The following is a 72,089-nucleotide window of genomic DNA, read 5'->3' on the forward strand; positions in this document are numbered from 1 at the left end:
CATTTCCGCCACCACCGGTATTCAATCTAAGTTCCCCGGGCTAACCTGGTGAATTCCAACCTGGCGGCCCACGTCTCTGCCTCTGGTTCCAGATCTTCGCCTCTTGCTCCCCGGGCTGACTTGAAGAATTCCACGCTGGCTTACGTCTCCGCCTCGGCCTGCACTCGCGGCTTCATCCTCCCTAACATTTTTCTCTACCCGGTATGTTTCCCTAAGTTTTCTCCCAACAATATTCCTCCCTCATTTCTCCTGGCTACTCCCCACAGTCCACATCCGAGTCCAAGCCTCCCCCAGGTTTCACTTTCGCTTTCAATCTCCTAGCTTCCCCGCCATAGTCCGCATCCGAGTCTATGAAAGCTTTCACTTTCGCTTTCAATCCTAACTTATTTCCCACAGTCCATATCCGAGTCTATGCCTAGGCTTTCAATAGCTTCTTCCGGCACCTTTTCTGTCCGGCTTTTCCCTAGGCTCTTTGCTAGTCTCTCTCTCCGGTATTTTCCACTTCTTCCCGTTTCTTCCCTCCCGGGTTTCGGCACCATTATGTCGCTCCCCCTCTTCATGGAGGAGCGACACAGGACCCTGCGCTGTTCTTTCGTCTGCTCGGCCCTCCCCGGGTTTGCTGCTGGTTCTTCCCGGGTTGGCTACCGTCCCTTCCACCTCCGTGGAAGGGCGGTTCCCCCTGCCGCTTTTCCCCACTTCCGCGGGGGAGCGGCACACCGCCGGCCGGCTCTCTTGGGGGCTGCTCAGGTGTTCCTTCAGATAGATGTTCCCCTTAGATGTTCCTGGTGCATGCCGTCTCTCTCCTCCTTTATAGTCCTCTTCCACCAATCCGTGCTCTGCTACCCACACACTGAGTACGCTGCTCTCCTCCAATCAGGAGCAGGTCCCACAGTTTATTGGTTGAACTGGAGGCAGCTGCGTAGAAGCTGTTTCCCTTCTCAGTGCCATATTCTGGGAGAGCAGATGCATAGAATAAGTCTTAATTCCAGTAACTTAGTCTAGTCCGGGTTGCTGCCCACAAATGTGTCCCAATTGATGAAACAATTAGTTTTAGCAACAGCAGATACAAGCAAATTATGTTCCTATGAAAGAATGATTATGGACACACATTGGATCTCACTGGGATAGTTTCCCAGAGGAGCTGGGATGGGTTCAGATCAACTCCCCATTGCAGCCCATGGCCAAGTATGTGATAGGTGATTAGCATTCCTTTTCAATCATGTCTCTTGGCCCTACACTTAGGGACTGGGATCCACTATGGTTAGCAGGGTAGAGTAGAATAAACAATCAGTAAGTGAAACTGATGCAACTACAGGTTGTATCCACACAGCCCCCATCACAACTGTGATAGCCCAAAATGCATGCCCAGCAGACAATTCAGAAATGCTTGTTACCGAGCAATGAGAGGGCCAAGCCAAGCAGTGCTTTCCAACTTGGTCATAAAGATGGAAAGAAAACCATAATAGGACTGTACTGGTTGGTGATCACTTACAGACACACAGCTCAACACTGACCACCTGAGAGCAGTTGGCACATCCACACGCAGATTCAGGAAATCCAGAGACACAGAACATTTTTCTTCTCCTTCCTCTCTCTCTCCTGGATTTCTCTCCTTCTAAGAACAAGGCTCAGCGTTCCCCGATGACCACCTCCTAAAGATACGACATCTCATTCAACCCCCTGACAAACACTGGGTGGAAACATCAGCCCGGCACTGGCCCTAAGACCTTCACTTCAGTTGGTAAACTCAACAAGACCGGCAAGAGCAAAGCAAACAGGTACACAAATACAGTGAGAGCCTAATGACATTTTCCAAATCTCAACAAAATGTCAACTGCACCTCGGCATGAGATTTTAGCCTTTGTACTGACCATTTAAGTATTTGCCACAAAACAAAAGCAAAATATGGCATTCTCTACCTTATCGATTTTAGTTTCTCTTCTTCAAATGATTATAAAATAACAGATCTGTTTTTGAAAAAGCAATATGACACACGGAACAGGTGCAGGAGGACGGCACCCCAGTGGTCCGTGCGTATTGTCACGAGGGAAGAGGCAACATGCTTGAGGCGTGCATCTCAGGCCCTTCCACAGCCGTGCTGATTTCTGTGTGGAGCACGAGCTCAGCAACAGCTGCCTCTGGGCACACATTACACAGTCAAATGGAAAGAGACAGTGCCTGCCAAAGGATCGATAAGCCTCAGGAAGAAGATCGGCATCTCACGCTCACGCGCTGGTTAGCATGCATAAGCGCACGGCCTAATTGTGCAAAGCAGATTTCATATTCTGGGAACTGGGGCCCTGTTGAGTGATGCATCCATGGCTGCATATCAGGGAGCTCGCTCATCCAAGAGACTGCTGGGGTCATGTTCTACTGATATCCATTGCTTACACACTCTCGGCAGGAAACGAGCAGCGTGCTAGCAACTTCAGCAAAGATTCTGGTTCCCCCTGAGCCTGGGCATCAGGGTATGCCCAAGGACAGGCACAGATCCTTGGGAAAGATGCTGATAGCTGGATCGTGTTGCTTCAAAATGGAATGCCCCCTTCTCACAGGGCAGGCCTGGGGGAAACTGCATGCCTACTGCAGGTCCAAACACAAGTGCTTCGGAATGCAATAAACATGTGCTTTGAGCCTTGGCTTCAGAGAGAATGTGGAGTGCAGGATTCTGACGTGGTCTTGGTGAATCCAACAGATGACACAGTGACAATATCCCAGGGAAATAAGTAAGTGGAGGTTGTCAACAACACGGAGTTGATAAAGCCCACGGAGCCACCCTCCCCGCTGTGCACGGCTCCAGGGTCGCTAATTGACACGGAGCTGGAGGTGCAGGTGCCCTCCACACACACAGTAAGAATGCAGCCTGCAGAGCCAACGAGGGGCAGCCCCGTGCCTCCGCCAAGCTCCACGTGTAGCAGTTCAGAGTTGGGTTTTCAGCTACGTGTTAAGGAAAGTCTGTACACGCTGGTCCAGGTTTCTTTGGGAGAAATCACGTTGACTTAGAAAGCTGTGCCTCCTCTACCTGTGGGTGCTTTGTGTGCTCAGGAAGAGTGAATAAAGATACAGGGTGCACATGCGTGTGCCACACGCCACGGGACGGGCCAAGCAACCGGGCACACATCATCGCAAGGAGTCATGAAAACAACTTTGCGGAATCTCACTGGAGAACAAGACCAGGAGAGGTGCGGCTTCCTGAGAGTGAGAGGGGCCGCAAGCACCTGTGTGTAAAACCAGGCCTCCAACTGCGAGCTTCATGATCTTGGCATAACAGCATCCTGCTCTCCAAAACAGCACAACTCAGGGTGGCAGGGCGCTCTCCCGGGCACCGCCCAATGGCCGTCCATCAGAACCATTAAAATGCCATTCTTTGGGGTTAAGCTGAGCACTGGCCTGTGCCAGACTCCAGCACAGACAAGCAGCAATGGGAGGCAAAGACGGAGGAAAACTTAAATCCCTCTCGCTTCACTAAGACTTCCGGAGAAAACGTGAGACTTTCACTTCCACAGGAGCAGCTCTGAGCCAGGAGGTGAGTGGGGGTTTCAGACACTGGCTCCGCGGCGGCCCCTTCCTGCAGTAGCTCCAGGCCAAGGTCAGTTCTTCCTCCCACCAGCCTCAGTCCCCCTCCGCTCAGCAACCCCGCAGCGAGCTGCCCTGCGGAGGGGCAGGAAAAGCTCAGGCCGCTGACAGGGGTGGGGCTGTCCCCACCCGGATGTCAGGCCCACAGCGCTCACGGGAGTCTGCAGCATTGCTGTGAACCGTGTGCCTGCGGTCATTCCGAAGCTGATCTGCTCGATTTTTCTGCTCTTCCTTCGCTCCTGCAATCATGACCGTACCCCCACGAGCCATGCAAAGCTGGGCAGCAAACAACCAGCACCAGTGCAAGCCACTGCAGTCCCACCCCGGGGAAGGCCTCTGCCCACTTCCTGCTGCCGTCTCTCCTCTCGCTTTCCCAGTGTCATTCACTGAGAGCTCTCTATCCCAAGATGAGAGGGGGGAACAGCGCAGTAGGGTGACGTTCAGGGTTGTAAGGGGGCTCCCCCTGGTCCAGCACCCACAAGGATGGAGGAAGAGAGGGAGGGGAAGCGGGCAAGGGAGAGGCCTGGCACCATCTGGGTGCTGGGGTGCACATGCCAACAAGGGGAGTAAACATACCCGGCACCCCCAGAGAAATAAGGCAGGAAGCCTGGAGCAGAAGCTGTTGAACACGCACCCATGCCAAGCCGTCCACTCAGTCTGAACACCGCAGGGAACAGGTGTGAAACCGGGAACAGCTTCTCGCACGCGCATAAAGTCTCAGTATCCCGAGAATCCACGGCGTCCATATCTTCAGCACGCATTCTCCTTCCTGCTGTCAGGCAGAGGGGCACCTGACAACTCAGCCAAATGAAGTCTGCGATTGCAAGCAGGGGTCAGCGCTGTGGTGTAGCTGGTTAAGCCACCACCTGCAGCACCAGCCTTCCTCAGGAGTGCCGGTCCCAGTCCTGGCTGCTCCACTTCTGATCCAGCTCCCTGCTACTGCCCCTGGGACAGCCATGGAAGAGGCCCAAGTGGAGTTCCAGGCTCCTGGCTTCAGCCTGGCCGGGGCCTGGCCATTGCGGCCCTTCACTCCCTCTCCTTCCATAAATAACTGAGCTGACTACACACCCATTTCAAACACAAAGCTGTGTTCTTCCTCAACTGCACAGCTGGCTGGACTGTTACCCTGGGACTCCAGCTCATGAAAGGGGTGGAAATATCTCCATTTATTACTGTGACTTTGTTTTAAAGATTTATATTTATTTGAAAAACAGAGTTATGGAGACAGAGAGAGAGAGAGAGAGAGAGAGAGAAGTATCTTCCATCTGCTGGTTCACTCCCCAGATGACTGCAATGGCTGGAGCCACACCGATCCAAAGCCAGGAGCCAGGAGCTTCTTCCAGGTCTCCCACATGGGTGCAGCAGCCCAAAGACCTGGGTCATCTTCCATTGATTTCTCAGGCCGTACCAGAGAGCTCAGTCAGAAGTGGAGCAGCCAGGACTCGAACTGGCACCCATATGGGATGCCAGAACTTCAGGCTGGGGCTTTAACCTGCTGTGCCACAGCACCGGCTCACTGTGACTTTTTTAAATGGCCCTAAACTTGGGTTATGAGGGCACATCAACAAGAAAGATCTTCTTCGGTTAACAGGTGCATTCTCGCAGCAGCTGCCTTCTTGGGCGTATGTCCTAGATGAGAACTTACTACAGAAGGGACAACCTCCCCGGGCACGCAGGGACAACACCTTCATTGAGGATGCGGAATGAAGAGCCACTGTTCAGACGAGGTTAAAGGGGGTGAACCAGGTAAAGGGAGGAGGGAGTTGCGTGCAACTCTGCTAGGATGTAACTCATGGTGCTCCCAATATATGGGCAGGTCAGGTGTTCACAAGCTGCTTCCTGTGGCTGCAGGGGTTAATGAAAAGCACCCAGAGAGGAGACACTAGTCTAAGCACGCTGGACATCCACCCCAACAAACAAAGGAGGCGCTGGCACAGGGCCGTGCAGGGTCAGCCAGCCTGCTGGCCACGCTGTCAGAGAGGCCAGGCTCAGCAGCCAAGACAGAGCTTAATTATCGAGGCTTCGTCATTAGAATGGGGCCTGAACAGCAGGAGGCGTGCGCGGAGCACCCATCAGCTCAGTTGGGAGGTCATGCGGTGTATGATCCGAAGTGGAGGTGGGCTCGGCCTGCAGCGGGCAGAACATCAAAGGCGCTCGGGGCCGTCAGGAGGTTCCCTGCCCTCCTGGGGACCAGGCCATTCCCATGACCTAAGTCTGGGGTGGGTCTTCCGGCCTTGTCTGTCAGGGAAGGATGTCATGACCCACCATGCCCACTGCACTGCAGCCAGGCCAAGTCTGACGTTTCACTGCACGTGGACGTCCACTGCCGAAAGCGGTTATCACTGTAATACCCTAGATACGAAGGCCACACTGGCTGTCATCACTGGCCACACCACGAATGACGTGTCAGGCAGGAGCCCTTCCTCCTTGCTCTGACTCCAGCTGTCAGCGCAGAGAGACCACCGCCCACCAGGGACACACGCCCCTGAGCACAGGAGCCTCCATCATCCAGTGCACCAGCCCTGCTGTGGCCCAGCTCGCCACCCACCGTGGAGAACAGGGCTGCGACAGAACCGCAGAGATTCTTAGCTGCTTGGAGATGAAGAGGACCTTCTTTTCACTATGGTATTCACTAGAGGCACTCGTTGACCAAGTACTCTACACCTGAAATGCGTTAACAACACCCCAAATCCACAAACCTCAGACCTGGAACATACAAAGGATCGTAACCGAGAACAACCCCAGAACCTTACATCCTGCATGTGCTAAGATACTTATACTTGCAATATGTTTTTGGTCATAAATAAGTGGATAGCAGGAAGTTCATTATCTGCCTCACATTAAATATCTTTTAAATAATTTTGAAAATTTCTGCTGTAAACTTCTGGAAATAGTTTAGCAACATTTTTACACTACACTTAATGCTTATAAGAATACAGATGTTGGCCGGCGCCGCGGCTCACTAGGCTAATCCTCCACCTTGCGGCGCTGGCACACCGGGTTCTAGTCCCGGTTGGGGCGCCGGATTCTGTCCCGGTTGCCCCTCTTCCAGGCCAGCTGTCTGCTGTGGCCAGGGAGTGCAGTGGAGGATGGCCCAAGTGCTTGGGCCCTGCACCCCATGGGAGACCAGGAAAAGCACCTGGCTCCTGGCTCCTGCCATCGGATCAGCGCGGTGCGCCGGCCGCAGCACGCTGGCCGCGGTGGCCATTGGAGGGTGAACCAACGGCAAAGGAAGACCTTTCTCTCTGTCTCTCTCTCTCACTGTCCACTCTGCCTGTCAAAAAAAAAAAAAAAAGAATACAGATGCTAATGACCTCGTTAGCATTAACATACATGCCTTTATTTCTGTTTGTACACTTCGGAGTTAGCACTTCATACTTCAGATCCACGGCCATGGGCTTTGGTGCTGTGGTTCTGTTGTGGAATAGACTCTATGTTTAAATATGTGTGTAAATGTCTACGTGCTTATGTACGATTTTTCCTTTCTTGTGAGTTATTGCACTGTTGGTTTGAGGAGGAAGCTAAATCCTTGTTGTTTCCGCCAGGTTCGCTGATGGCACAGGGTACGGCTAAGAACAAACCCCTGTAACTTCTCCTGTACTAAAATGCCTCACTTTGGTGTTTGCTGTGGTTGGGATGGAGGAGGGTGGCTCTGTCTCCTTCCTTCCAAACGGAGAAGGAGCAGGCACGAGACAGAGCCCGACCAGACAATGGCCCAGGATAATGCATGCCACTTGCTGGATTGACAGACAACATTTCTCCATCTTTGCTTGGAATACAAGTGGAAACAGGCTTGTCTCGTGGAAAGCGGGTCCTCAGCTCGGGCTAAGGAGCTGTTTAACACCTCTCATGCTACGAGTTCTGCTTTTCTGCTGTTATCACTTGGGAAATAAGCCCGACAGCCGGAGCACTGGGCACAAGAGTCATTCCACATATGAATGTTCTCCCTGTACGTGAAAGTGCCGACAGGTGACAAGGTACAGCTTCCCCAGCACACACACACACACACACACACACACACACCTGTACCACATCCACAGAGTAGTTCTCGTTCCTCCAACAAAAGCGCATTCCCAAGGCCTCCCAATGAATGCCTGTACCCTGTACATACTGTGGTTTCTTCCCCTGCAATTACACACCTCTGACACAATTAAACTTATAAGTTAGGCACAATAATAGTAACAAAGTACAACAACATACTATAACAAAATTGTCAGCCTCACTACTCGTGCTTTGGAGCCACTACTGAGCAAAATAAGGGTTCCTTGAACCAGGATGGCAAGAGATTTCACTGTGCTGCGTGGAATGGTACACAGTTTAAAACTTACGAGTTGTTGATTTCTGGAACCTTCCATGTAATAGCTTTGGGCTGAAAGGCAGACGTCTCACATAATTGTTGAGATACCACACGGGACCGGGACGTTGAATCCCGTATCAGGGTCTGGGTTCCAATCCCAGCCCTGCTCCTCCCAGCTCCAACTTCCTGTTGATGTGCACCTTGGGAGGCGGCAGGTGAAGGATCCCATGGTCGGGTCCCTGCCAGCCACGCAGGAGGCCCGGACTGAGTGCCCACCCCTAGCTTTAGCCTGGCCCAGCCTTAACTGTTCTGGGCATTTGGGAAGTGAACCAGTAAATGTAGGCGCTCTCTTGCTCTCGCTCTCTCTCTCTCAAATACAATTAAAATAAGTCATTTCTAAAAAATATTGAAGCAATATTAACCACAGCTAATTGAAATCCATGGAAAATAAGTTAAACTACCATATAACATTTTTTAAAAGATTTATTTATTTATTTGCAAGGCAAGGTTACAGAGAGGGGGAGAGAGAGCAAGAAAGAGAGTGAGTGCTGGGTTTCCATCTGCTGGTCCACTCCCTAAATGGCCACAATAGCCAGAGCTGGGTGGATCTGAAGCCAGGAGCCAGGAGCTTCCTCCAGGTCTCCTACATGGGCAGGGGCCCAAGGACTTGGGCCATCTTCCACTGCTTTCCCAGGCCATAGCAGAGAACCAGATCAGAAGTGGAGCAGCCAGCACTTGTGCCAGTACCCATATGGGATGCTTACAAGGTGTCCAGCGCATAACAAATCTTCCCGGGCAGACAAATCAATTAACTCACAGGCTTCTATTGGGGTTCCGCTCCCGGGCGAGGTTCCCCAGTCCCAACAGAGCAACAGAGCGGGGGCCGGGGAAGTCGTGCATCAGAGATTGGGAGGGCTCCTTTTATAGATTCAGGGCATGCGGGTTAAAGGCTGAGGCAGGTCTGATCCTCACTGGTTGACTGTCGCTCCCCCTCTTCATGGAGGAACGACACAGGACCCTGCGCTGTTCTTTCGTCTGCTCGGCCCTCCCTGGGTTTGCTGCTGGTTCTTCCCGGGTTGGCTACCGACCCTTCCACCTCCGTGGAAGGGCGGTTCCCCCTGCCACATTCCCCACTTCCGTGGGGGAGCGGCACACCGCCGGCCGGTTCTCTCGGGGCTGCACAGGTGTTCCTTCAGATAGATGTTCCTGGTGCATGTTGTCTCTCTCCTCCTTTATAGTCCTCTTCCACCAATCCCAACTCTGCTACCCACATGCCGAGTACGCTGCTCTCCTCCAATCAGGAGCAGGTCCTACAGTTTATTGGTTGAACTGGAGGCAACTGTGTAGAAGCTGTTTCCTCCTCTCCCAGCGCCATATTGTGGGAGAGCAGATGCATAGAATAAGTCTTAATTCCAGTAACTTAGTCTAGTCCGAGTTGCTCCCAGTTGCTCCCCACAGTTGACCCTTAGGCACCTGCAGGGACCTTGACAAGGACTTTCTTCCCTGCAAGTACAGGGAGGGACTTTGCATTCCCGGAAGTGTAGGCCTTCCCTCCATGCGGATCCCAAAGCTACCAGCACTTGTACCAGTGCCCATACGGGATGCTGACACTGCAAGCAGGAGCTTTGCCCGCTGGGCCACAGCACCAGTCCCCCATGTAACATCTTTCAGTGAACTTCCAGTCCATACTAAGTCCACCTGTGTATGTACACACGAACTTTGCCTAATAGCAATTTCATGTTTCCAATGCCATGTGCGTGTGTTCTGCCTGCATCCCCAGGGAATCCTGGCCGGTGAGAGGATGGCGGTGCACGCCCACAGGAGCAGAACAGAAGTCTGGGGACTGTCCTTGTTAATCTGGAGAGAAAACATTCTGTTGTAGAAAGTCAGGAGTCTTTGTGTAACTACATCAGTAGAGAGAATCATTTGTAGTCCCTTGAGACCGGCTGAGGTTCCTCTACAAATGCATATTAACTCTTGCTAGACTGATGAGTTTACTTTAATCTCTGGTGCTGTTGATTAGCGAAGCCCATTGGAATGCAAAAGCACTCCCCCTAGCCTGGGTTCTCTTTCACTTTGCCTTGCACTGCCCCAGGGACCTCTGCGGAACACCTTGACATTACTACAATACCTGAATGATTTTGTGCTCAAAGACTGTTGTTCAAATAAAATGCTAGTTTCTCATGAAATAAAATAAAAATGTTATTCATGCTACCTGAAAAGAAGGAAGGCTTTTTAAAAGCATTAGTAAAAGGATACGGGCAGAGTGCCAAAAGGAAAGATGTTTAAGACCAAATAAAAATTGAATTCCTATAATCACGCAACAAGAATGAAACTTAAGGCTCCAAGCTCTCAGGACCCGGAGGAAAAGGGTGAGTGTTTCAAGGTGAAATCCCACTTGTGAAGCGATTCAGCTAACCCTTGTAAGCATCTGGCTAAAAACGCAACCTGAAAAACCTGAAAAGCCCATCAAAGGGCAGCTGTCAGAAGTCAACTACCCCTTACTACTGGTCTTACACACACATGTGTATTCATTCTCTCTCTCTCTCTCTCTCTCTCTCTCTCTCTCTCTCTCTCTCTCTCTCTCTCTCCTTCACTGGCCCCAAATGCACTTAGGAGCCCTGCTCTGAATCCCACACCATTTTCCCTGGTCCTTAGATCTAAAGAAACAAGAAAAACATTGCAACTCTGTGACTCCAGGATTACAGACAAATGCTGAGAAAATTCCATCTGTAGTCAACAACAGGACCTTAAACCTAACTATTATGTTTTTCTCAAAAACTCGATTTTTAAAGCTAGAATTTTGGCAACAACCATAGAAGCTCGTTCAAAGCTTACTGTGATAGGACATTTTAATTTGAAAAGGGGAATAACCCAAGAGAATCTGCTGAAAAACTGTTAAAATCAATTTTTCTAAAGGCTCCATAAAAACGTCTAGTTACAAGCTACATTTTTTTAAAAAAGCACCTTTCCTAAACCAACAACAACCAGCTAGAAAATGTATTGGAATAATAGCTCATATTTATAATAACAATAGAAACAGCATCCTTAGCAATAATCTAGAGAACAAATAGATATAATTTGTACAAAGAAAAACACAAAGCTTACTAAGAAATGGAAAAAATGAAGATAAAAATGGAGAGATAATTCTTCAGGAAAAAAATCTGGTCTTGCAAAGATGTCAATTCTTTCAAAATCAATTTAAAACTTTGTGTGATTTCAACCAGACCCAGAGAGGGATTTAATTTTCTTAGAACCCTGCAAAAATGTTTACAGTACACGGAAGAATACACAGGCAAAAATAAATAAGAGGCAGTCTGATAAACAGTAGAAATGAAACTACTTCAGCCAGATCTGAAAACATAAAGCTAGAATCACTAAATCTGCAAAGAGCACTGAGAATCAATAGCACAGAAATAAACCCTAATACACAAGAGTGGAACTGTCCAAAAGAAATGGAATAAGAGACATTCTTAATATAAAATTTTCTAATAACAGCATTTTAAAAAGCAAAAAAGCGGAAACTAATTTTAATAATATGTTCATTGTTTATGTGTCACTAATATATACTTAATATATTATACACTAATATATATACTTTACTATATACAAATATTATCATTTTTAAAAGATTTATTTATTTATTTGAATGGAAGAGCAACAACACATATACACCAAGGACAGAAAAGCAAAGAGTGAGCGAGAGAGACTTTCCATCCACTGGTTCACCCCAGAATGACCACAACCACCAGGTCCAGGCCAAGGCCAGGAACCCATAGCTCTATCTGGTCTCCCACATGGGTGGCAGGGGCCCAACCACTTGGGCCACCTTCTGCTGCTTTTCCAGGCACATTAGCAGGGAGCTGGAGCAGAAGTGGGGCATGTGTTCTGATATGGAAAGCCAGCACGGCAAGCTGCGGCTTAGCTCCCTATGCAACAATGCTGGCACCCAAATATCAGCTTTTTAACACGTCATAAACACAGAAAAAATCCATGGGATGATTTGCATTCTTTTGTGGTGGTTGTTTAAAGCATTTGAAAGCTAGCACTACACTCTCAGCGGATCTCAATGTGGCCCAGGCACATTTCAAGCGCTCAGTAGCTACGCGCAGCTAGTGATAGCTGTCCTGGAAGACGCAGATACGATAAAATTACCACAGATTCAATGAATGTCATTACAACAACTTTCACTCAATTAAAAGAAAAATTTAACTTACACACAATGAACAACATGAACTCTAAGGAAATAAAAGTTAAATTCTTTGAAAAGTTGAAATTTGGCTCGCGCTTTCTCTCTCTCTCCCTCTCCATCTCCTGACCTTTCTCTCTGTTTCTCTCTCTTATGCTCTCCTTCTCCCTCGTTTCCTTCTTTGCCCCTTCCCTCCAGTCTGCCGGGTTTCCCCCAATAAACTCTTTCCCTTAAAAAAACTAGAAATTTTAACCTTAATAGCAATATTAAATCTTGCCAAACTGTAAAGAAGAATTCTCAAAACTTAAAGGCAACATAAGAATTCCCAGAACACGTGGTCAATAGATTCAGTCATACAAAATCTCAAACCTTGGGCTGTCATTATGGCACAGGTTAAGCTACCATCTGAGACAACAGCACCTCATGGCAAAGCGTCAGTTCGAGTCCTTGCTAGTCCACTTCCCATCCACCTCCCTGCTAATATGCCTGGGAAGGTGGTAGATGGTGGTCTTAGTACTTGGGGCCCTGCCACCCATGTGGGAAACTCCAAGGGAGTTCCTGGCTCCTGGATTTGGCCTGGCTCATCCCAGCTGTTATAGCCATTTGGGGCGTAAACCTGCAGACTGAAAATATTTCTCTTTCTCTTTCTCTCTCTCTCTCTCCTTCCCCTCCTCCTTCTCTCCCTCCATCTCTGCGTCAGCTTCTTTTTCTGCCTTTCAAATAAAAAAAAAATCTTCAAAAACAATTTCAAAATTTGTTCTTATCTCTAATCAAAAGACAACTGGTAGAAATAAATATACAGCCGGTGCCGCGGCTCTCACTAGGCTAATCCTCCACCTTGCGGAGCGGCACACCAGGTTCTAGTCCCGGTCGGGGCGCCGGATTCTGTCCTGGTTGCCCCTCTTCCAGGCCAGCTCTCTGCTGTGGCCAGGGAGTGCAGTGGAGGATGACCCAAGTCCTTGGGCCCTGCACCCCATGGGAGACCAGGATAAGTACCTGGCTCCTGCCATCAGATCAGTGCGGTGCGCCGGCCACAGTGGCCATTGAAAGCTGAACCAACGGCAAAGGAAGACCTTTCTCTCTCTCTCTCTCTCTCTCTCTCTCTCACTGTCCATTCTGCCTGTCAAAAAAAAAAAAAAAAGAAAAGAAAGAAAGAAAAAGAAAATGACTGCAATCATGGTAATGCCTGAATTGTTCAATGCTCAAGGAATTTTGAAAGGGAGGGGTGGGGGGAGGGAGGGAGGGAGGGAGGGAGGGAGGGAGGGAGGGAGGGAGGGAGGGAGGGAATCAGAATTGTAGAGCGCCAGAGCAGGAAGGAGCTTGGCCATCTGGAATACAGGGAAGGAATGAAAACAAACCAGCTATACAAAGGCAAGGTAGTTCTGTTTTCTAAACCCTCACAACCACGAATATCAGAGGTGACCTCAAGTGTTCAGCTGCTACAATGACATATAACAAAAAAAAAAAATACAAAGAATAATGATCCAAGAGATCATTTTGAACAACTACATTTGCAACAATGAAAGAAAAAGCATTGATTAAGACATGAAAACTCAGCCCACACAAATCATAATGAATGTAGAAATGTTGACAATAGTACCTTTGTGCCAGGTGCTGGTCCAGTCTAATCCTTACCATAACTCTATAATGTAAAAATTGTCAATATTCCCATTTACAGACTGCATCTGAGGAACATAGGGTTAAGCAACTTTTTTAGAAGGACATGATTAGTAAGAGGTTATTAATTATTATCCTTTCCACAGGAAACTCACCACATTCTACAAAACAGGCCAAATTTCAGCTAATTAAATATTTAATGCATGCTTATCACGTTAGCACACTGACTTTATAGAGGTCCAATTTATGATAGCATTGAGTTTCATTTTATATGCAGAAGTGAAATCTGCTATACTGTGGAATTCTTTACGTATGCCAAGATATATGCAAAGTGCATTAAGATGACTGTACAAAATGTAGAACAAGCCTTGCTAAGTACGTTTCTGTAGAAGGTCATGGTTGTTCTACTTTTCCTCAAGGGTCATGGTGCTTTGTAGCTGAACGGCCAAGTCTATGATCAGAAACACAAGCTCCCATCACTGGTACCACTGGAATAATCAGTGACTTCCACTCCAATCTTTGCTCCAGAGAAAGAGAGACAGAGAAGATCATGCCACTGAGGGAGAGAACATTAAGTGGAGAACGTCCCGTGAAACAAGAAGATGTGAAAAGAAGGGGGTGTGTCCTCCCCAGCCCCCCGACTTGGAGAGGGTCAGGGGAGGCAGAGAAGGAAGCAGGGAGACCAAACGTTCCTGACCACATCCTCCACTCAGTCCCAGAGAAGACTTTATCTTCATTAGGTTGAGCAGAAAACTCCAAGCAGAGAGGAGCCGCGGCCACGTGCCCATCTGCAATGGAGAAGGCAGACTGCCCCGAGGAGTACATGGAGCACACACCCTTAGGCATCCACGCCAACCTGCCGCTCCAGACAGGGAGCAGTGGCTCGGAGCAGAAAGGGAGGAAAAACATCACCACCGGGCTCCCAGCCACCCCCTGAGCTCCATGTGGAATGGAACGGTCTAGACACTCACAGGCATCCAGGGATTGCAGGGTGGAGATCAACGATGGACTACCTCAGAGCATCTCCCGGAGTTTGTCCTGATGGGGTAATGGGACCCCGTGGCTCGGGGCTGTAGAGCAGGACAATCAGCTGGGGGACTCGGTTAGTGCCAAGCCAGAGGGCAACTGATGAAGCTGGGGACAGAGTCCACTAGGACCCCACCAGCCAGGGTTGGGAGGATCCACACTACAGCTGGCACACAAGGGCAACCCCAGAAACCAGGGCCCCAGAGGCAAAGCCAAAGCCTCCTCCCCAGCACTAGAAGTGACTGAGTCCCATCCTGAACACCACGTCCCCAGACTCCATCCTGGAGACAGGTATGCAAGGAGAAGGAAATCTAAACGGATTTGGCATTTAAATGAAAGAGACCAACTTGATTGGATTTACCACTGATTTAAATTCTCCACATTGCATTAAGTGTTGTCTTCCGACGTCCAGTAGGGCTTGACTCAGGAGGAAGAAGAGGTAAAAACCCAACTCCCTTCTTCTCTGCCTTCTTTCTGCACCTGCGCTCTGCCAGCAGCAGTAGAGGCAGCCTCCACACCCATGCATTCTGCACACTTGGATTAAGAAAAAAATTTTTACAACCATCTGTACTTTTTTCTTGTCTTTATTCCCTGGACGACACAGTAACAACTATTTATAGGGCATTTCCATGTATCAGGTGTTATAAGTAATTGAGGCCGGCGCCGCGGCTCACCAGGCTAATCCTCTGCCTTGCGGCGCCGGCACACCGGGTTCTAGTCCCGGTCGGGGCGCTGGATTCTGTCCCGGTTGCCCCTCTTCCAGGCCAGCTCTCTGCTGTGGCCAGGTAGTGCAGTGGAGGATGACCCAAGTCCTTGGGCCCTGCACCCCATGGGAGACCAGGAAAAGCACCTGGCTCCTGCCTTCAGATCAGCGCAATGCACCGGCTGCAGCGGCCATTGGAGGGTGAACCAACGGCAAAGGAAGACCTTTTTCTCTGTCTCTCTCTCTCACTGTCTACTCTGCCTGTCAAAAAAAAAAAAAATTAAAAAAAAATAAGTAATCTGGAGGTGACGTAAAGGACCCAGGAGGATACGCATAAGCTACATGCAAACACTACTCCAGTTTATAGAAAGGACTGGAGCATCCAAGGATTTTGGTATCCACAGAGGCCCTGGAACCAATCTCCACAGATGCCAATGTACAGCTGTGCTTTCCAATATACATTTTTGCTGCTGAAAACCAGCACACAGAAGCGATCTCTCTCTCCCTCTCTTGCTCCCTCCCCCTAATAAAGAAGTAAAAATAAAATAAATAAAAATAACAAAAATACATTTTACAAATAATGACTCGAAACCATGGAAATCCAAGTAAGAAAGACAGACAGGTCGTAGAGCAGATGCAGCCCTTGCATCCCTGGATGTTCCTCATTTTCAGGACTGCTTCATTTCCCAGCTCAGAGCAATGGTCTTAGTGCAATGTCTTAAGAAGCCCAGAGTAAATAAAAATGAAAAATGGTAGCCTTCGTGGTCTCTCTTCCAGCCCTAAGCATCCACATTTCTACCCAAGGCCTCACTTTCTCAAGGCCCAGAGGGGTTTAACTAATGAGCCAATGGAAACAGCAGGTAATGGGCCCTGATAAATGCCCTGAACGGGAGGAACAAGAAAAAAATGCCAAAGTGAAATACAATGGTGAACGTCTCTATGGTTGCCACTGGAGAGGGTTAAGAAGATGGAAAACCACTCTCAACAGCAACCAGCACCAAGCAGGGCTGTGAGGGGCAGTCGCCGCATTCCGCCTCCCCAGCACTCAGCATTCAGAAAGCCGGGAGTCTGAACGTCAGTCTTAGAAGGGCCACGATGAGTATTGGGCAGCCAGATGTCCCTATCACACGGGCCATCAAGTTTTGTTACAAGTACATGGGTTCTTAGATTCACAGGGTTATTTGTTTTCTGGTCAGTGTCTGGCCTGGTGACGAGAAATGTGTTTTCATTTTTCCTCAACACAAAAGGATGTTGAACCTAGAAACTGGACCAGACAGAAAAAATCGGATCTCTCCTTGGCCCCCTGAGTGTCCCCACAGCCTCCTTCTCTTTCTTCCAGCCGCCGTCCCGGCCAGTCATCGGCTCACACACTCTGGACCCAGACTCCCAGCTGCCGGTTTCTTCCTACCTTTCTGAGACAGCGGAGAGTAAAACTGCTCAACGCATGGAACAGTCGCTCTCAGTTTCCACAACACCCTTTCACGGCTGAGCCTCCTCTGCCTCTGTTCTCTGGAAGCTCTCATGCTCAGAACCTGTCACTGATGTTTCAGACCTGGGGATGCCTGTCAGTCTTCACTTCTTATTTCCCTCTGGCATCCTGGCTTTGTTGTTTTTTTTGTTGTTCATTTGTTTTGCACACATAGGGCCCTTGGCATTCACTAATGGGCAGCCCTTAAGGAACTCAATAAATCAAGTCAAACTGTCCACTGTTTACATGAAAACGAGTCTGACTGTGCAAAGGGTCAGAGAATAAGCATGCCTTTGGTTCCCTTGCAGAACAAGGCTCACATCAGAGGCATGCAAAGCCACCCTTTTTCGTGCTGGTACATGTTCTATGTTTAGAATTATCACTACGGAGGCTGGCACTGTGATGAGCAGGTAAAGCTGCCGCCTGTTTGGGTGCCGGTTCGAAACCCGGCTGCTCCACTTCCTGATCCAGCTCTCTGCTGTGACCTGGGAAAGCAGTAGAAGATGGCCCAAGTCCTTGGCCCCCTGCACCCATGTTGGAGACTCTGACGAGTTTCCTGGCTTCTGCTTCGGATCGGCACAGCTCTAGCCGTTGTGGCCATGTGGGGAGTGAACCAGCGGATGGAAGATTCTCTCTCCCTCTTTCTCTCTCTCTCTCTCTGCCTCAGCCTCTGCCTCTGCCTCTCTGTAACTCTGCCTTTCAAATAAATAACCAAATCTTTAAAAAAAATTATCATTATGAAGTCCACAATACTGAGTCATTGTCCTGTCATAATTTTTTATTTGGAGAAGTAAAAAATAATAATAGGTGATATCCATCTGGCAACAGATCTGAAATGACTAACATTATAAATTCTATCTATTTTTGTTTTGACAAAGCAAATAGTTCTCTTGCTGTGTGTTTTGATACTGCCCATACTCAGAGGGCAAGTGTGCTTGTGCTGAACCCACTGATGTCATCTAAGCTGGTCTGTCTGATCCTTTCGTATGTGTCTTTGGGTCAGAGAAAGTGTGGTATCTTGTACTCCAGCTGTCTAAGTTCCATTTTCCTAACACACGAAAGAATAGCAACTTAGAAGAGCAAAGCCTGCCACAGTGTCTTACTAATGAAGAGGTTTCGGTTGTTTCCAGAATGTTCCTCACAATGAGACACATCATTATTTCACAATAAACACAAAAATTACAGCTTGGTTTTATTGATGCCAACAAAGCAGCAACACAATCTTGCTATTTCCCTCTTCCAGTGTTCAGTGGCGCTGTGTACATATCTGTCCTTTCATGAGGCCAATTTCCTGCCTATTCATTAACCTCAACACCAATTAGGTTATTTGAGATCTACTTGTAGAGTTTACAGAAAATAACTACATATCCATTATGTCAGCAATCAAAGCCAAACAAGACTGGGATGAGGCCAGTAATCAAAGCTCATCAGTGAGATTCAGGGGTGAGGAGAAAATGGTGTTCTGGCTTCAAAAGACTTTGCTTGCTAGTGGTAGCGATCATTAATTTATTTTTAGGAGCCACTGCAGGAGGACTTAGCTAAAGAATAAACTGAAGGAGGGAGCTTTAGCCACCAGCCTGTGCCGCCTCATCCTTCAATCTATTCACCTTACCCTCCTCCCATATTACTGAGTCCGGAGACAGGTGGAATTGTCTGACCTGCCAGAAATACCCCCAATTTGTCCAGACAAGAAAATTAAAAAGATGACTGATGCTCACTTTTACCTCAGCCCTGAAAATCAATGTGGGCAGCCCTCACAGAAAGCCTTTTGCCTCGGTGACACGTGAAACATTGATGTCCAGGCAGGTGCACATCGTCCACCGGGTTGATAGCACTCCATCCTGGGTCCATCCGCTGTTCTTTCCCAGAGTCGGGTGCAAGAGGGTAGAGAACTATTACAACTCACTTTCAAATTCCATCCTCTTCGGACCCTTTGCAAAAGACCTCACCAGCCTCTCCCAAGCATCAGGGTTGTCAACTTCAAGTACTTGCATACCATGGAGCTAAGTTCCAACAGGCAAAGAGGAATGGCGTAAAACACAGTGGCTACTGGTCCCGAATGGGAAGATGGTGATTACGGGGGGTCGGGGAGACTGCATACCCGTGCTATACTGTACCCTTGACACTGGCCTGCCCTTGCTCCGATTTCTAATATCCCTGGAGATATTCCTTCCAGAATGCCACCTCTATCATCATCCAGACACAACATACACAAGTCAGATGAACAGAGTAAGGGAATTTCAGAAACAAATCACCTTCCAATGAGGCACCAGAACACTTACATCTTCACATTGTACAGTCAGCACAGCTCGGGTTTAATTAAAGCACTCAATTGTGCCATGACCGTTTTTGGTGACAGTTCAGGTATAAATATATGAAGCAGGCTCTGCTTGTCAGCTCTCTCCTTAAATGCCCTTTTGTCTTCTCTCTTCCCAAAACTCTGAATTTTTAGTTTATAAATGATTAGCAGCCCTACACTTCCACCTCTGAAGTCCAAGTTAAATTACTATCTTTAGACTTCCTCTGGATTCCTCAGTTTAATTCCCTTCCGTGGAACCATAATTACTCCCTATTAACTTTAATCAAAACCGCAGTGACATCCCAACCTCCTTCCTCACAGCTCCCCTCTGACTTCTCCTGTCTCTGGCAGACAGAAGCTTCTCCCTCCGCAAACCCCGGATGCTGCATGCCATTTTCTCCATGCCACACGCTTCGGTTTTACAGTTTCTTACCCCAGTCTCAATCCCTGTGCTGCTCTAGTTTCTCTACTGTCTTTTAGAAAGAAATTTTAAAAAGATTTTACTTATTGAGTGCCAACTATGTGCCAGGAACCCTCCGGGGACTTGAGGTACTTCTGCAAACAGAACAAAGCCCCTTGCTGTTCCAAGGTTTACATTGTAGCAGGTGGATACAAATAAATACCTCTCACAGGAGAGGTACTAGATGGTGGTTAACACTTCAGAAAACAGGAGGGACAGAAAGGTAGCGCAGGTAGATGAGAATTTGCTGAGGGCTATGCGGAGGGCTCATCCTGGAGATGAGCATCTCAGAGATAAAAACACCCAGTTCCACAAAAGACTCCCAGGCTTACGGGAGGCTGGCCTTGTCTGGAACATTCACCAATAGGAAGGGGGCCAAGGGGCCAGAGCAGCATGAGCAAGGGGAAAATCATGGATTCACTGGCTGATGTCAGGAATCAGCTGTGTTCTCGACCTGTTGATGCACTCGGGGTCTCCCACTCAAAGCAGAATCACATCCCTTTAAAATCTCAGCATGCTTCCGTGTCTGGGTAGTTTCTCACATTTTAAGAAGTAGATGCCAACTGGTGGGAATATAAATTGGTACAGCCATCATGGTAGGCAGTATGGATATTCCTCAAAAAATTAAAAATAGAACTACCTGCGAATCCCACTTCCAAGTATGTATCTAAAGGAAACAAAATCAACATCTCAGAGCTTTCTGCACGCCCATGCGCACTGCAACATCGTTCACAACAGATAAGATGTGGCACCAACCTAAGCGTCCATCACTGGATGAACAGATAAAGAAAATAGGGCGCGCACACACACATCCTATTCAGCAGTACAAAGAAGGAACCCCCGCTGTTTCTGAGGGCACGGATAGGCTGGAGGGCGCTATGCAAAGTGAAACAAGTCAGACACAGGACAGATACTGCACGATCTCACGTGGGGAAACGGACAAAGCTGAATTCACAGAAACGGAGAGGAGAAGGGCAGTTGCCAGGGGCGGGGGGGGGGGGGGGGGAATGGGAGATGGCAGTCAAAGGGCACAAATTTGCAGCCACAAGATGAGTAAGTCCAGGCAATCTCGGCATAGCACAGTGAGTATAATTCATAACTGTGTGTAGACTTGACAGTGACTGGAAGAGCACCAACATTCATGTCCTTACCAAAATACCCCCAAAGATAACTGTGACAGATTTGCACATTAATTTGCTTATGGTAATCATTTCACAAACCAAATCATACCATACACTTATCTATATGCATTGTATTTCTTAAATATTCCTCGATAAAGCTGGGACAAGGTACAAATAGAAAAGTAGCTGCCCACATTTCAAAAAAGAAATACTGGTACAGACTCCTTTGTATTACCTCCTCGGCAAGTGAGTCGCCATCCAAACGTGTGACCCTCACTTGCCTGGGGAGTGTGGGGTCGTCCCTGCTCTGAACAGAACACACCATGTGTGCCTCGGGGGGCCCCAGGAGAATGCAGGTGCCATCATGGAGTACACAGGAAGGAAAAGTCCAGAAGGAAATGGCATGGAGAGGTGGGGCAGGTTTACTCTCCCCTGAAGTGAGTTGGCCCTCTCCACACCTACTCCTGATGCCCCTAACCAGTGTGTAAGGGCTCACAGCCCCGACGAAGACAGCAGTCACCCTGTAGTAGACAGAGTGGAGCAGAACTGGACAGGCAAGAGGGGTTTTGTAACATGTTCTTTCATGCAGAGAACCACTACCTACCACACATGGTCCTGTTGTGACAAGGAAAAGCAAAACATGGCCCTGAACCCCAGGAAGGGACAGCCGCTCAAGGTTGAGAAAAACACACAAAAACAGAATTCAATGGGATAAATCCACTTAGTTTGCAAGATGGGGGTTCTAACTCAGAGATGCCCTATGGATTTCATCTCTGGAGACATTTTTAAACACACATTGGATGCCATCCTGGGACCTCCAACCCAGGGCTTGCAAGCTTGACTGCACACAGGAATCACCCGAGACTCACTCTTCTGAGATGCACCCTGGGCAAGAGAACACTGAAGCTCCCCAAGTGACCAAGATTCGCTCATGGCTAGAAACCATCTGCGGTGGGCTGAACACTGGCCTCCAAGGTGACCATGTCCCAGTCCCCCCAAACTGTGACTAGTTTACCTGCCTTGGGAAAAGGATTTTGCAAATGATTCCACAGAGGAACTTAAAATGAGATTACCATAGAAACACAGCAAGCCTATCAGGACTATTGGCATTCTTTATAAGAGGGAGGCAGGGGGCTCAGAGCCAACAGAGAGAGAAGGAAGAGGTAGGAGCGATGAGAGGAAGGGACCATGAGCAGAGGAAAGAAACCGGCCTTTATACAAAGAGGTTCTCCCCGGAAGCTTCCAGGAGAACAAAGCCTTGCCAACACCTCCAGTGTAGACTCTGACCTGCCCAACTGTAAGGAATGAGATTTGTGCTGCTTTAAGTCACTAGGCTTCTAAAAACTCTCGGAGCTGCAATGATAATAATCACTGCTTAAAAAATTCAAGTTCCGGATGGAACCCAGGCACAAGAGAACTGTGCATATGTATGCGTTTTAAGTTCCCCAGGTTAAGTCAAAATGCATGCCCTCACTTGGCCACAGAGGAAAACAAACAAAAATGCTTCCCCGCTCCTCGCTGCCCGCAGCAGTGGCAAGGAAAACAGCCGCTCTCCCAGCTCAGGGGTGACCGGGAGCATGGGAGGTGAGCAGCTTGGGTGGGTAGACTCTAGAGTCCCCCCATGGCCAGTTACAATGAGTTCAACAACTTGAGAAGTCCCAGAAAGACAAAACTGATCTCTCAGGAACTGGTACAAGCTGGCTCCAGCACACCCCTGGTAGGGCACTGGAGAAAGACAGACTCAGTCTGCTTTGAACCGCTGCTGTCCAGGGCCCTTCCACAGCAGGTGCCTGGCTCACAGAGGCTCTCTGTAGCTCAAGGTCAAAGCCCAGCCAATGATCAGGTGCTACTTTGACTCACCCAACAGCTCAGGTTTTTAGCTCCCATTCTCCATTCAGCCGGGCAACGCATGCTCACTGGAACATCTCTGCAAACCAGCACTAGTCTAAGCCACCGGGAGGGAGGGGGTGTAGTATTAGAAACGTTCATTTACATATTGGCTTTACATGTGTTTAAGCCAGCTTCACGGAGTTTCATTAGAGTGGACACAGACGCTTTCTTAGAAACCAACAAGTAAACTGTCCGAACATCAGACGGTGTCCAGCTAGGCGGCCATGAAGCAGGGAAGAGATGTGGTGGGAAGGTGGTGGTTAGGACTGTCAACAGGGAAAAAGCATCAACTGCATAGCGACCTAAAGACAGGTACGGCAATGAGCAAGCCTGAAGTAAAACCTGTTCTAGAAAGGGGACAGCATACAGAAACGTAAAGGGGAAACAGACCTGAGAACTCCACTGTGGGGCAGAATACTTCAAAGCAAGAGTAACAGCAGGTGGAGTCAGAGAGGCAGCAGGGGACAGACCAGCCTTGAAGAAAGAGGATGGATCTTATTCTGAGTCACACAGAAAGCCATTGCCACACACCCGAGTCTTCCTGTGCAAAGTGGGTTTCTTACAGACAACATACAGTTAGGCCATGTTCTTTTTTGTTTTTTATCCACTCAGACAATCTCCATTAAATTGATATATTTAGGCCATTTAAAGTGATGATTATATTATTGGTCTAATAACTACCATATTTGTAATTATTTTCTAATCATCATATTTGTTCTTTGTCCTGTTTTTCCCGACATCTCTGGTTTTAACTGAGCATTTATATGATCCCAGTTTATTTTTTCTCATAGAGTGTTAATTATACTTCTTTTAAAAAGCTTTAATATTTTCAATAAAGTTTGCAATATACAGTTTTAACTAATCAATGTCCATCTTCAAATAATACTATTCTGCTCCACATGTAGTGCAGGTAAAAAGAATGCTCACAATTCTTCATTTCTATTCCTGTGACAGTAGCATCATTCATTTCACTTGTTCATATACCATAATCAACCAATTCTCTGTGTTTATTATCACTTTTTAGGGATTTTTTTAAAGGACAAATCTGCAGAGCAGTTTTAGGTTCACAACAAAACTGAGAAGCAAGTGCAGAGTTATTTTCATGTTTAGACAATAGTCCTTCACTACATGTCTTTTGCAAAATCTTCCCCTAGTCTGTGGCTTGTCCTCTCGTCGTTTTGCCATGGTCTTTCACAGAGCAGAATTATTTCATTTTCAATAAACCCAGCCTATTAATCATTTCTTTCTTGGATCTTGCTTTCGTTGTCTAAAAAATATCATTGCCAAACCTAAGGTCAACTTGATTTTTCTCGTATGTTTTCTTTGAGGAGATTTATAGTTCTGAATTTTACCTTTAGACCTGTGACACATTTGAGTTAATATTTCTGAAAGGTATCAAGTCTTGTGCTGGGTTTCTTCCAGGAAAAAAAAATGTTGGTTCAGAACCTTTGAAGAGACCATCCCCCACCCCGCTGTATTTCTTTTGTCCTGCTGTCTAATGTCAGTTGACTATAACTTTGTGAGTCTCTGTCTGGACCTTCCATTCCACTGATATTTGTCAATAATGTGAGTCTATTTCTGGTTCCTCTGCTCTATTCCACTGATGTTTGTCAGTTCTTCTCTCCACTGCCATATGATCTCAATTACTGTAGCTTGAAGCACACATGAAAAAGTGTCTTTCCCCAAATCCTGTCCTACTGCAATATCATGTTGGGAATCTGGGCGTTCTGATTCTGCACAGCAACTTTAGACTCAGTTTGTCAACACGCACAAAATAACTTGCTGGAATTTGTACGGAGATTATGGTGAATCAATAGAGCAGATGGGGTTAGAACTAATTGAGTCTTTCTATTCATGAATATGGGTAGAAATTATCCACGAACCTGGAATCCTGCAACATTTCTTTAACTGCTTTTTAGTTCCAGGAGAATTCTCCTCAGCTCTTTCAGATTTTCCACATAGATGATCATGTCAACTGCAAACAACATTCTTATGTATCTTCCCAATCAGTGTATCTTTTATTGCCTCTTTTGTTGTACTGCACTAATTAAGACTTTTGAAAAGGAGTGGTGACGAGGGATACGCTTGTCTTGTTCCTGATCCTGGTGAGACAGTTTACACTTTCTCTTCATTGAGTCTGTTGTTAGTTGTAGAGTTTTTGCAGGTTCACAGTCTCAATTTGGGAAAGTTCCCTCTGTTTATGGTTTACTGAGAATTTTGATTATGTACAGGTGCTGGATGTTGTCAAATGCTCTCTTGGCACCCATTGATATAACCACATGGTTTTTCTTCTTGAGCTTGCTCATGTAATGGATTACATTAATTGATTTTCATGTGTGCAACCAGCCTTGCATACTTGTTTATGGTGTATATTCCACTTGTTTATGGTGTATAATTTTTTTGATACATTGTTGAGTCAATCTGCCAACTTTTTCAAGAATTTTTGCATCTAAATTCCTTAAATAAGTTGTTCTGTAATTTTCTTTTTTTGTAATGGCTTTGTCTGGTTTTGATATTAGGATAATGCTCTCCTCAGAATGAGTTAAGAAGTATCCTTTTCCTTTATCCTCTGAGAGATTATAGAACTTCAGAGGAACGTGAATTCTTCCATTTTTAGATGAAAAAAAGTGGAGATTTCAAATATACCCAATTTAATAATGGTGGTGCTGAGTTCAACTATGTCTTTATTGATTTTCTGCTCACTGTACCTGTCCATTTCTCATCGAAGGATGTAGAAAAGTCTCTCTTCATAATAGTGGATTCATCTGTTTCTCCTTGAAATTCTACCGGTTTTTCATCTTGCACATGTCAATGCTCCGTTAGGAATATACACATTAAATAGTGTCATGTTTTCTTGTGGATTTCACTCAATAATCATTATATAGACCCTCCCTTTGTCCCTGATGACGTTCTTTGCTTTTAAGTCTGCTGCATGTGAGGTGCATATAGGTATTCCTCCATTTTTCCTCTTTACTTTTAATCTACATGTATCTTTAAAGTGGGTTTCTTATTGAAAAGGTATAGTTGATCTTGGTTTGGGGGTCCACTTTGACCATCTACAGCTTTTAATTAGTATATTTTGGACCTTTGACATCCAAAGGAGTTAGTGATATATTTCGATGAATATGAGCAATATTCGCTACTGTTTTCTATTGGTTGCCATTGTTATTCGTTCCTATTTCCGTTGGATTTTTTATTTCAGAGTCGGGGTGGGTGGGCAGGGGGAATGACACACCCACCTACTGGTTGACTCCCAAGACCCCTGCAATGGCCAGGGCAGGACTGGGGTCAGATCCAGAAGCTGAGAATTCACTTCGGGCCTCCCACAGAGGCATCAGTAACCTAACTATTTGAGCCCTCATCAGGGTCTCAGGGTCTGCTTGGGTGGGAAGCTGGGGTCGGGATCCAGAGCAGAAATTAAAGCCAGGCACTCCAGTGTGGGACACAAGCATCTTGACCAGTAGGATAAATGCTACTCACACCCTGGGTGCTAACAAGCATTTCCCAGGGTTCCATTCCTCTTGTTTCTTATCATATACGGGTTATCCTGTTTTATGCATTTTTAAAAATATTGCCCTTGTGTTTTCAGTACATATTTATAACTAATCCAAATCCATTTTCAAATAATACTATGTGGACTGGGGGCTGTGGCATAGTAGGTTAAGCCTGTGCCTGCCACACCAGCATCCTGTGCAGGTGTCAGTTCGAGTCCCGGCTGCTCCACTTCTGATGCAGCTCCCTGTTAATAATGGCCTGGGAGGATGATCCAAGTGCTTGGGCCCCTGCACCCACATGGGAGACCTGGAAAAGGCTCCTGGCTCCTGGCTCCAGATCAATGCAACAGTGGCTGCTGCAGCCATTTGGGGAGTGAACCCAGCAGATGGAAGACCTTTCTATCTCTCCCTCTCTCTGTAACTTTGCTTCTCAAATAAAATAAGTAAATCTTTAAAAAAATACTATGCTTCATCATAAGTGGTACAAATGCTTTATAAAATCCTAATATCTTGCCCAACAATTTGTTCACTGCTGTCACCGACTTCACTCATACATGTAAGCACATATGAACATAAAATCCACATATAAGCATCCACCGTCAAACACACTGATGCTACTATTATTTTGAACAGTTATACTTTATACAATTAATAAGAAAGATAAAAACTTTTATCTGACATTCACTTATTCCTTCTTCAGTGCTTATCTTTTCTTTATGTTGGTTCGCTTTTCTGACCACTATCATTCTCCTTCTGAGAACATCTTTGAACATTTACCGCAGGACAGATCTGCTGGCAGTGAACTGCCTCTGCTCTTGTTTGTATGACAAATTCTTCTAATTCTTCTAATTTAATAAAAACTAAATTATAAATTAAATATAAAATATGCATTAATATATAATACAGTATGTGATAATTATATGTAATTATATTAGCCTATATTATACATTATATATAGACTACAATTATATAAATTAACATGGAATACTAATATAATTTATTAAAGTAACAAAATATATTAGTAGGCTTTTTACCTCAACCTGTTAAATATTTAACTCTGTTATATTCTTGTTTCTATGAGAGATCTACTGCAAATCTTCTATCATAAAATGTTTTTTGGGAGGGTTTGGGGTTTTGCAGTTTTCTGTTTAGCTCCAGCTAAAATTTTTCTCTTTTTCTTGGTTTTACCTAACTGGAATATAACGTGCAAAGACAAGTGGGTTTTTTTTTTGGGGGGGGGGGGGGGATGGAGAGTTTGAACGTTTGTTCCATTTGTTTTATTTGGTATTTCTAAACTTCCGAGATGTGTAGTTTGTTGTCTGCCATTAATTTGGAACTATTCTCAGCCATGTCGCTTAAAGCATTTCTTCTCCTTTCTCCCATTTTTCTTTCTGGAACTCCAGTTGCGTTTGTTATATCTGTATATACCTGTAACTGTCCACAGCCCCTGATGTTGTTTCTGTTTCCATTGACTGAAGTTTATGCCTGTGGCTATCCACTCCTCACTTTCCCTCCTCCCAGCCCACTCCATTCCTTGATTCTATGAACCTGACCATTTCTGATGCCTCGTACAAGTGGAATCCCATAGCGTTTGCCTTTCTTGACAGCCTTATTTCAACTACCATAATGTCTTCAATGTGCTGAGAACGGGAGTTAGGGAAGAAAAATAGATAAATTTTGTTTTTCAAGTCTTCTGGGTTCCTCCACCACGTTGTCAGTGATTACAGAACTTCCTGCTTTTTAAAAGTTGATTGGTATCCCAATGCGCATGTTAAAAGTCCATTCACCTGTTGACGGGCATTCCAGTGGTTTCCACATCCTGGCAACTGTGAAGAGTGCTACCATGAACACAGAGTGCTACGGCTTGAATATGGTCTGTCCCCCAGAGTGCATGCAGGCACTGCATCATCAAAGCCTGATGGTAACGGTTAAGAGAGTGGAAACTTGGCCAGCGCCGCGGCTCACTAGGCTAATCCTCTGCCTTGCGGTGCTGGCACACCGGGTTCTAGTCCCGGTCGGGGCGCCGGATTCTGTCCCGGTTGCTCCTCTTCCAGGCCAGCTCTCTGCTGTGGCCAGGGAGTGCAGTGGAGGATGGCCCAAGTGCTTGGGCCCTGCACCCCATGGGAGACCAGGAAAAGCACCTGGCTCCTGCCTTCGGATCAGCGCGGTGTGCCGGCCGCAGCGTGCCGGCCACAGTGGCCATTGGAGGGTGAACTAATGGCAAAAGGAAGACCTTTCTCTCTGTCTCTCTCTCTCACTATCCACTATGCCTGTCAAAAAAAAAAAAAAAAAAAAAAAAGAGAGAGAGAGAGAGAGAGAGAGTGAGTGGAAACTTAATCCCACTCTGGCACATAGCGGTGGGGCCTTTGGAAAGGGATTGGATTAAATTAGGTCATTAGGGTGGGGTCCCCGTATTGGAACCTTGCTGGCTTTCTAGGTACGGAGAGAGAAACCACACAGACACTGCACAGGCACACCTGAGCCATCCCCAAAACCTGTGTTACAGTGTTTGAACTTTTAGTCTCCACAACCATGAACAAAAGTAAATGCCTTTTCCTTATGGAGTAGGCTATCTCAGATGCTTGGCTACAGTAGTGACAACATGTTAACGCAGAAAAATTGGTGACACAAGTGTGACTGTTGGTCTAACCATACTTAAAGACGTGGAAGCAGCTTTGGAATCGGGTTTCTGGTAGAGACTGGAGGAGTTTGCAGGAGGAAGCTTCCCCAAAAAAGCCTGGAATCCTGGAAGCAGAGCATTATGCGCAGTTCTGGTGCGGGCCCACAAGACCTGGAGGCCGGGGAAGAGCTGTGCTGGCTTGCCGACCAGCTGGGAGGATGCGACCAGAAGGCTAATGGTCCCAGGTACAGCAGAGACATTTGCGGGTGCAGAGCAGGAATGCCTTCTTACTGCGACAAAGAACTTCGCTGCATTGAGCCCACACCCTAAGATGTGGTCAAAGGCCACATTTAAAAGCGACGGGCCGGCTCCTGTGGAATCGGACCTTTCAAAGCAGCTAAGCCTTCCTGCTTACGCTGTGACTATTTCAAATGAAGAACTGTTCTGTAAAGTTAGCCAGCCTCAGGTATTTCACTATAGTAATGAAAAGCCAGGTGATACAAGCAGTAGTGACAATTTCAGTTCTTCTGGGTAAATACTCAGAGAAATGGCATCACTGCATCGGATGGTCGTTCTTTTCCTGAACAGTGTGTGAGATTTCTAATTGCTGCACAACCTTGTCAACACCTCTGGTTTTGGTATCAGCCATCCAGAAACGTTGATGTGGCATCTCATTAGGATTTTGACGTCCATTTCTCTGATGATTAGTGACTGTGAACGTTTTCTTATGTTCTATCGGCCATGTGCACATCTATTTCGAAGAAATATCTATTCACATCCTTAACTCCGTTTACAAATAAAGTTATTAGGTTTTGTTTCAGTTTCTTTTTTTACTAGTGCATTGTTGGATGGAGTTCTTTTTATATAGTTTAGCAATTAATCCCTCTTTAGATGCATGGTTTGCAAAATCTATTTCCCCATTCTGTAGATTGCCTTTCCATACCACTGATGGTTTCACTTGCTCACAACAAACTTTGTAGTTTTATGTAGATTTATTTTTATTTTGACTTTTGTTCACTGTCCTTTTTTTAATATACTGATTTATTTTTAAATTTTATTTAAGTTATACAACTTTCATGTATTGGATATATTCAGATTTAGGAACATAGTGACTCTTCCCACCCACTCTCCCAACACTCCCACCTCCTCCCTCTCACATTAAGATTCGCTGTCTCTTGAGGTCAGGTCCAAGAAAACATTGTCAAGATCAATTCCATGAAGTTTTCCCCTAAGGTTTATTTTAACTGGCATAATTAACTATATATATTTATGGAGTATAATGTGATGTCTGGATACATATTTACATTGTAAGGTGGTAATATCAGAATATTTAACATATTCATCACAATGCATACTTATCATTTCTTTGTGCTAATTACATTTAAAATCTACCCTTAGCAAGTTTGAAATACACAACATCATTAGCTCTCATTATTAGACTGTGCCCCAGAACCCACGCCTTCTCAAACTTTGTAAGCTTTGGCCAAGACTGCCCCTTTCCCCGTTCAAGGTCCTCCCCCACCACCCCACTCCCTATTTCCGTGAGTTTAACTCTTAGATCCCACATATGGGATTATGCTAGTTGTTCTGTGCCTGGTTTATTTCACTTACCAGAATGTCTCCTTCACTCATCCATGTTGGCACCAATGATAGAACTTTCTTCCTTTTTAAACTGAATACTGTTCCACTCTATATAAATATGTATTTTAATCCATTCATCCATTGATGGGCACACTGGTTGTTTCCATGTCTCAGTAAACAAGGCTACAATCAACATGGTGGCACAGCCATCTCTTTAACTTACCGATTTCATTTCCCTTAGATATATACCAGCGGTGGATTACTAGATGATACAGAAATTCTGTTTTTAGTTTTTTGAGAAATTCCAATACTGGTTTTCATAATAACCATACTAATTTACATTTTCAGCGTTCACTGGTATTCTTTTCTTGACATCCCATCTTTCATCCTTTTGGTTAAATTCATTCCAACAAGAATAAGGTGATAATACACTGTGAGTCTGATTTATATCTCCCTGATGATTAGTGAGGCTGAACATTTTTTCTTCTATTTGATGGACATATGCATGTCTTTGAGAGAACCTCAACATTGCCTTAGCTACTGGGGAACTTGTTGGATCCCATACAAATCTGAAAACAGTATTCCTTATTTCTATGAAAAATGTCATTGAAATTTTGATAGTGATTGCATTAAATATGTACATTGCTTTGAATAGTATGAACATTTTAACAATATTAATTCTTCTAATCTATTAACATTACAAATCCTTGCATTTGTTAGAGCCTTCTTTAAATTTTACATCAGTGTTCCATAGTACTCAGTGTAGAGATCTTTCACCTTCTTGGTTAAACTTCTTCCTAAGTAGTTTTGTTTGTAGTTACTGTGAATGGGACCATTTTCTTGATTCCTTTTTCAGCTGGGTCACCATGTCTGGACAATATTATTGGAGCTGTAAAGCAGCCAAGTCAAAGAACTTTCCATCAGCTAGAAAGCTGACTGTCTCTTGCCACTTCACTTTGTCTGTCTGTCAGTTCTAAGCTTTTCTTTTGGAATCATTGTGATTGCACAGATGAGATCAGGTGGTCAGCAGTGACAGTTCCGCCACATCCTTTCCTCGTCAGACGTCTGCCGTTTCTTCCTCCAGCTCTGAAGCGACCCCAGCACTGCGCTGAATGCCAGCACTGAAACTCTGCATCTTTGCTTCATTCCCTGATCTTGGAGAAGAGCTTTCCATCTTTCACTCCTGAGTATGTGGCTGTGTGCTCGTCATGCATGGCTTGTATTCTGTTGAGGTAAATTGAATGTTTGCTGTAGCTATAGGTTCCAGAGGCTTCAAGGTCCTCCAATGTCCCTGCTTTTTGTTTTTGACTTTGCTTCACTCAGTGTGTTTCTCACTTCCAAATCAGTCTACACCCAGCTGTTATTAACTCATTAAAATTACCATGTAAGTGTTCCTAGTAGTTGATGGTTCCAGTAACTTACCCTGGAGGTAAACAAATCTCGGCTCTGCATGTGCCTGTCTCTACGATGAGATTGTTCTGAGACCTCAGCTCTCTGATGGCTTCAAGAAAGTCACTGGCTTTCAGCATACCCGCCTTTTTCTGGTTGTGAGGATGAGCGTGATGACCTGAGGTTTTTACATACCAGAGTGAAGGTGCAAGCCTACCAGGATCAAGCACTGGAGTGATGCTACATGACTTGCCTCCTGTTTTCAAAAGAACACTCTAAAATTCTATCTCCCTTTGGGACCACAAAAGGAAGTAGGTCGAGCTGCTTCAGGTTTCATAAACAAGTATCATATTAATTTCAATCCAACTCTTGTAAAACAACGGGGGAGGAACATAAGCATGGGACACTCTAATCGCATCTTGGAACATCTTGCTCCACAGAGGAGGGAATCTCGAGGAGTGTGGATCCATCCTGCTCCCACTTCCTGGCAACATCTTCTAAACAGCTGGTCCATGTTGGCCAGGGCCTCAAGTCTAGCATCTTCCTGGTGGTGTGCTACAGCCATGTGGCTTGAGCCACCCACTTCCCCTGCTCACAACATGATTAACACACTTCTACTCATTTCCTTCTGTTAATTTCTCCCATCCTCCTGTTAGAATTGCCCTTACCTTGTGGCCGGCACTGTGGCACAGCGGGTTAAAGCCCTGACCTGAAGTGCCGGCATCCCATATGGCCGCCAGTTCTAGTCCCAGCTGCTCCTCTTCCAATCCAGCTCTCTGCTATGCTTTGGGAAAGCAGTAGCAGATGGTCCAAGTCCTTGAGTCTGTGCACCCACGTGGGAGACCCAGAAGTAGCTCCTGGCACCTGGCTGCGGATCAGCACAGCTCTGGCCATTGTGGCCATCTGGGGAGTGAACCAGCGGATGGAGGAACTCTCTCTGTGTGTCTCTACCTCTCTCTCTGTAACTCTGCCTTTCAAATAAATAAAATAAAATCTTAAAAAAAGGCCGGCGCCGCGGCTCACTAGGCTAATCCTCCGCCTAGCGGCGCCGGCACACCGGGTTCTAGTCCCGGTCGGGGTGCCGGATTCTGTCCCGGTTGCCCCTCTTCCAGGCCAGCCCTCTGCTGTGGCCAGGGAGTGCAGTGGAGGATGGCCCAGGTGCTTGGGCCCTGCACCCCATGGGAGACCAGGAAAAGCACCTGGCTCCTGGCTCCTGCCATCGGATCAGCGCGGTGCGCCGGCCGCAGCGCGCCGGCCGCGGCGGCCATTGGAGGGTGAACCAACGGCAAAAGGAAGACCTTTCTCTCTGTCTCTCTCTCTCACTGTCCACTCTGCCTGTCAAAAAAACAAAAAAACAAAAAAACAAAAAAAAAAAAAAAAAAAGAATTGCCCTTACCTTGCTCAACCTTCAGCAACCCATGTATCACACGCCCAATGAAGCCTCCTCTAACTAGAACTACTGCCTGTTTTCTCCTCCTTAAATCCCTATTGTGTGCAGAGTTAATACCAGGGCACGCAGCACTGGTTTGTTCTTTACAAATTTCACACTTCTTCAATTACCCTTGACTTTCTGAAACAGTGTGAACACATATTGAATGCGCGATAACCATTAACTGAGGAAAAGAGCCACAGTTGTTGGCTCTGATGAGCTACTTGTTTCGCACGCTGTTGAAATGTGTAACATGGTCACAGACAGTTGGCCTAATGGGATGAAAATTTACCTGCAAGATTCAGTTCAGTTACTAATAAGAATAACATTCTTTCAGTGTTTGTATGTGCGTGTTTACATAACTACATAACATATGAGAGTACCTCAAAAACCACACAAGTGGAATTAAAAGGTTTTTTTAGGTGCAAAAAAAATTTTGAAATCCATGCATAGTTTTTCCATAATGTGCATTTTCCACGAATTTTTGAAGACCCCTTGCATGCATGGTTTTCAAAAAAGATTGCACCAAAATAAATTCACAACATGTCATTTTCTATGGACATTTTAAATAGCCTTACATACATGCAAAGAAAGCTTTTTATTATAAAAAAAAAAAAGGTAAGCATTATGTCTCTGTCCTGTGTCACCTATTTCACACTTTAATTTACGTGATTAGCTCTGAACTGTTCTAAGGATGGCAGCCTAGTCCTAAGGCAGCAGCATATAAACCACAGAACAGAATCTGAGAGCTAGAAAGGGGTGCCCAAGTCCACTAGGTCCAATTATCTTATTTCCAAAAAGGAGTCCGCCGTTGGCATTGTGGTCCAGCAGACTTAACAGCTACCTGCAATGCTGGTGTCCCGCCTGAGAGCACTGGTTCCAGTCCCGGCTAATCTGCTACAATCCCGCTCCCTGTTAATAAGCCTGGGAACGCAGAAGATGGCCCATGTACCTGGGCCCTTGCCACCCATGTGGGAGACCTGGCTGGAGCTCTGGGCTTCTGACTTCAGCATGGACCAGCCCCAGCCATTGTGGCCATTTGGGGAGTGAACTAGCATGTAGAAGATCTAATTGTATCTCTTTAAAATAAATAAATATTTTTAAAAGAAGGAAATGAACGTCCAAAAGATATCAAGAGGCTCATCCATTACCACAGTGCCATGGTCTAGGACCCAAGTTTTCTGGAGTCCACTCCAGCTGCAACTCCCCATCAGCAGGTGCAGGACAGACATGAGGCCTGAGATGGACATGACGCAATTCTTCCATATAATTGTAAGCCTGGTTCTCTGAGTTCCTGTTGAAACGAGATGTGGTGAGATTAACTCCCTTCACTGGTTCCAAAGACTAAACATGTGACCTGTTCACAACTACTTTGACCCGCCCAGAAAATGTTTGTACACCACTTGGCGTTCCTACAGTTCTGGTGTTAATTCCTTGTAGAAGTATCTGAAGCATCAAAGGGTTAGGCTACACTGCTTGTCCCAAGAGATCTCCTGAAGTGGGAAGGGGTTTGTCTTTCATTTTCATTTATTTGAACAAAACACTAACTAGCATCGATACCTACACTCAGGAACCCACTGATTAGAGTGCTGAGGAGCCAGCACCAATTAAAGAAACATCAGGCCTGAAAACCCACAGCCAGGAAGGCGAGTGGCAAGGTACCCCGGGCTCTGGCTCCAAGGAACTGCAATGTTCGGATCCACCAGCACTGGTTTCATTACTTTGTTGTTGTTTTTAAATTAAGCTCTTTATTTTTTAAATATTTTCTAAAGATTTATCTAATTATTTGAAAGGTAGAGTTACAAAGACGGGGGGGGGGGGGGAGAGAGAGAGAGAGAACACGAGCGTGAGAGAGATCTTCCATTCACTGGTTCATTCCCCAAACGTCCGCAACAGCCAGAGCTGGACCAGGCCAAAGCCAGGAGCCAGGAGCCAGGAGCCAGGAACTTCACCTGGGTCTCCCACATGGGTGCAGAGGCCCAACCACTTATGCCATCCTCTGCTGCTTTCCCAGGCACACCAGCAAGGAGCCTGATTGGAAGTGGAGCATCCCTGATGAAACCGGCACCCGAATGGGATGCTGCCATCACGGGCGGTGGCTTCACCTGCTATGCCACAGCACCAGTCCCTAACTAAGCTCTTTAAACACACACTTACACCAAACAAACAGAGAAAGTGCAGGGGGAAAAAATTCCTGCAATCCTGACTCTTTCACCTTAAGCCATAAGCATAAACAGAGAGAGTTTCTGATGGATTGTGCAACTGGGCTGCTTTCTGCCAGCCACCTGGGTGCTGTTGAAATCCACTTCATTGATAGCAACCTTATGGCATCTTCTTCCCAGCTTCCTTTTTCTCCCTCATCAGTCACCCAAGTGGTGGACAGGGACTGAGCCGAGGAGGGCTGAAGATGACAGTGAGGGAGCAGGGAGACCAGGGAACTGCCCTCCACTTGAGACTTTGGCTGCCCCCGACTTCGCCTCCCTTCCAGCCAATCCTCTTTCATGTGCCAAACAAAGACCTCTGAAAGAATTCTGAAAACGTGTTCCCTTAAGAGTTTTCTTTCAGAATGAAACGCTGCTTTAAACATTTCTTTTGTGCACGTCCCTGGGATGGCTGGACAATTTCCAATGCTGCCTGGGCTGACAGAGTCGCTGCTACATTTTCTTCCTCACAATATCCATCCCCAACACACCATAGAGGCAGCTGACACATCCAAACCTCTGGTGAGCTGTAGTTTTAAGGAGAACAGCGTGGGCAGAGCTTTGATTCTTTATCTTCTAACAACAGACAAACAGGTCCGCAGAAAGTCGCCACCAACCCGAGAATCGCAGGGAACACAAACATCAGACTCAAAGGCTTCTTGCAATTTAGAAAGGGGTCTTTGCCTTGCTGTTTGTTTTTCTTTCCTTTTTAGTTCCAAGCCTGTGCGCTACCTGCCTTGGCTATCGCAGGGAGGCCCTGGCTATCACATTTCCGGCAAAATGTGTTCCTTGGTCTCAGAAGCAGGAAGCGTTGAAAATCCACTCCTCTGTACCATCCCACTCCACTCTGGAGTTTATCTGCACTTGGCCACATCACAAATTTGGACTTCACAGGTCTTGAGGACATTCCTTGCATTTTTCTCCCTGTAAGACTTCCAACTCATTTTTTTTTCCTTCGTTTTCAGACACAACCCGTTTAGTTTCTGAGAGTCAAGTGCAATAGTAGAGGAGATCAGAAAGGATATGGAGACTTGTTCCCACAGGTGCATGCTGTATTGAGGTGACATTCACAGACCATACAATCCACCTGTCTATTTTTATATCTCGTGTAAAGGAAACCATACAATGTGTGGTCCTTTGTGGCTGGCTTCCCTCACTTGGCATATTTTTATGTTCATCTATGTGTGGCATTTATCAGTATGCCATTCCTGTAGACAGCTGAATAATATTTCACTGTATGGACACAGCACACTTTGTTTATTCCCTCATCAGTTGGTGAGCATCTAAGTTGCTCCCACTTCAGTTTTTCTGCAGTGTGCAGATAGGAAGGTAGGTTCTGTTCAAGCTTTTGGTGGATATGTTTTCATTTCATTAAGTCAACACCTCCAGGCAGAATTGCTGGATAATGTGTTCAGCCCTATAGTTCACCATCCGAAGACCTGCTGGACTGCTTCCCGAAACATCTACATGGAGTCTAATTTCCACCAGCAACGTAGCTTTTAGTATGTCTCCACCTCCTCGCCCAGGCTCCCTGGGGCCCAGCTTGTCTATTGCAGCTGTCCTGGGGAGTGCCAAGCAGTACCTCACTGCGGCTGCCACTTGAGTATCTTTTCATCTGCTCATTGGTCGTTGCCTATCTCTTTTGGAGGAGAAGTGTCCATTCAGAGCCTTTGCCCACTTTTTAACCAGGTTCATTGCCTTTCCATTATTATTAAAGAGTCATAATAATTTTGTGTATGCTCTATATCACACATGACACACAGCAGATGTGTGATTTACAAAGTTTCCTTCCATTCTGTGCACTGTCTTCCCCTCTTGCTTAATGGCCCCTTTCTAGCCAAAAACATTTTGAATGTTGATGGTGTCACAGATGCATCTTTGTTCCTAGGCTGTCAATGAACCCGAAGTGCTGTAAGGTCCTAAGATCACCCTCAGCCCATTCCTGTGAATCCGCATCTTAGCCAAGAATTAGCTCAATGATTGCAAAAAAGCAAAAATCAAGAAACACCCCAGAGTGCTCTCTGGACAAAACTTTATGTCCAGATAATTCCCATCTTGGGAGTGCAGCTTTCTCTCCCTAAAACCTGTGTCTGAAGTTTGCTGATTCCTGGAATCTATCAAAAAGGAGTCCAAACTGAATATTTCAGTCACAGCCCAGGGTTGGATGCTCACCCAGAAGACCTGCTCAGTGTCACCACAGTCATTTTAAAATGTGGATTTTGTTCAGTTTGAAATGGACTTCAAAATGAGAGATGCCATTTGGGGGAAAAAAATGCTACCAAAATCCAATCAGATAGTTGGATTCAAATGTATTTGTTTTGTGAGGCTAAGTCTGGTGCAGTGTCCTTTAACATAAATCAGTTAAATGAGTTGGTGGATGCTAAGCAAATAACACAGATTCTCTCAAGCCAGGTAACTAAGTGAGACATCTCAGTGAGTAGCACTGTCAGAGCTTTGCCAACAGAGGAGGAGGACCGAAGTGGATCTGACCAGTCTAGGGTACGTGGCAAGCCAGGAATGGGTCACTGTGCTCCCAAATGGTCTCTCAGTAAACACATCAATGCTCCCAGCACTTGCCTTGTTAAGGGGAATAACAGTGAAGCCAGCTAGGGCTACCACCAGTGGCTCTGGCACATGGCTACAATCTATTTTTTGTTTTCTCCTTGTCACAGCGGCCTTGATCAAGTAAGAGCCATACCCAGACGCACCCACTCACAGCCTGGCCGGAGGAAGCAGCCTGCAGAGCCACAGAGGTTACTGTGCACGTCCTGTGCAAGCATAAACAGGCAACTCAATGCTGTCCCTCTTGGGTGGCTTCCTGCTCCCCTCCCCGCTAAATTCCAAACATTTCCAGTAGCCAAAATGTCCAAGAAAACATGTCTAACATCAACAAGAAAACACCTTTAATCAGATGGGAGCTTTGTTTTCAGATCCTTTTAGAACAAAAATTCCTCTTCTCTCCCAAACAAGAAAAAAAATAACAGGAACAGAGAAAGCAAAGCTACAGGCTCAGTTGTGAAATTCTACCCTCGTTTTCCAAAAGCCTGGCGACCCTTGCAGGCCAAGGAAACACTGTGAGTGTGACACTGAAAGCATCTTTACTTTTCTAACAATACCTTCAGGATCTTCAGAAGAGTATGCCTTAACTTCTTGACTGTGTTCACAAGAAAATATCAGGGTTGTCGGCCCAGTAAAAATTGCTACATTATAGTAATAACACCTTGGGCTCTGGCAACTCTGCCAAACATCAAGGATGTTTGAGAATATGTCTTCTGTGCACGCAAGACTCCAAGAGCGAGAAATGATTCCGCTTATTATAAAGACTCAGAACACGAAGCCCAGAATGTCTGAGCAGCACAAGTCATTTTTGACTCTTTTTTTTTTTCTTTTTTGAGAAAGAGAGGCAGAGAGAGAAGAAGAGACAGAGAGAGATTCACTCCCCCAGTGCCTGCAACACCTAGGCCAAGCCGAAACCAACAGCTGGGAACTCACTCCAGGTCTCCTGTGTGGGCAGCAGAAACCTAACTACTTGAACCATCATCCCTGACTCCCAGAGTCTGCGTTAGCAGGAAGCTGGAGTCAGAACCGAAGCCAGGCACTCTGATAAGGACTAAGGGGGCCCTAACCACGCTAGGTGCACCCTACGACAGCTTTAACCCCTGTTTTTCTAGGCTTTCTGACTTCTACACCTTCTCTTTCCCTGCGTCCCTTCTCTCAGGCCCTCCAGGTGGGAAAACACCCAGGGAGATGAGACACAGTCTGCCCCACAGACTGGAGGTGCCAGCCCCTGAGTGAAGTTTTCCTCGAGCGTGAGACTACTTGGTGGAGACCAGGCACTACCTCCTTTAGGCCATCTTGCTCAGAGTCCAGACGAACTCATCAGCCTCTCATCTCTACAGCTGTCAGCCAGAGGTCCCAGGGATCTGCAGTCAATAACCTTTGCATGTGTCTACACACATACACACACACAATTGCACAGAAATATCTACATCTCTCTACTGCTTTTTTTATATATTATTTAATTTATTTGAAAGGCAGAGTTACAAACAGAGGTATACAGAGAGAGGATCTCTTCCATCCACTGGTTCACTCCCCAAATGGCCACAATGGCCAGGGCTGGGTCAGGCCGAAGCCAGGAGCCAGGAGCTTCATCTGGGTCTCCCACATAGGTGCAGGGGCCCAATGACTTGGGCCATCTTCCACTGCTCTCCCAGATGCATTAGCAGGGAGCCAGATTGGAAGAGGAACAGCTGGGACTCGAACCGGCACCCATATGTCTTAACCCATTACACCACAATGCTGCCCATCTTTGCCTCTTCTTCTAGGGCCTACCTAGACATCCCTGGAAGTTCCAGCCACCAGATTTCCTTATCACTGGGCCAGCAGGGGACAGTTTGGAGTCTGTGATGTCCCAGTACTTGCTATGCTATCTCTTACAAAGGAAATCCTTTCTCACACAGGCCTTTTCTTCCTCTTCAGGCTCAGGACTCAACCCCATTCACACAACCCATGACTGAAAGAGGCAAGAACTATGGAGTGAGGCAGGTCTGGGTCTGGGTCCTGGCTCTAGCACGACTCATCATTTAACCGTAATGGAATATTATTTCAAGGATCATTTGTTGGGCACGTGCTGGGTGTAAGGTCTCATGCTTCTGGGAAATCCACGATGGATAAGTCCATTTGCTTTTCTCAAGAAGCTACTGTCTACTCAGAGTCACACATGCAGATCTGTACAGAGCTGAGACACAAAATACAACCCAAGGGACACACTCAGAGCCTGCATAAAAGCATAGGTCTTCTATAGGCCTCACCCAGTGATTCAAGGACTGACAGTCAGGGCAAGCCTCAGGCCAGAAGCAAAGCACAGCAAAGAGGGGGTCCAGGCACTGAACCCTCTGGACAGAGGGGCTGGCAATCCTTGTCCTCTGACACCCAGCCACTTCCTACTGGGCTTTCTGCTTTCCCCGGTGAGTGGATGTGGCCCAGCTTCCAAGTGCTGGTGACTGTACATTCAGGTACTTCGGTCTGCCTGGGCTCAGAGGGACCATGAGACAGACAGCCAAGGCTGCCTCCCTGTGCCGGCCTCCTCTTCCAGGGGCTTCAGCCAGTCCCTCGTCCAGGCCTCTGTGGCCCTCTGCAAGAACGGCCAAGATGTCTTCTCCCAACAAAGGAGGGCTCTGCACATTCTCTGCAAAGTTAGACAACAGAAGAGTGACAAGGTCATGCAAGGCAGAGACAGGGACGGGGAACACATGGACCCATTCACATAACTCAGCCAGGCAGTGAGCGAAAACCAACTGGCAGTGTCCTGCAGAGCTCAGCTCCGTCCCGGAAGCCTCCAAGGGAGTTGGCTCTTCTTTCTCTGCTCCTGCTGAGGCTGCGGATGCCAGCCTCAGTCTGGACAGGAGACACGCCTCAGTGGGCACTAGGTCTGAAGAGGCCATGGACAGCTCCCCTCCAGCCTGCAGAGGGACCCCCAGGGTGGGGGAGGGCACGTTTAGAGAGCAGCTGGCACTCCCTCATTACTCACTCCCACCTCAGCTGCCTCAGGATCCGCACCCGCCAGCCTGGAAAACTCCCCCACTACAGAGTTGGTGGCCGTCAAGAGCTGGAAGCATCTTCACTGGCTTCATCCCCCAGCCCAGCAGGCTGCAGCCAAGCCCCGCCCCACCCCACAGCGCCTTTTACTCACTGCACCCAAAGACGCCCCCCCAACAACCCCCAACTGCTGCACTGCCCCGTCAGATGCTCCTGTTTTTCCACCAAGCCTCAGCGCGAGGCCCTAACTGCACAGGTGCAAGGACAATACACTTCACGCCTGGCCTTCACTCCATTCTCAAATGCCTCCTGCTGTGCCCCCTTCTCCACGCTGTGGCTTTCACGCTAAACTCCCTCGAGTCCCATGAACACGTTATTCATAGCCCCCCTCTCCTCCTCGCCCCCACCATTCCTCCTCCGAGCCCTTGGGCAAATGCTTTCCTTTGAAAGTAACATCCCTGAACTTCTAACTCCTCATCCTCCTGCCCAGAAGACTACCTTTGGGGCTCACTTTAAATGTCATTTCCTCTGGGACCGGCACTGTGGCATAGCAGGTAAAGCCGCCACCCGTAGTGCCAGCATCCCATATGGGTGCTGGATCGAGATCCGGCTGCCCCACTTCAGATCCAGCTCTCTGCTATGGCCTGGGAAAGCAGTAGAAGATGTCCCAAATCCTTGGGCCTCTGCACCCATGTGGGAGACCCAGAGGAAGCTCCTGGCTCCTGGCTTCAGCCTGCTCCAGCCATTGCAGGAGTTTGGGGAGTGAACCGGCAGATGCAAGATCAATCAATCTCTCTCTTCTCCTCCTCCTCTTTCACCTCCTCCTCTCCCTCCTCTCTGCCTCTGCCCCTGCCTCTCTGTAACTCTGCCTTTTAAATAAATAATAAATAAATCCTTAAATATCATCTCCTAAACACAACCGTTCTCTCTCCACTCTTACAATAACAGGCAACACTGATTTGAGTTTCCCAAGCATCCTTTATCTCCAATAGATTATCCTGCATTGCACTATATTATGGTTGTTATTTATTTCTCTATATTGATTATTGCTCCCCATACACTCAATACATCTCACCCCCTGGGAACAAGACTACATTAGTCATAGCACAGACACATGCTCTGTCCTACACGGTACTTGACACAGGGCCACACAGTCTGTACATGTCTGCTGAACGTGAGAATGATGAAGTGAGTCGGATCAGAGACAGATGAAGGACTTCCTACAGCTGAGACAATGTCTGGATTAATGACAGGTCTACTACAGCATCAGCTCAACTCTTTGCCTTACAGATCAGGGAATCAGAGCTCAGAGAAGTTATGCAATTGCCTGCTGACAATTAGACTCTTGGCCTGAGTGAAACTCAGACCTTTAAGTTTCCCAGCTCTTACAAACACCAAATCGGTCATGAATGGAAAGTGTGTTCTCTCAGGACAGAACCCGTAATCTGTATCTTGAAATTGGGCAAAATCTCAAGGGCACGGTGGCCATGTTCTCTCCAGGGAAACTCCATCTTGAACCAGCCACGTCATGAACAAACCCACTGCTAAGTCTTCCATGCTGCTCATTCAAGTTCTTCTCCCTCAGTGCTCAGTGGAAGGGCAGGGGCACCGAGGTGATGGCATCATTCCAACAGCCTTCAAACTCCTTTATTGGCTGAGATAATCAGGAACAATGCCATCTCGGCCGTTGCTGTCCTAGTGAGTACGTTGTGACACGTTGATGTATGGATGGTGCTGTTATCTGGAGGACCACAGCTAACAAACTCATCACACCACATACGCTTCCTGTGAAGATTTATTTTAATGCTATCTTCTAATCCAAGCTGCTGCAAATTGGCAAAACTGAGTGGAATGGATTTTGCAAATAACTCAACTCCCAGATTCTTTCCATGCTGCAGTGACCCGAGCGCACCGTTGGGCAGCACCTATGACTCCGGGCAGAGGCTGAATAATCAGAGCTTCTGAGGGTAAACACCAGTGGATGAGGGACTCCCCCACTCCTGCCAGGAATAAATCAGCTATATCATTGTGGCCCAGGGGCCACAGTAGGAAATCACAAAATCATTGCTCTTAACAGTTACCCAGGATCACTTTGACCCCTGGGATTGACGAGAACGATGGTTAAAATAAGTTCCCGTTGTCAAAATAATTTCTATTTAAGACTTTTCCTGAGTGCAACAAAACCTGGCTTCCACTTGCAGATCAAAGCTCTCTCGGCCCCATGCTGAGGGCAGCAGCACAGTCCACTCCACTGGGCACAAGTCCTTGCCTTCCATCTTCCGACTGTCCCTGGTCGCAGTGCTGGGAACTCTTAGACGTGTCCTGCTCCCCAGCTGAGAAAGAAGCCGACCAACTCTGCCTCCAGAAATATGCGGAGAGCACCAGATGTTTGAGCGGTGATGCCATCCATAGTCAAGAAACTCTCCATTTAGAGAATCCACAGCCACCTCAACAGCTACATTCATCTGCTATATACAGAAAATAATGGGATGCAACTCCTTGGGGCAAAATAAAAAAATCACAAACACATAAGCCTGAGATAAGTCTTAGAAATATAACCAATCATTCTCTATTCTCCTTTATCTAAATTAACCTTTTTACACTCTTTCAAAGAGTACCCTAAACTAACTCCCTTTACAAAAACAGACTTGAAACTAGACGAATGGCATACTTGGATCTAATTTTGGAGGATGCAATTCTCTATTCCCCACAGATCTCCCCCAGAAGATCCGACAAGCCACCCCCTGATCCCACAGTGCTTCTGGGTGCCCAAAAGGACACCGATCCCACTCCCACTTCCAAGCCTAGTTCTGCACTGAGGCAGTTCCTCCATGCCACCCTCGCTGCAGAGGTCCCGAGGGCACAGAGGTCACACTGGCAGTCTGGTTCTGTGCGCATGGCCTCGTCTAAGGTCACCCTTGATGCACAGGGCTAACGTGCCTGCCTCCGAGGGAGGGGTCCCCGAGGCACTGGTGCACGCTGCACAGGGATACTACAGACGTCGCTTTCCTTCAGGGAGTTCTTGCACAACAGCAAACAGAAGTTTCTCTCGCGTTGACTCCCAGCTCTCTATGCCAACAGAGACAAAGAAGGATTCTGAAATGCTACAGCAAGGGAATTCTGAAAGCTGGGGTTCTGTTGTTGACATGCTTGTCTCTTCAGTGACAGGGGCTGCACCCTGTTCAACCCTGTACCACTGTGGGGTCTTCAGGGCTACTCAGTAAACGCCTGCGGAAGGCTGGCTGGATGGCCACACTTACCAAGGAACAGGCCAGCCCAAGGGATGCTAAAAATAATGTTTTGGTAATTCATCTGCTCATTCACCCCCCAGAATCCCACACAAAACTGCTTCTAGGACAGCCTGACTTCCTTGTGGATGCCAGTATTAAGACGCTGACTGACTGCCTGGAGACCACCCTTGCTCTGGGTATTCTAACTGCTTACACAGAGTTGAAGGTAGCACCCCCTGAAGTTCCCATTTGATTGGATATGAAGCGAGTTTACATTCACACTCTGAAGTCACCTTGGAGGCTCCGCTTGCCTTGCAACTGCTGCAGTAGAACCTCAGCTCCTTTGTTCACCCCAAGAACTTGGATCTGGTGGGAGAACACTGGAAAAGGCAACCAAGTACTAAGTATATCCCCCATTATGGGAGCAACAAAACCAAACCGATGAAAACCTCCCATTGCAAAGGCAAGTGAGCCATTTATTTTGCAAGAACCATGACAGAAGGATACTCTTCCTTATTCTGATCAAAACAAGTTGTTTAAAAACAGCTAAGCAGGGCTGGCACAGTGACATGGTTGGCTAACCTCCACTTGTGGAACCAGCATCCCATATGGGTGCTGGTTTGTGTCCTGGGTTCTTCTCTTCCAATCCGGGTCTCTGCTATGGCCTGGGATAGCAAAAGATGGCCCAAGTGCTTGGGCTTCTGCACCTGCATAGGGGACCCGAAAGAAACTCCTGGATCCTGGCATCAGATCAGACCAGCTCTGGCCATTGTGGCCATCTGGGGAATGAACCAGCAGATGGAAGACCTTTCTCTCTGTCTCACCCTCTCTCTCTCTCGCTCAGTAACTCTACCTCTCAAGTAAATAAATCTAAAAAATCTTAAAAAATAACAAATCAGATTGCTTGAGATATTTAATAAAATATGGTTGTATTATTTAAAAAGAACACCTACCCATTCATCCTCAAACATCTTCTGAATGCCTACCAAATGCTAGGTGATGCAGAGATCAAACACATAGTCAAGGCTTTCAAGAAATTCACACTCTAGTTTTAAAGAAGCGTAACAAAAATACAACTGTGCATGATGAACGCTCTCATGTCCATAGACACGGAGTTCTACAGAGAAATCTGGAACTCATTCAGCAAGGCTCATGGAATGCTTCCCCCAAGTGGAAATGCTTAACTTGATTCACAGGGTAACAGTAAAATACAACCAAATGGAAGGGTCATTGAAGAAAAGGGTTGCCTTTTGCTGTACTGGAGATCACAGAGACTAGAACCCGCACAGGCTGACAAGAGGCTTGATACGCCTAGAATAGGGGTTGGACTGCGGGACTCAAAAAGAAGTGGGGCTGTGTAGGTAGGCAAGGGCTTGACCATGAAAGACCTAACGTGCTGTTCTGAGAAGTTCAGCCTTCATCCTTTAAAACACAGAGCCCCTGACAACTTTGGGACATGAAGTGGCCACAGGTGTCTGCACTTTGCAAAGATCTCTCTGGTGGCCCGGTAGGAGGTAGACTGGAGAGGGCACCAGTAAGGCAAGGAGAAAAGAGGAACCGGATAGGATAACCTAGGCTACAACGAGAGGAGTAGCAGTGGCAGTAGAAAGAAAGGAACTGATTTAGGGCCCAGAAAGGAAGGAGACTTGCTAGGACGTGGTTGCCCTTCAGACACGGGTTCAACAGAAGGGACGCGTCCAAGATGTCTAGCTCCCATGACCCAGTGGAGACAGCTACATTGACTCCGCACCTTTTCTTAGCACTGCACGTGCCCACAAACATCAGAATCACTAGAAGGGATCGCAAGCTGTCAATTCCTTGCCCCCTCCTAGATTAATGAGTGAGGACTCAGCGAACTGAAGTGTGATACCCACTTCATGAAAGCAGAAAGAGAAGCAGGTGAGAGAGGACATAATGAGCTTAGTAAAGCCTGCTGTTTCTGAGAAACAAAAGGAACATCGAAAGGGATGGGCTCTGTGGGCAGGGCGCAACACCGGACTGCAGCTCAGGGGGTGCACAGGATCCGAAGGTGCTGTCGTTAGCAGTCAACAGCTTACCCAGGGCAGTTAAAGCTGCAGACAGCATTTAAACAAAACCATCCCGACAGGGCACAGAGGGGAGCAAGAAAAAACAGAAAAGCCCTGAGATTGACACTGGGCTGTGGAAGGTCAGAGGGCAAGTAGCCCACAAGGAGACGTGGCAGACAGTAGCACAGGAAGTCCGCCGTCCGCTCTGGCTTTCACTAAGCCAACCGAGACGGGACGCGGAGCAGGCATCACGTTCCTGAAGATAGGAGTTAGCACAGGCAGAGCTCTGTGGGTTCCAACACATTCTGTCTCCAGACAGGGTAAGGAGAGTAAGTGAGATGGTCAGTGAGACCTTCTCATACCTTCACCATGACTTGCACACGCTGTTTCTATACCATAGTCCCCAAACAAGAACATGGGGGCCACTCCAAGGGGCACACAGCAGAGAGAAGGCATAGTCACTTCCCCACACTTCAGGTGTATTCCTGTCAAATACATCAACTATTTAATCCAGTCTATACGGACCTCAAACAGCAAGCCCAGGACCATGGTGGAGTTAGAGATTGTCCAGAACATTTTTGTCAATATCATTAAAATTTGTAATATTTGGAAATTCAACCATCACTTCAAAACTACTTACAGTGATCAGAACTACAAATGACCTGCCTAAACTGTCATCCACAGTCTACTTGGACAAGCAACTCCTTAAGGGGTGTTTCCAGTATTGCCCCCTGGAGAACAGCAGAAACCTGACTGGCATAGCCAGACATGACCTGGAGAAAGGCAGTGGCTACGCAAGTCCAATATCCCTGGCTAATTCCCGTCGGGGTCAGAAAGTTGCAGGGCAGGGGCCTGAGTTGTGATGTAGCGGTTAAGCTACCACCTCCAATGTCAGCATTCCATGTTAGAGAGCTCACTTGAGTCCCAGCTGCTCTGCTTCCAATTCAGCTCCCTGCTAACGTACCTGGGAAAGCAGTGGAAGATGACCAAGAGCTTGGGCCCCTTCCACAGGTGTGGTAGACCCTGATGGAGTCCCAGGACACTGGCTTCAGACCTGGTCATTGTGGCCATTTGGGGAAAGAACCAGCAGATGGAAGATTTCTCTACCTCTCGTTCTCTCTATAATGATGCCTTTAAATAAATAAATAGATGGAGGAGGAAGAGGAAGAGGAGAAGATGGAGAAAGAGAAAGGAGCTGGCATTGTGGCATGGTAGGGAAAGCCACCACTCTCAAGACCCCATAGTCTGCCAGTTTGTGTCCCAGTTGCCCCACTTCATAGTCAGCTCCTTGCTAATGCACATGGGAAAGCAGAAGATGGCTCAAGTGTTTGGGTCCCTGCGATCCACAGGCAAGACCCAGATGAAGCTCCTGGCTCCTGACTTTGGCTTAGCCCAGCCCGGCTGTTGCAGCCATCTGTGGAATGAGGCAGCAGGAAGATCTCTCCTTCTCTCTGTCTCCATCTCTCTCTATAACCCTGACTTTAAAATAAGTAATTAAATCTTTAAAAAAGAAATAGAGGAAGTTGGAAGGCTGAGCTGCCTCAATAATGCTGGTCCCAACCTACTGAGCAGTTTTAGTCGAGCAGTTTAGTCCAGTCCTTGGCATCACTTCTCCAGGCTCCATTCCCTCATCTATAGAATAGGGGTAACTGTGCCTCCTCTGTGTGGCTGCTGAGAGGGTTAAATGAGGATATAGATATAGATATAGATATAGATATAGATACAGGTAGAGAGACAGATACATAAACGTACCAAGCGTTCCTTCTCTAAAAGTCAGCTCTTACTATTTTCACTGTCAGAATCAATGGAGTGTGTTTTAGATCTATATAACTGGTTAGCTACAAAATTATTTTAAGGGGAAAAAAATCCACCTCCTAAGTAAAGCTTTTTGTTTTCTGTTTAATTTTACAAGACTCTTAAACACATGCTTCTAAAGTCCAAATGCAGCCTGTTTAGGTAGACACACGCTGCCTCTGTTGAAATACCTGAATTTCACCCTAAACAAATGCCAAAGAATTCCATTCCAGGGGTGGGTTGTACAGAGAACAGCAAGAAATAGGGATGAGTATGAGTTTTGTTCCCTTAACTTCTCGCTCTAAAAACACCTGAGAAAGGTTCCTAGCTCCAAGCCCCATTTCCTTGTTCGTGGAAAGCAGACTCGGAAGGGCATTTGTAAGGTTTCCAATGAGATATTATAATAGGACTCGACTAACGGTTCCTCTTCCCCTCTCAGGAGCAGCAGGAAAATGTGTCCCAGAATTCACCATTTCTGCTAAGGTCTGGGTTCGAGAGCGAAAGGTTAGCAGTGGTAATCACAGTGCTCTCAGAGCGGGAAACCCAGCATTTTTCTTCTTTGCCACTACCTGCATCCAAGCCGAGGGCTTACAGCAGACTTGGCTCAGGGCTGAATTCAGAAACACAGCACAGTGTTGGAGCCAGGGGTCTCCAAATCAGTTGTCTACAGGGATGACCCATGGAGCACCACTCAGAGGAGCAGCGTGGGGGTACCAAGAGCGAGGCGAGGACTGTGGCAGATAAGAGTATGCCCTCTCTCAAGTGGGCAGTGGCAACAACGTGGTTCGCTCCAGCGTTCTTTATGCAAGAATGCAAACTCAAACTGGAAGAGCAGCCAGAAACCGCTGGTGCAATTTTCTGAATTCTAAATGTTACCATGAAGTTCCAGTAAACACACGAATGTGTGCATGGACACACACACACACACGCACGCACACTGGGCCAAATGAAAACTCCTTGCACCAAACTCAGTCCGTGGGCCATCAGGCTGCTGCTTCTGATTGACGCATCACCACTGCCACCCTGCTGCAACCAAACAACCCAGTGGCATCTCGGAAGTGGCCGCCAGGCTGAACCTTGTCTTTCTCACCACCTGCTGCTGTTTTCTTCTTCTCCTCATAGCCAACCAAGGCCAGCAAGGTAAGCTTGAAGCAAATTTGGAAAGAACCTGTAAGGGCAGTCAGGTGGCCTGGGCTAGTTCTCCCCAGCAGGAGATGGGGAATCTCCTCCAATGCTTTCTTTGACAAGCTGCAAAGCGCTTCTTTCTTATGTTGCTGGACAAAGGACAAAAGAGACAGGTCTGGCTCCACTGAGGAGCCCCCTCCCCCAGGGCGGTCAGCTGACCTCCACACAAAGGGTGCTGGAGGCTGCTGGCTCCCCAGCCCAGGACATGTGGGGGCACAGGTGCAGCCCAGAGCCCTGGCAGGATGCAGCCAGGCGTTCCTGTGACAAGTCCAGGCCTGAGCAGGACGCCCCTGACAGTCTGAGCAGGAGGCGGAATCCGTCACTGTCTGAACCGACTGTCTGCGGCAAGTGCTGACACTGACACCGGATGCCTGAATGGGGGCTCAGTCGAGCAGGCATCTGTCACAGAAAACTCCCCCAACTCATATTTCACAGGGCGATCAGAGGCGCTGAGACAGGGACCCGAAGTGACTCATCACCAGAATATTAGCAATGGTGGTTTCCACACAGGGACAGCTGGGCTGCAGCCAGGAGCCCTCTCGGGAGACAACAAATGTTCAGTGCTCCTGGGGGGGGGCGGGGGCCGGAGGAAGGGGGGGCCAGCCAGACCTCTTGGGTCCCCCTGCATCCGTGCATGGTGCTGCAACACCCCCATGAGGCTTGGAAAGGAAGGAGCACAGGAGCAGGTGCCACGCTGGGAAGAAGGGACACACTTGGAGGCGATTACAGCCCAAAGGCTGACCTTGTCAGGCTTCCCTAAGGTCCAGGCCCCAGGCCTTTGGTTTCAAGACCCTACTGAGTGGAGCCAAACCCGTTGGGACTTATCCTTCCCCAAGAAAACAGTATGTTGTTTGTCCATCATTGCAGCTCCACCATGCACTCTGCGATACTCGCCTCTCGCTCAGTCTAAATGAATGGAAAGATGAATGGAAGAGGCAGCGCAAATACCAGTAAACTCAGCTTCGTCTCAGAAGCTTCGCAAAGCAATGGGTTCTTTCCAACAATGTCAGCATAATGATTGAGGGAAGGGACTTCTGGCAAGTGTGTGTCCTGTTGACCAAGGTACCGGCACTGCACTCTCCCAAAGTCCACTCTGCATGGTATATGACTTAGCTCCTCTGGGAAACTTGAAAACCAAGCAGAAAGCAAGCAGAAGATAAAATCTTTCCCAGAGCAAATGTGACTCTTTCAAAAGTCAGATGCTCAGGGCACATGCTGTGGCGTAGCTGGTAAAGCTGCTGCCTGCAGCGCCAGCATCCCATGTGGGCACTGGTTTGAGTCCCAGCTGCTCCACTTCTGATCCAGCTCTCTGCTATGGCCTGGGAAAGCAGTAGAAAATGGCCCAGGTCCTTGGGCCCCTGCACCCATGTGGGAGACCTGGAAGAAGCTCCTGGCTCCTGGCTTCAGATAGGCACAGCTCCAGCTGTCGTGGCCAACCAGCAGATGGAAGACCTCTCTACCTCTACCCTCTACCTCTACCCTCTACCTCTACCTCTCCTCTCTCTGTGAAACTCTGACTTTAAATAAATAAATAAAATCTTTAAAAAAAAAAAGTCAGATGCTTTTGATGTGTTGCCCAGATCTACAGTTATACAACTACAGATTGGGCAATATAAAGAACTAGATAATTGCTACAACACAAGTATCCAGGTGTGGTGGCAATAATCCCATTAAGAAAACCACTAACATTTATTGGACACTTCGAATATAATCAGCTTCCCTCAAAACACTTACATAGACGTGACTGATTCTCACATAACCAGAGAGGAGAATGGTATTCTGCAATGGGAGCACTATTTTCTAATATCACAGGATTGGAAACCAAGATCCAGGAGGCTTGGTTAAATTGCCCAAGTCATATAGCTGCAAAGAGGCTATTGGTTAAGCCCGATTTATACCCCCAGAACTTATGCAGATGTTTAAACTCTGATACCTTAAGCTTTGATGGATTGAAGGGTAGAGACTTGACCTAACTGCGGTAGCTAGAAGGTGGGGCCAGTGAGAGATCCTTAAGTCACTGGAGACGGGACCTCAGAAGGTGGTTCTCACTGGGGGACTGGCTATCTGAGCTCAGATTCTGCATGAGTGCTCTCTCTGTTTCCTGGCTCACTGTGTGATTGATTGCTCCTCCACGCCCACCATGACCAACGTCCATCAACGCCAGACTACGGGGCTGCCCAAGCCCAAACTATATGCTCCAACTGTAAGCTCAAAGCCATTCCTTTCCCGGGCTCTTCTCAGGAATTTTAGTTAAAGTAACAGAAAACATACTAATGGAGAGGCAGACTCAGGCTTACAAGCAAACAGTCCCTTACATTTAGCACTAAAATATATACTGATTAGAGTTGCTAAGGGGTATTGGTGAAATAATCCCATTGAAACTCAGAACACCTTGATTTAATCTTTATATGTACGCAACACCTATCAATTAATAAGCAAAAGAATGCCCTAACAGAAAACTAAACCAAAAAAAAAAAAGAAAAACATAAAAATTTTGACACAGGATCAAAAACACATGGGGGCCGGTGCTGTGCCATAGCAGGTAAAGCTGCTGCCTGCAGTGCTGCCATCTCACATGGGCACCAGCTGGAGACCCGGCTGCTCCACTTCTGATCCAGCTCTCTGCTGGCCTGGGAAAGCAGTAGAAGATGGCCCAAGTCCTTGGGCTCCTGCACTCGTGTGAGAGACCTGGAGGACACTCCTGGCTCCTGGCTGCAGATCAGCACAGCTCCTGCTGTTGCGGCCATGGGGGAATGAACCAGTGGATGGAGGACCTCTTTCTCTCTCTCTCTCTCTCTCTCTCTCTCTCTCTGCCTCTCTGTAACTCTGTCTTTCAAATAAATAAATAAATCTTTTATAAAAACACATTTAAAAGCTTACTTGTATGTAAATAATTAAAAATTAGCATGGCATGCTATCCAGTCTTTTTCCCTATAAAATTGACTAATATCTCACAAACTGATAATATCCAGGGTGGCTAAGGATATACCTTAGTGCTGACTTATACACTTCGGGGTGAGTGGGGAAGAGGTGGTCAACTTAATAATTCTAAAGGTGGCATGTGTCCTTTCCAGTAGTTTTAAAACATGCTATAAATTCTTTGATATTCTTTCCAACAAGTGGTAGGGCTCTTCACCCCCTTCCTTTTGGAATCAGGGTGGGACTGTGAATGATTTCACCAGGAGAATAAGGCAAAAGAGACAGCACTTGACCTCCAGGGCTAAGCCATCATTCCATCACCATTGTGCTGATAACCAAGAATGTGGCCTGTATGTGTGAGACAGACACACACACTGGGTTCCAGGAAGGGCTTCCCTGTGATAGGAGACCTCATGTTCCCTGTAGGCTTGTCTACCTCTAAAGAAAAGGGAGACGAGAAAGCCTGGGCCCATGATCTCGTTACAAACTCACCAATAAAATTAAGTCATTAGTCCACCTCTGGAGAACAACAAGAGAGGGTGAGAAAGTCCATAGAATTTTGGCCCTCTCTCTGCTGTGACCCTTCCGTGAATGAGAATCTCAAAGTCCTGAAGAGAAAGCTCTGGGGGGCTGACAACAGCTGAGAGATTTCATCATTGCAATAGGACCTTGATTTTTATGAATTATCTACATTCTAACTGTTCATTTATCTGTGAAATGCACACATGCTGCATTTAAGATTAACAATTTAAAATTATTAATTTTCAGTTTGTGTTGCAAACCCAGAACTGAATATTATAGTATTATATAAACACAGTCCTCTAAAATTCAATATCATTTCTTATTATAATACAGTCCTGATGGAGACTGTAGGCCCCTGGGAAATACAGGTTCTTCTACTTCATTGCATTCTGTAGAAAATAATGCACATTTAACAGAGCTTTCCCATCAAAGCACGCATGAAAGAAGAAACTTTAAAGAAAAAAATAAATCTCATTGGCTCTTTCACTTGGAACTCAAGGAGAGAAACAATACATGTAGCCAAACTTAACAGACAGTTTTAACCATTCATTTATATGTCGGTCTGGGGAGCCAGGAAAAGATTTTTCCATAGAACAAGCTGGGGCATGGCTCAACACTAGGTTACCGCTTGAGATGCCCTCATCCCACACTGGAGTTTCCAGTTTGAGTCCCAGCTTCTGCACTTGAGATCCAGCTTCCCAGCACTGTGCACCCCTGTGCAGATGATGGCGCAAATCCTTCGGTCCCTGGCACACACAGGGGACACCCAAGTTGAGTTCCAGGCTCCTGGCTTCTGCCTGGCCCAGCCCTGGCTATTGTGGATGGTTGGAGAGTGAATCAGCAGATGGGAGATGTCTGTCTGTCTCCCTCTCTCTCCTTTGTAAATGAGTAAGAATAAACAAAAACATTTTTTTAAAAGGAATGCTCTGAGTTTCACTTCTGTGTCAGGATGGGGTCCTGCATGTGAGGAAAGCAGCCTGGGGGAAGGGAGATGGTGAGGAAAAAGTGGGAGAGGGAGGCAGGCCAGGGCTTTCATCTCTCCTGCCTTCTCTCACCCTTGCTACTTAGGGCAGCCCCCCCGCCCCAAGTCACGCCCAGACCCATCGCTAGAGTGGGAAGCCAGGGAAGCGAGCTAGAGGCTGGGAGGAGAGCGCTCTGCCAGGGAGAAAGTAAGGGGGAGGAAAGGCCTGGGGGTCCCTGTGGTCAGCGGGGCCACAGAGGCCCCTCTGTGTGAAACTCATTCACTGAGTGAGCCTGGCTGAAGCAACCCTACTCACGCGGGATCTGGTATTTGATGCAGTTACTAAGCACAGCAAGGTGAGGTCTGATTCCAAGGCCTTCTCCACCTCTTCCCATCTGGAAGAGTGTGGGCAAATGTATTCCACCTTCTGGTACCCAGTGGTCACCCACGTAACATCTGTAATCTCAACGGAACACTGCGGAAGCACAGGCCCAGAGATGCTGAGTGCATGGACCAGGTGCTGCCCAGACCCCTGCGCAGAGCAGGACCCAGCGCCCACAGGTAGCTGGGATGCAGCTGGCAGAGAGCCTCCCCTTGGGCGTTCCAAGATGCCCCACCACCCTGCTCAGGTTTGCCCTTTCCTTGGCCACCCACTCCCAGGGACTGATCAGTCTGACGATATCTCCGCCCAGCTTGGGATAACTGCAAATCGTCATTCTAGCTCCCTGCATGGCCACTTGACTTGTCCTCTCCATTCCTGCTTCTGCCTCCTCCCTATCTCAAGTGCTAGGCCAAGGACATTTCCAAACAAGCGGCCTATATACTAAACTCAGGTTCCTGGAGAATCCAGCCGAGGCTGGCACTTGCCCAGGGCCCAAAGACCCACGGTAATGACATAAACCCCAGCGGAATGAAACCAGAGCCTCATCTCCCACCTGCATCTGTCACCAGCCACAACCGCGGCCCTCCCCCAAGACTCCCGCCACAAACTGCCACACTCCCCCTCTGACCCAGGCTTTGCTTCTCATTAGGAAGATGACTCAAGTCAATACGGTGCCTCTCAACTGCCACCTACAGTTCTAGATTAACAAAGACCAGGCATCCAGGCCTCTGCCCGAGAAAAGCAGACCCTACTAACAGAGCCTCTAAGTGCATCTCACCCTCATCTTGCAAAGTACTTTCAGCAGCAGGCCCAGTCAGTGGTGCAGCAAGACGCTTAGAGCTCCTGAGGCCCAGAACCGAAGATCAGAAGGAGAGAAGCTAAGGGAGTCCGCAGACCAAGCTCTTTCCCAGACTGAAAACTCCCCGCTGAACACCACGACCGTTTTTTTTCATTTGCTCAGTTTTCCTCCCAGGCTCTTCTTCTTTAGCAAGGCAGTTGGCTTTCTAGAAAATCATTTTCTGTAATGCACAAGCCGAAACATGTTCAGAGGAGTATTCTCTTTCAATCTGTTGCTATCTTCATTTTGAACCGTATGCCTAGGTTCTACAGCGTAAACCACACTGATGTTGACTTAAACAATGTAGAATTCCCAATACAGCACAGTTCTTTGTTTTGACTTTGCTTCTGATCTGTCCCTACTACGGCATTACAGCCACCTCTCACACTGCACTGGTTCTTTCACTGACAAACACGCCATGCTGTCTAAAATCAGCCTAATTTGGGAGCGATAGCTCCCGATCCTCAGAGCATCTCCCACCCCTGCCCCAGATCCTGCTCCCAGTCGTTGATGTAAAACCCTTTCTAAAAACCAGGAGAGGGTAAGTGGAAACAGATCTGGAGCACAGAGAAACCAGCCATGTCTGCTGCATTTTCTGCCTCTGACTTTTTTTAAGTGTTTCACCAGTCGTTAACGCGTATACCACATCCCGTGGCTGCCGAGGAGCCCCGGGCTGTCCAACATGCCACGTTTCGTGCCACCTCCTGCTGTGCTGGCAGTCGGGTGGGGCATTATGGGGGACCCATCCTGTATTCACTTGGGTCTGTCTGTTCTCACTGCCGCTCTGTGGAGCACCAGCATTCAATCAAATGCACTGTGTTTTCACACTGCCTCCAATTGTTCCGCTCATGTCAGAGATACAGCTTTGATGCAGACAGTGCACCGGAGAAAAGAGGAAAAAGCAGCAGAAAGGAGGGAGAGGGATTAGCAGCTCAAAAGCTTTGAAAATCTTGATTTCGTTGAAATGAAAATATGCCTTATCTACCTTCTTTAGACATTGCTGATCACATTAATTCCAGATGAAAAGCGAGTCAGTAAGTGTCTTTTTTTTCCCCCCATGCTGGTGAAGTTTTTCTACAGGGGTCCTATAAAGGAAAACTGTGTCTCTCCTAGTGCTTCCAGGCATAGCATTGAAGTACAATCCCACTGAAATCAGAGTGACAGCTAGAAGACACCCCTAATCACCAGCTCTCTCAGTTCTTTCAGGGCTTGAACACAACTGTCAATTATTAAGGTCTCTTTGTAGGCCAGAGGAGGAGCAACGAATTCAAGATCTACATCAAACTTGCCGAAGAGACATAGCTACCTTTTCACACCTGATAGCAGTGTCCAACGGCAGACCCAAGCAGCAAGGCAAACTACAGTACTGGGGGGGGGGGGGGGGGGGCGGTCATCAAAGCAATTGCAGAAGAAATCAGTAAAGTGGGTTAATAACCTATTATGCTTCACACAAAGTCAGTGGGCCACAGTTATCACATTTTCCAAAATAGAAATGTGTACATATTCAATACATATTCTTACTATAAAATTTAACTCAATGACTCTCTAATGGTTGTTGGCTGTACACGAGACATTGTGAATGAAGTGGACCAAACAGGCAAGGTCCTGCCCTTGTGGAAGTTATATTCTACAACAAATACGTCAAAAATATACTATCCCATCATCAAACGTGCTGAGAGAGAAAATGATCACCACTCTCCATCTCTCCCATTTCTTCCACCTCCCTCACATCTCCATCATTGAAAAGGAATGCCACAGGCTCAAAATGGAAGCCAGAAGTCCTAAGAATTATGAAAGTCTGCCATTCCTTTGGAAGAGGGGTCATGGGAGGCTGAGAGCTCATTGTCCTTACTGTCATCTCACACTGAAAACTGAGTGACAGGTGCATCCAGTTCAGTTTCCTTCAACAAACAGACCACATCTAAACCAGGTAACATCTAATTATTCTATTCTACTTTTGATGTCTCACATGGCAGTATAAGAAGATTGGGTCCCCCTGGACAAGAAAGGAGGCCTTAACAAAATCATTTGGGTCTACCAATTGAGCTGGAGACCAGAGAGAATAAAGGGAGAACGATTAGCCGAGGAGGAGTACAGCTATGTCTCTTCCCCTGTAGATTTTCAAAGTCAGTAGTTCATTCTGTCACCAAAGGAAAATCAGAAATCACATGCGTTACAAGCTCTTGGAGGAAGATCACTGGGTAAAACATCTGTGTTAGATGTGGTTTTCAGGCAGCTAGGAGGAGGCAGTAAGCTCATATACATGCTTTGGCTACCTTAACTTGTGATAGTACTCGTCTGAATTCTATGTTTAATGTTCTTTCTCTCCCTTTGCTACTGGCTGCTGTCATGTGTACTCATAGTAACAGTGTTAACAGGTTGGGATGCTATCTCAGTGTTGGGTAGAGTGAAGGTGAAAGGAGAACTGATCTTTTCCCCTCCTTCTGTTTGCATGTATGTATGTAAGTGCATGAATGTGTGTATTCTGTAAGCATCTTCTGCACGCATTCTTACGATATGACCCATCAATGTCTAGCTCCATTGTATGTATGTCAGAGATACAGCTTTGATGCAGACAGTGCACTGGTATCCACACCTCTTGCAGATGCCGTCCCAATTTCTAAAAAGCAACAGATCCAGCACTGGGTTCATGATCTTGCTCATACCCTGAACACCACTTTTCTTCCTCTATCTTTGAATGGAGGACACCATCAAAATGTCCAAAAATACTCACCAACAAAGAAAAACTAAACCATACAAACAGGCAGCCATTTATAACAAAACTCAAAAACCAAAAAGATGCTGCTGAAAAAATTAAAGGAAACAAAACATTTTCATGGCTTCACAGACATCACATGTTCATGGATTAAAAAAAAATCAGTATTATTAAAATGTCCCTACTATTCAAGGAAACCTACAGATTTAATGTAATCACTACCAAAGTTTGCATCCATAAAAAGAGAGAAAAGTAAAGAATGGGAAGTCAAATCACTGGAAAAGAACTTTTCTGAAAAAACTTAAAAGATGTGGAATCTCGATTGGATGGAAGGAAAGGGACAAGAGTGAAAAACCGGCCCCTGGGCTTAGCACACGGCCTCTCCAGTGCTTCCAAACATGTGAATTCGAGGAGGATTAAGGGAGTGGCTCTCCGCACTGATTCCTATTTAAATTCATCCTCTTTCACCATGGTCTTTTTCTCTCTCATTTACAGTGACTTTGATTTTTGTTATTATGCTCCCAGCTGTCAACGACTGAGCAACAAAAAATGGAATAATCAACTCCGTTCTAAGTGATTTATAAATATGTTGGGGGGAAAATGCGGTCCTCAGGATTGATGCTTTTAACATGCACTTCCCTTCCTTCTACTCCTGAAAGTAAAACCAGCCACAGGGCACTGTGCAGTATGCAAGGCCGCACCTCTGCCCCACAACCAGAAGAATGCCACAGAATGGAACACGGTCTTAGTTAAAACAGGACACACAGAGAGAACAGACTCTCCCTGCTGCAGGAGGGGAAGCACAGAAAAGCGCATTGTGTCTCCAGGAGACAAAGGAGAAGCACTGGGCACGGGACTGTGCACGCACAACAGAGATCTGAAAGGGCTTTCAGTGCCTGAGCCGTGAGCCCCCAGGCAACTCTGGCCAGAGGAAGGAGTAGGAGGCTTTCAACCAGGGCACTCCGCTTTCATGGAGTTGATTTCTTGTAAGTGACCTCTGCTACTTTGGCTTTTTGTGTGGGCACTCATCCTTTACATGCAAATAACAATTGTGAGGCATTTTCCTCTCTGCATAGTTAGATAATGAATTATTCCTGTTGCAAAGTGACCTCAAGAGCCCAAGACCTCATTTCATTTCAATTTGTGCCAATGACACGCTTGACAAATTCCTCTTTTTGGAGTCATGTGTAACTTTGGGTTTGAGTCTTGAGCTTCGCTACTCTTCTGACAAGGACAAAACAGGCTGCAGGATTTGGTCCCTGTCCTTGGCAGAACAGTGATTACAGGACCTGCTGGGGCCATGGGGTGGGATGAGCCTTGAGGATTTCTCTGTGATTGATTTGCTTTGAGAACAACCTCTCCAAAACCACGACATACTGGATGGGCTAAAATCACCAAATGGGAAGCAGAGCTCACTTTTAAATGGAAAAGCACACAAAGACCTGTAACAGGAACAGAACCACTTTCAAGAGGATTCTTGAACTGTTAGCCTCTCCTTGCGTTCTTCAATGCAAATCACTTCACATTTCTACTCAGAGTTTTTGTTCTGAGAGAGCCAAACAGAGCAATGTTTCTGTTTGTGTTCTTGTCAACTACTGAGACTCTCCTGCGAGCATTCTGTCCTCTCTTTTGTGAACTCAGAAGATAAACCAGTTTTGCACATTGTCAGTCTAAAATCCAAGGCTTCAGCCCAAGCATAATGAATTGCATTAGGAGACATGCCCATCAAAACACCACATAGCTGTGCCGGGACCGCTTGGAATAGCTGCCATTTGTTCATCTCGTCTCAGCCTAAAATTATTTAAGCTTCACCTGTTCCCATCTCAAATTATCCTGTAATTGCCTTTCATATTATGGGTATATCAGCAGTGTCAACCACACCAACTGACGCCCAGACACTGGGGCCTGGGGACTGGAAACCGGCCATCCTGCCTTGCTCACCTCATATGCTCTGGTCAGCGTTTGCATAATTACTTAGGAAAAAAAAAGTATTTCCTAAATGTAGAAATGTACTAAGGGAGCCATCGAATAGTCTTCAAAATTAAGTGCTCCTCAAAGCCACAAAACTTTACTCTAAAAACTACCAAGTTATTTGATGTTGACAAGATATACCTGCATAATTTACTTCTCATTTTCCAAGGGGGAATATTAAAATTACATAATGGCTATTACATATTGGAGATTTTTGTCTAAGCTATCTAAAAATTAAAAGCTCCTTTCAAACTTATGAAAATTCACTTAGAAAAATCTCATGCCTTATGCTCAGCTGTTTGTGAATTTCTCTGTGTAAGCTTCAAAATCAAGTTATTACTGCCCTACACTGCTTTCTTACCTTTCCATATAGAACAAAAATTTTAAATTATGTTAAAAAAAAAAAAGACCTTTCTATCTGTATATTTGTGACGTGCACTCCTTGTAGTTGATGGTTGAAGTTTTTTAAAAAGGATTTTATTTATTAATTGATTTGAAAGGCAGAGTTACAGAGAGAAAGAGAGAGGGAGAAAGAAAGAATCAGAGATATTCCATCTGCTGGTTCACTCCCCAAATAGTTGCAACAGCCAGAGTCGGCTTGGTCCAAAGCCAGGAGCTTTTCTGGGTCTCCCACACATCTGCTGCTGCTTTCCCGGCACATTAGCAGGGAGCTAGACCAGAAGTGGAGGAGGTGGGACATGAATGGTACCCACATGGGATGCTGGCACCACAGCTGGCGGCTTTACCCACTGTGCCACAGTGCCAGCCCTGGCTGAAGTCTTACAAAGGGTTAGAATTACAAAAACAATGGGTACAGAGTTCTAATCATGCACCTCGATACCTTTAATCCCATGGCCTGGGGTGGAATTTGGACTTTCTGAACTTGGATATCCTCATCTTTATCAACAGGAACAAATGAATTTCATTTCCAACAGTATAGTGGAACAGACACAATGAATACCACATCATTAATAACAAACAAAATACTGAAATTATGTAAAAAAAAAGAGCACTTTTACGACCCATCACTATCTGGAAAAGAAACAGGGTCTCTTCAGAGGGGGAGCTGGGAGCGCAGAATACATGGCAGTGAGCAGAGCTCCGAGGGCGGTTCCTGCTTGGAGGCCACCAGAGGAGCACAGACTCCCAGCTTCCGCTGACAGCTACTCAACACTCAGGGGTAAGGGAACGGGCCGGGCTGCTCACAGTCCAGCAGCAGACAACTGCATGAGCTTGGACTGCAGAAGCCGACACGGACATCTAAGCATGAAACAGAAACAGACATTCCTTTCAGAAGAGGGCAGGAAAGAAACTGTCTCAACAGGAGCAAGGGTCTCCTCTGACATTTCATAACTACCAGCAGCCACTGCACATTCCTCTACCTGAGCTCTAACACTAATTTTTTGATTCGAAAAACGTCAACCAAATTTAGTTTCCCAGGTCGAGTATCACCATACATCTATCATAAGCAAGCATAAGTTTTATTTGGAGGAATGCATCTCTTTCCCTATATTAGCAAAACTCTATCAAATGACTTTCTGAAGAATATAAATTCACACTTTATCGAACAGTATCATAAAACACATCCCAAAGCAAGAATCTTGAGAAAAAAATTTGACTATACAGAATCAGACCTATAATGATTTTATCCACTGAAATTATAAATCTCAGATTATAAATATACTTAAAGTTGAAAGTTGAAAGCCATGGAAAAGGCATTTATCCTAGTGGTAAAGACACCTACATCTCCCCTCGGAGTACGGAGTATGACTCCCAGTTGTCATTCCTGACTCCCATTTCTAGCGAACACAAATTCTGGGAGGCCTGGTGATGGCTCAACTGACTGGGTTCCTGCCACACGCGGGAGACCTCTGTTGCATTCCCAGCTGCCTGCTTTAGATCTGGCCCATCCCTGGCTATTGTGGGCATTTGGGAAGTGATCTGGCCTAGGAGATCTCTCCTCATCTCTCTCTCATATATATATATATATATACACACATCTATATATACACATACATACATATATATATACACACACACACTATATATATGTGTGTGTATATATATAGTGTGTATATATATATAGTGTGTGTATATATATACATATATATATACATATACATATATATGAGTATATATATACATATACATATATACATATATATATATAGTGTGTGTATATATATATATATATATATAGTGTGTGTGTGTGTGTGTATCTGTGCCATGGGGGAAGGGGGCATCTGGCTCTTAAACACGAAAAAGAGAATACTTAAATACAACGAAGAATGCAACTAAAAATAGATGAAGAAAATTTGAAAGAACAAAACTCTAACAAAAAATATAACGAAACATTTATATCTAGATGAGAGATCAATGGCAGGTTAGACACAGCTGAAGAGAATTTCTAAGACAGAGACAGAACTGAAGAGATCATGCAAGGCTGGATCCAAGATGGCTGAACAGGATGTAGCCACACTAACTTAAGCCGCTCCAGGGTATAAAAAGAACAAAGGAAAGACTACATTTGCAGGGGTCTGACTGACAGAAATATTTGCCAAAGTGGCAAAAAACAACAATGAAGACTCCTTGGTAGGAGGGGACAGAGGACAGATACCGCTGCAGCCACCCACACGGTGCACCAGCTGCCGCTGTGAGCTGCCGTCTGACCACGTCAAGGTAGAAAGGAATCGCCACGCCTTGCAGCTGCAGCTTGAGTCGGCGAGAACTCCGCAGTCACCACTTTTGCCGCAGCCTGGAGAGCTGACTGGGGTCTGAGCAACCGCCGGGCAGGCGGCAGGGAAGCCACTTTGATTTCCTCCCCTCCCCTACTCTTGCCAAACGCCACACTTGGCAGTGAAAACCCAAACGCTGCATTGTAGTCAGAATCAGGGCAATGTGTGGGGCAAAGAACAGATCCGCTGCGTCCTGCAGCTGTGGGAGATTTGGGGCTATGCAAAGCCTTGCTCCTCCACTCTTCATGAGCGAAGGGGATTCGCCTTACTTCTGGGAGCTAACACCAGAAGCAGCCCGTTAAAAAATCCACTCCCACCCCGGAGGATTTGCATACTGATCTCACTATACCTGCAACACCAGGACTGTAAAATTTCATTCTAAATTTGCCGGTGCCATGGGAATCTAGCTGGTGGACATAGGGAAGAACCTACCTGCATTCCACCTCTCTGGACATTCCCTTCAGAGTAAAATCTTTGTAACTTGCAGCCACCCTGTAGGGCTGGAGCAGGGTCCAGTTCACACACCCTAGTCCCAGGCCTATGGCTGTTGGTGTTGTAAGTCACAGCACAAATTGGACTCTCCCAGCAGGACCTGAAGCAGGGTCCATCCATGTCACATGGTCTCAGAGCCACAGCAATGGGTGTCACAAGCCCCAGCATCACTCAGACCTGAGAGTAGGACAAGGGGGCAGCCACCCTTGTCTCCTTCACACCAAGAACAAGGCCCTGGCTACCACATTCTCCAGGGAGACACACACTGAGTCTCTGTGGACCAAAGATACACAGCCAAAGAACCCCTTATTCATTTCAAAGCCACACTTCTCTCCCTACGAGCTGCAGCAGACTCGTCTATTGTGTCACTTACAGACAAATCCGACGCTGATTAAGACAAAAGAAATCACTCAGAGACCACACTCCTGGTCTCACCCAAATCCAAAACAACAAGCCGAGTGATACCCTGCATTCCGACTAAACCATAAACTCTTTTCTCATAAAACCTACTCCATAAAGAAAAAGGGACGAGTTGACCAGATGTGCAGAAGTCAACACGGGAACAGGAGACATGAGTAAGTAAGCTGTCAGGAAGCCTTCCAAAGAACACCACATCCTCCAGAACTAGATCCAACTGAAGAAAATCTATGAAGACACAGATACTGAACTCAAAATAATTATTATAAGGAAATGGAGGGAGATGCAGGAGACTACAGATAGGCAGATCAAGGAGACGAGGAAATCAATGAGTGACATGAGTGAAAATATTACTAAGGAGCTGGAACTCAGTAAGAACGAAATGTTGAAGATAAAATCTTCAATCCGTGAAATAAAGAATATGATTGAGAGTTTCAACAGCAAAATAAACCAAGTGGAAGAAGTAATTTCTGACCTCAAGGACAAAAATTTTGAAATAACCCAATTGGACAAAAATAAAGAGAAAAGAATTAAAAAGAATGAAGAAAGTCTATGTGAAATATGGAATACCATTGAACAACCAAATATTCATATTATAGGTGTTCCGGAATGAGAAGAAACAGAAGAAGGTATCAAGAAATAATAGTTGGGGCCCGTACTGTGGAGCAGTAGGCTAAGCCTTCGCCTGGGGTGGCAGCAATCCCATATATCCTGGCTGCTCTTCTTCCACTCCAGCTCCCTGCTAAGGGCCTGGGAAAGCAGTGGAAGATGGCCCAGGTCCTTGGGCCCCTGCACCCATGTGAGAGATCTGGAAGAAGCTCTTGGCTTCTGGCTTCGAATCGGCCCAGCTCTGGCCATTGCAGCCATTTGGCGAGTGAACCATCAGACTAAAGACCTTTTTCTCTACCTTTCCCTCACTCTGCCTATAACTCTGCCTCTCAAATAAATAAAATCAGAAAGAAAGAGAGAAAGAGAGAGAGAGAGGAAGGAAGGAATGGGGAGGGGGGAGGGAGGGAGGAGAGTTGAAAATTCCCCAGGTCTTGAAAGACCCATGGACATCCAGATACAAGAAATTCAAAGAACCCCAAGGTGACTCCACCAAAAAATGTCTTCTCCAAGGCATACTGTCATCAGATTGTCAAAAGTTAAAGACAAGGAAAGACTCCCAAACACACTAAAAGTATCAAGTTACATTGAAAGGAAAATCAGTTAGATTAACATCAGACTTCTCAGCAGAAATCCTACAGGCCAGGAAAGAGTGGGATGATATATCCAAGGTCTTAGAAGAAAAATCTTCCAGTCAAGAACATTTTATTTATATATATTTATTATATATATATATATATATCACTATTAAAGCTATCCTTTAATAGTGAAGGAGACATAAACTATTTTCCAGATAAGTGAACACTGAGAGAATTCATCACTACCAGACCAGCCTTACATGAAATTCTGAAGGGAGTTCTGTGTTAGAATGAATATGAAAACATACCACACTACCAAATTCACTAACAGAGCAGGCAGAATCAGTATCTAGTCAACAAAGATGACAAGTCTTAGTTTTCATTTTCGAATACTAATCTTGAATGTCACTGGATTAAATTCATCAACCAAAAGACTTATATTGACTGAATGGATAAAAATCTACAACCCCACAATATCCTGCCTACAAGAAACACACATCACCAACAAAGATACAGACTGAAAGTGAAGAGTTGGAAAAAGATAAACCAGGCCGATGGAAAACAAAAGCAAGCAGGCATAGCTACACTGATATCAGATAAAAACAAACTTTAAATCAAAAACTATGAAAAGATTTAAAAAGGAAATTATATTCTGATAAAAGGTTCAATTCAACAAGAAGATATAACAATCATAAAAGCATATGCACCCAACACAAGACCACCCACATATATACAGCAATTACTATTAGACATAAAGGGAGAGAGAGACTCCAATACAATAATAGTGAGTGACTTCAACATCCCACTCTCATCAGTGGACAGATCATTCAGACAGAAAAATCAATAAAGATACATGGGAACTGAAACACACTATAGAGCAAATGGACCTAGCAGACATTTACAGGACTTTTCACCCAACAGCTACAAATACATATTCTTCTCATCAGCACATGGGACACTTTCTAGGACACACTACATATTAGGCCACAAATAAAGTCTCAACAAACTTTAGAAGACTGAAATATTCTGCATGTTCTCAGAACTTAAAGGACTGAAACGGGAAACCAACAAGAAGAACAATAGAACACTCATGGATACTTGGAAACTGCACAACATGCTACCAAATGATCAATGGGTCACTGAAGAAATTAAAAAGGAAATCAAAAAATTTCTTATAATAAATTAAAATACAACATATCAAAACCTGTGGGCTGGCGCCGCGGCTCAACAGGCTAATCCTCTGCCTTGCGGCGCCGGCACACCAGGTTCTAGTCCTGGTCAGGGTGCCGGATTCTGTCCCGGTTGCCCCTCTTCCAGGCCAGCTCTCTGCTGTGGCCAGGGAGTGCAGTGGAGGATGGCCCAAGTACTTGGGCCCTGCACCCCATGGGAGACCAGGAGAAGCACCTGGCTCCTGCCTTCGGATCAGCGCGGTGCGCCGGTCACAGCGCGCCAGCCATGGCGGCCATTGGAGGGTGAACCAACGGCAAAGGAAGACCTTTCTCTCTGTCTCTCTCTCTCACTGTCCACTCTGCCTGTCAAAAAAAAAAAAAAATCGGTGGGAGGTAAGAAATAATGAGGATCAGCAGAAATACGCGAAATTCAAACTAAAAAAATTCAAAAGATCAACAAAACAAAAAGTTAGGTTTTTGAGAAGATAAACAACATAGATAAACCTCTAGTCAGACTAACAAAGAAAATTCAAATAAATAAAATTAGAGATGAAAGAGAAAACATTAAAATTAACACCACTGAAATACAAAGGATCATAAGAAACTAGATGAAGAACTGTATGCTAATAAACTGGAAAACTCAAAGAAATGGATAAATTCCTGGATTCATATAACCCACCAAGATTAAATGAAGAAGACAGGGACATTCAAAAAGGAAGTAACTCCAATACTTTTTTTTTTTTAAAGATCCATTTGTTTATTTGAGAGGCAGAGGTACAGAGAGAGAGAGAGAGAGAGAGAGAGAGAGAGACAGGGAGAGAGAGATCTTCCATTCACTGGCTCACTCCCCAAGTGACCGTAACAGCCAAATTCCAATACTATTCAAACTGTTGAACAAGACAGAACTCTGTCAAACTCTTTTTATGAGGCCAGCTTTACTTTGATACAAAAACAAAAGAAATTTATGACATTAAAAGAAAACTATAGACCTATATCCTTAATGAAAACAGACACAAAGATTCCCAAAAAATACTAGCAAATTGAATCTAAAACCACATCAAAAATATCATATACCATGACCAAGTGGGATTTATCCCAGACATGCAAGGTAGTTCAACATTTGCAAATCAATAAACATCACAAATCACATCAATAGAACAAAGAACAAAAACCATATGGTCATCTCAATAGATCAGAGAAAGCATTTAATAAGATTTAACACCCCTTCATGATAGAAATCCTCCAAAAATTAGGTATAGAAGGAACATTTCTCAAAATTATAAAGGATGTATATCACAAACCAACAGCCAGCATCATACTGAGTAGGGAAAAACTGAAAGCATTTCCCCTCAGAGCTGGAACAAGACAAGGACATCTACTTTCACCATTCGCATTCAATGCAGTACTGGAAGTCTTAGCAAGAGCAGTTAGGAGAAAGAAACAAAGGGCATCAGTACTGGAAAAGAGGAAGTCAAATTATCCGTGTTTACAGATGACATGATGCCGTACATGGAAAAACCTAAACACTACACCAAAAAGTCAATAGAACCTATTCAGTAAAGTTGCACGTTACAAAAAAAATAAATATAAAATGTCTTTTGTATGCTAATAATGAATTCACAGAAAGAGAAAAATCAAGAGAGAAATCTGATTCATAATAGCTACCAAAAAATCAAATATTTAGGAATAAATTTAACCAAAGAAATGAAAGATCTCTATAATGAAAATTATCAAACATTAATGAAAGAGCCGGCGCCGCGGCTCAGTAGGCTAATCCTCCGCCTAGCAGCGCCGGCACACCGGGTTCTAGTCCCGGTCGGGGCGCCGGATTCTGTCCCGGTTGCCCCTCTTCCAGGCCAGCCCTCTGCTGTGGCCAGGGAGTGCAGTGGAGGATGGCCCAGGTGCTTGGGCCCTGCACCCCATGGGAGACCAGGAAAAGCACCTGGCTCCTGGCTCCTGCCATCGGATCAGCGCGGTGCGCCGGCCGCAGCGCGCCGGCCGCGGCGGCCATTGGAGGGTGAACCAACGGCAAAGGAAGACCTTTCTCTCTGTCTCTCTCTCTCACTGTCCACTCTGCCTGTCAAAAAATAAAAAAAAAATAAAATAAAATAAAATAAAATAAATAAAAAAAAAAAAACATTAATGAAAGAAATCAAGGACACAAAAAATGGAAAAATATTTCTCAATCATGTATTGGAAGAACCAATATCATTAAAATGTATACATAAAGCAATCTGCAGATTCAATGCAATCCCTATCAAAACACCAATGACATTTCTTTACAGAATTAGAAAAAACATTCCTAAAATTCATATGAAGTCAAAAAAGGCCCACAATAGCCAAAGTGATCCTGAGCAAGAAAACTCAAGTTGAAAGAATCACAATACCTAACATCAAAGAATACTACAAAGCTATAGTGATTTAAACAGCATGGCACTAGCATAAAAACTGATACACAGATCAGTGGAAGAGACAACCCAGAAATTAACTCATGTACACACAGCCAAGTGATTTTTGAAAAAAGTGCCCTGACCACACAGTGAAGTAAGGATACTCTCGTTAACAACTGATAGAAATGGTGCTGGCAAATCTGGATATATATGTAGAAGAATGAAATTAGACCCACACCTCTCACTATATACAAAAATCAACAGAAGACGCATGAAAGACCTAAATTTAAGACTTGAGAATATGATTTGCTGGAAGGAAACAGAGGGAGGGGCTGTTGCTGTGGCATAGCAGGTAAAGCCGCTGCCTGAAGTGCCAGCATCCCATATGGGCGCTGGTTCAAGTCCCATCAGCTCCACTTCCAATCCAGCTCTCTACTATGGCCTGGGAAAGCAGAGGAAGATGGCCCAAGTCCTTGGGCCCCTGCACCCATGTGGGAGACCCAGAAAAAACTCCTGGTTCCTGGCTTCAGATCAGTGTAGCTATGGCCATTGTGGACAGTTAGGGAGTGAACCAACAGATGGAAGACCTCTCTCTCTCTCTCTCTCTCTCTCTCTGCCTCTCCTTCTCTCTTTGTGTAACTCTTTCAAATAAATAAATCTTAAAAAGAGGGAGAGAGAGAGAACATAGGGAAAAAACAAAGACATTGTCTCTCTCTCTCTCTGCCTCTCCTTCTCTCTTTGTGTAACTCTTTCAAATAAATAAATCTTAAAAAGAGGGAGAGAGAGAGAACATAGGGAAAAAACCAAGACATTGGTGTAGGGGATGACTTCTTGGACAAGACCCCTGAAGCACCCCTTGACTTCTTTTAAAAATCACTTTGGCTATTGTGGGCCTTTTTTGACTTCATATGAATTTTAGGAATGTTTTTTCTAATTCTGTAAAGAAATGTCATTGGCGTTTGATAGGGATTACATTGAATCTGCAAACAAAACAAAAACAAAACCAAAACTAAAAAAACTGGGACTGTATCAAACTCAGAAGATTTTGCACAGCAAAGGAAACGATCAAGAAAGTGAAGAGATCCAACAGACTGGGGAAAAATATTTGCAAACCACCCGGCTGACAAATGATTAACATCCAGCACCGCAAGGTGGAGGATTAGCCTAGTGAGCCGCAGCACCGGCGATAGCAACTTTTAAAACTCAACAACACTTGTGGCGCCGGCACACCGGGTTCTAGTCCCGGTCGGGGCGCCGGATTCTGTCCCGGTTGCCCCTCTTCCAGGCCAGCTCTCTGCTGTGGCCAGGGAGTGCAGTGGAGGATGGCCCAAGTACTTGGGCCCTGCACCCCATGGGAGACCAGGAGAAGCACCTGGCTCCTGCCATCGGATCAGCGCAGTGCGCCGGCCGCGGCGGCCATTGGAGGGTGAACCAACAGCCAAAGGAAGACCTTTCTCTCTGTCTGTCTCTCTCACTATTCACTCTGCCTGTAAAAAAAATAAATAAATAAAAATTTAAAAAAATTAAAAAAAACTCAACAACAAAACGACTAATCGAGCTGAGAAATGGGCAAAGGACTTCAACAGACACTTCTCAAAAGAAGAACTACAGATGGCCAACAAATGTGTGAAAGAATGCTTCACATCACTAGCAATCAGAAAAATGCAAATCCAAACCACAGTGAAATATCACCTCACCCCTGTCAGGACAGCTAAAATCCAAAACACAGAGAGTAACAAATGCTGGCGAGGATGTGAACAAAGGAGAACGCCTACACACTGTTGGTGGGAATGTATATTAGTGCAGCCACTGTAGAAAACAGTGTGGAGATGTCTTAAAAAACTAGAAATAGACGTACCATAGGATCCAGCAATCCCACTACTTGGAAAACACTCAAAAGTCGTGAACATAATGTATCAAAGAGATACCTGCCCCACCATGTTTAAAGCAGCACTGTTCATAATAGCCAAAATTTGGAATCAACAAAGATGTCTATAATGAGAAGAATGGATAAAGAAAATGTGGCAATTATACAAATGGAATATTATTCAGCTATAAAAAGGATGAAATTATACCATCTAAAGCAAAATGGGCACAAATGGAAGATATGTTGAATGAAATAAGCTGGCCCCAGAAAGACAAATACTGCATGTTCTCCCTTATATGTGGGAGCTAAAATTAAAAAAATAAATAAATAAACAAAAAAGAAAGGAATATCCGTGTGCATCAGCATTGCCACATCAGTATATTTAATACCTCTGTCAAACCAATGATTAAGAATGTTATACTGCAAGGCCTGTGCTGTGGTGCAGTGGGTTAAGTCTCAGGCTGCAGTGCCAGCATCCCATATGGGCACTGGTTCGAGTCTCCACTGCTCCTCTTCCCACCCAGCTCTCTGCTGTGGCCTGGGAAAGCAGGAGAAGATGGCCCAGTTGGTTGGGCCCCTGCAACCATGTTGGAGACCCAGAAGAAGCTCCTGGTTCCTGGCTTCAGATTGGCACAGCTCTGGCCATTGTGGCCATCTGGGGAGTGAACCAATGGAAGGAAGACCTTTCTCTCCGTCTCTCCCTCTCACTGTAACTCAACCTTACAAATAAATAAATAGAATCTTTTAAAAAAAGAAATGTTATATAGTTTTAATGTTTTAATGATCTGTTTTGATGATCTGTAAAATAGTTTTAATGATCTGTGATTACTTTAAAATTCACTGTATATGGGTGAAATGGATTGTTTACAGCCATTGTCTATATTCCCACTAAACTAGGGGCTTTTTGCTTTTTATCTGTTAAGCTTCTTATTCAGGGGAGTATTATGCCTTTCTAGTGTAGAGTCAATTCAAAAGATTTTATCTCAAAAACTAAAAAACAAAAAAAAAGAAAGGGAGAAGGAGGGAGATGGGGGGGAGGAGGAAGGAAAGAAGGAAATATCATTATGTTAGAATTATATCTGCAAATCACAGTGAATCTGTTAAAAATAATTAAAATTTAAATTAAAACTGTTTTTAAATAAAAATAAGGAAGAAAATTCAGGTTCAAGAAGCCAACTAAGGATAACAATTTTTTAAGCCTACATCGAGACACATCACAAAGAAATTTGAGGACAGTGGAAACAAAGAATTTATTGAAATATGAGAGGGGAGAAGCACATATTATTTACAAATGATCTACAATTGAGGGACCTCTCAATACCAACAATGGAGACAGAATACAGTGAAACACATCTTTAAAATTCTGGTCGGGGCGCCGAATTCTGTCCCGGTTGCCCCTCTTCCAGGCCAGCTCTCTGCTGTGGCCAGGGAGTGCAGTGGAGGATGGCCCAAGTGCTTGGGCCCTGCACCCCATGGGAGACCAGGAGAAGCACCTGGCTCCTGGCTTCGGATCAGCGCGCTGCGCAGGCCACGGCGGCCATTGGAGGGTGAACCAACGGCAAAAGGAAGACCTTTCTCTCTGACTCTCTCTCTCTCTCACTGTCTACTCTGCCTGTCAAAAAAAAAAAATTCTGAGAACAGATTTTTCAAACGAAATTTGTGTACCTATTCAAATGCTTTTCAAACAATCATGGGTGAAATATAAAACACAAACAAAAACTGAGTTTGCCAACACAGATTCTAACTCTAATCAGTATGCTTGAATCAGAAAGAAAAAGATAAGGCAATAGGAATATCAGAAATGTGAAACTGAATAGTGCAGAAAGAACATGCATCGTGGTGTGGCAGGTTAAGCCATCACCTACTAGAATTCCCATATTCCATACCAAAGTGCTAGTTCAAGTCCCCACTACTCCACTTCAAATGCAGCTTCCTGCTAATGTTCCCAGGAAGGCAGCAGATACTGGCTAAAGTACTTGGGTCCCTACTACCCACACAGGAGACCCAGATGGAGTGCCATGCTCTTGATTTCTTCTAAAGGAACATGGCACAAACGTGGGCAAATCTAAACTACATAAAACAATAATTATCTGAATTGAAGGTTTAAAAATAAAAAGACACTAAAATACAACACAACAATAGAGAATAAGATGAGAGATAGCCAAAATTAAAGTATCCTCACACTCAAGTATTACTATGGAGAACAGTGGGTATTCATTTTATTTTTTTAAAGATTTATTTATTCATTTGAAAGTCAGAGTTACACAGAGAGAGAAGGAGAGGCAGAGAGACAGAGAGAGTGAGCGAGCGAGAGAGACACAGAGAGAGAAGTCTTCTATCTGCTGGTTCACTCCCCAATTGGCCACAATGGCTGGAGCTGTGCCGATCCGAA

Source organism: Oryctolagus cuniculus, chromosome 6 (genome assembly GCF_964237555.1).
Source record: "Oryctolagus cuniculus chromosome 6, mOryCun1.1, whole genome shotgun sequence".
Classification (NCBI taxonomy): Eukaryota; Metazoa; Chordata; class Mammalia; order Lagomorpha; family Leporidae; genus Oryctolagus; species Oryctolagus cuniculus.